General features: G+C 35.6%; 2 protein-coding genes, 1 non-coding gene and 2 pseudogenes across 5 annotated transcripts; all 5 read right to left on the bottom strand.

The window, feature by feature from the left end:
* Positions 1 to 5026: 5026 nt before the first annotated feature.
* On the bottom strand, positions 5027 to 5188 carry LOC142630103 (U1 spliceosomal RNA). Its single transcript, XR_012843218.1, has one exon. It is a non-coding gene; the product is annotated as a U1 spliceosomal RNA (small nuclear RNA).
* An 8391-nt stretch (positions 5189 to 13579) lies between these two features.
* LOC142628602 (receptor like protein 27-like) lies at positions 13580 to 15581 on the bottom strand (annotated as a pseudogene).
* A 789-nt stretch (positions 15582 to 16370) lies between these two features.
* On the bottom strand, positions 16371 to 17464 carry LOC142628601 (uncharacterized; annotated as a pseudogene).
* A 17312-nt stretch (positions 17465 to 34776) lies between these two features.
* LOC142627545 (putative serine/threonine-protein kinase PBL12) lies at positions 34777 to 37852 on the bottom strand. The gene is made up of 6 exons (XM_075801423.1): positions 37620 to 37852; positions 37231 to 37448; positions 36988 to 37132; positions 35878 to 36005; positions 35647 to 35767; positions 34777 to 35351 (listed from the first exon to the last, which is right to left on the bottom strand). The coding sequence occupies exons 1-6, from the start codon at positions 37747 to 37749 to the stop codon at positions 35005 to 35007; spliced, it is 1089 nt and encodes a 362-aa protein (XP_075657538.1). The 5' UTR covers positions 37750 to 37852; the 3' UTR covers positions 34777 to 35004.
* Positions 37853 to 53662: 15810 nt separating this feature from the next.
* Positions 53663 to 57358, bottom strand: LOC142627583 (putative serine/threonine-protein kinase PBL9). Of its 3 annotated transcripts, none has more exons than XM_075801458.1 (3): positions 54828 to 57358; positions 54111 to 54532; positions 53663 to 53912 (listed from the first exon to the last, which is right to left on the bottom strand). In XM_075801458.1, the coding sequence occupies exons 1-2, from the start codon at positions 54913 to 54915 to the stop codon at positions 54150 to 54152; spliced, it is 471 nt and encodes a 156-aa protein (XP_075657573.1). In that variant the 5' UTR covers positions 54916 to 57358; the 3' UTR covers positions 53663 to 53912; positions 54111 to 54149. The 3 variants fall into 3 exon arrangements, with proteins under 3 accessions (XP_075657573.1, XP_075657574.1, XP_075657572.1); XM_075801459.1 differs by lacking the exon at positions 53663 to 53912 and having other exon boundaries at positions 53938 to 54532; positions 54828 to 54948; positions 55036 to 57357; XM_075801457.1 differs by lacking the exon at positions 53663 to 53912 and having other exon boundaries at positions 53939 to 54532; positions 54828 to 57356.
* Between the last annotated feature and the right edge of the window lie 14731 nt (positions 57359 to 72089).

The following is a 72089-nucleotide window of genomic DNA, read 5'->3' as shown; positions in this document are numbered from 1 at the left end:
AATGCTGGAACTGTGGGAAAACAGGTCACTTTAGTGGGCAATGCAAAAGTCCTAAGAAGAAGAATGAAGATGATTCTGCTAATGTTGTAACAGAATAGGTACATGATGCATTACTTCTTGCAGTAGATGGTCCACTTGATGATTGGATTTTGGACTCAAGAGCTTCATTTCATACCACTCCACATTGAGAAATCATACAAAATTATGTTGCAGGTGATTTTGGTAAGATGTATTTGGCTGATGGTATAGCCTTGGATGTTGTGGGTATGGGAGAAGTTCAGAAATTGTTGCCCAATGGGTCTGTTTGGTTACTAGAGAAGGTTCGACATATTCCTGACTTGAGGAGGAATTTGATTTCTGTTGGACAACTTGATGATTAAGGACATGCAAAACTATTTGTTGGTGAGACTGGGAAAACTACCAGAATTGAAGTCCATTGATTTTGACATGTGTAAAAATTGTATCTTAGGAAAGTAGAAAAAGGTGAGCTTCTTGAAAACTGGCAGGACACCCAAGGCTAAGAAATTGGAGTTAGTACACACTGATTTGTAGGGCCCTTATCCAGTTACATCCCTTGGAGGTTCAAGGTACTACATCGCTTTCATTGATGACTCATGCAGAAAGGTATGGGTTTATTTTCTGAAAAATAAATCTGATATATTTGAAACTTTTAAGAAGTGGAAGGCCATGGTTGGGATATAAACAGATTTGAAAGAAAAATGTTTAAGGCTAGATAATGGAGGAGAGTGCATAGATGGAAGGTTCAGTGAATATTGTGCTGCACAAGGAATTAGGATGGAGAAGACCATTCTTGGGACACCACAGCAGAATGGTGTGGCTAAGTGCATGAACAGAACTCTCAATGAGTGTGCTAGGAGTATGAGGTTGCATGCTGGACTACCAAAAACTTTCTGGGCTGATGCTGTTAGCACTGCAACTTACCTGATAAACTGAGGGCCATCAGTTCTTATGGAGTTTAGACTTCCTGAGGAGGTTTAGAGCGGTAAAGAGGTAAAATTTTCCCATTTAAAAGCTTTTGGTTGTGTTTCTTATGTTCATATTAATTCTGATACTTGTAGTAAACTTGATGCAAAGTTTAAAATATGTTTTTTCATTGGCTATGATGATGAGAAATTTGGCTATAGGTTTTTGGGACAAACAAAACAGGAAAATCATTAGAAGCAGAAATGTGATATTTAATGAACTGGTTATGTATAAGGACATGTCAACTGTAGTTTCAGAAGTTACAGAGATAGATCAAAATAAAATTGAGTTTGTCAACTTAGATGAATTGATTGAAAGTACTGTCTAGAAAATGGGTGAAGAAAATAAGGAGAATGTAGATTTACAGGTAGATCAGAGTACACCTGTAGCTGAAGTCCGCAGATCTTCCAGGATCATTAGACCTCCACAGCTTTATTCATTAGCTCTAAATTATCTCCTGTTGACTGATGGTGGTGAGCCAGAGTGTTATGATGAAGCCTTGCAAGATGAGAATTCAAGCAAGTGGGAGTTAGCCATGAATGATGAGATGGATTCCTTATTGGGGAATCAAACATGGGAATTGACTGAATTGCCAGTTGGAAAGAAGGCTTTGCACAACAAGTGGGTATACTGAATAAAGAATAAGCATGATGGTAGCAAACGTTACAAGGCCAGATTAATTGTTAAAGGGTTCCAACAGAAGAAGGGCGTTGACTACTCAAAGATATTTTCACCAGTTGTGAAGATGTCAATAATTAGACTGGTATTGGGAATAGTGGCTGCAGAAAACTTACATCTTGAGCAGTTAGATGTGAAGACGACATTCCTTCATGGTGACTTGGAGGAAGACATTTACATGATTCAGCCAGAAGGGTTTATTGTTCAGGGACAAGAGAATCTAGTCTGCAAATTGAAAAAGAGTTTGTATGGCCTAAAACAAGCTCCTAGATAGTAATACAAGAAATTTGACAGTTTTATGCATAGAATTTGGGTTCAAGAGATGTGAAGCTGATCATTGTTGCTATGTTAAGTTTTTTGACAATTCTTACATCATTTTACTGTTATATGTGGATGATATGCTCATTGCAGGGTCTAGCATTAAGGAGATTAATAATCTGAAGAAGCAATTGTCAAAATAGTTTGCAATGAAGGATTTGGGAGTTGCAAAGCAAATCCTTGGTATGAGAATCATTAGAGATAAGACTAATGGTACGTTGAAGCTTTCACAGTTAGAGTATGTGAAGAAAGTTCTCAGCAGATTCAACATGAACGAAGCTAAACCAGTGAGCACACCCTTGGGTAGTCATTTCAAACTAAGCGAAGAATAGTCATCGAAGACAGAAGAAGAAATGGACTATATGAGAAAGGTGCCATATGCCTCAACTATTGGCAGCTTGATGTATGTTATGGTGTGTACAAGGCCAGACATTGCACATGCAGTGGGAGTTGTGAGCAGATTCATGAGTAGGCCAGGAAAGCAGCATTGGGAAGCAGTCAAATGGATTTTGAGATATCTGAGGGGTTCATCAGATACATGTCTTTGCTTCATAGGTGCAAGTTTGAAATTGCAGGGTTATGTAGATGTTGATTTTGGTGGTGATATTGATAGTAAAAAGAGTACTACTTGGTTTGTATTTACTCTAGGTGGTACAGCTATATCTTGGACTTCAAATTTACAAAAGATTGTTACTCTGTCTACTACAGAAGCTGAGTATGTTGCAGCAACTGAAGTTAGAAATGAGATGATTTGGCTACATGGCTTCTTAAATGAATTGGGTAAGAAGCAAGAGATAGGCATTTGACATAGTGACAGTCACAGTGCAATTTTTCTTGCTAAAAATTCAGCTTTTCATTCAAAGTCAAAGCATATACAGACAAAATACCACTTTATCCGGTACCTTGTTGAAAATAAGCTGGCAATACTTGAGAAGATTTGTGGATCTAAGAACTCGGCAGACATGTTGTCTAAGGGTGTCACTATTGAGAAGCTGAAGCTGTGTGCAACTTCAATTGGCCTTCTAGCTTGAGGACAGGAGGATGAGTTGCAGGGATGAGGGATTGTTTTTGGAAGATAGCGGCTGATGTTGGTGATTGAACTAGTCTCCAAGTGGGAGATTTGTTGGGCTTTGTGGAGCCTAGTTGTGTTTGATCCAGTTAACGACCCGACCCAACTTGAATAATGTTGTGTGGTTTTTTAATGAGAGATTTTATGAGCCTTAGTCCATGGAGCGGAGGCTTAGGTCTACAGGCCCAAGTCGTAGCGATCATTGTGAATCCTGTGCGCAAGAAAAAAAAATGTTATTTTGGTGATTAGAGTTTATTTTTTTTCGTTGTTTTGAGAGAAAGTGAAAAACTGTAACCGCACTTTGTATTTCTTTTCCCTGATAATAGTGAAATCCATGCAACTCTGTGGACGTAGGAAAATGTCGAACCACGTAAATAATGTCTTATGCGTGTGATTATTTTTTTTTTCGGCGTGTGTTTTCTCTACTTTCTGTTTCTCACAAATTGAGAATTTCGTGGTAATTTCCCTACGTCAATCAGCCATTGTTCCCAACACGCATAACTAAACTCTAACTCCCCCAAACTAAAACACACCCATTATTCACATTTGCAACTAAAACATCAAATTCCTATATTAAAATCCATATTAAACACTCCCCAAATTGATTTAGTCAATAAAAAAGACTGGGCACAAGGAAAGAATAGATTTTTTCACCGGGTATTCTTCAAGTCTATATATATTTTTTGGCCCTACACCCAAAATCAATTCAAAAACTCATAGTACATACATAATTTTTATAGTTTAAAACTCATCAATTTCATTTCTTCACACAAGGGTGATAATCAAATTCCCTATTCCCTTTCGCCCATATAGTTTTCAGATTAAGGATTTTAGATTATTATTATTATTTTCTTGAATCCTAAACATGATTTTGCTACACATAGCAAACTTCAATTGAACTCAAAATGGAGAAAGAGTTGCTTACTCCTCAGTCTTTGGTTGGCCGAAAGTGAGAAGCTTTCCCTTCTCGTTAAGCGTGGAAGAGTGAGGGAGGGAGGAACTAGAGGGGTTTGTGGCGTTACATGTGTCAGCTGAAAGCAACAAAATATTTTTGGCTAAATTATATTTAAGCTTTCAAAAATTTTGGTCTGTTTTTTATTTACTTATTTTGGGTAATAAATTTTTTTACCCATCGTTGGGAGGGAAGATTTTGAATCCTTGATCTGTTTCCATTGAAACCATTATAAAAGGTACCAAGTACCAACAAACAATATAAAAAAATATTAAATATTAATCATATATATGAAAATTTTAAAATATTAATTTAATAAAATATTATTAGCGTAACATTGTTTAGAGTTACACTAGATGTAACTTAAACTTAACCCTTAAAAGTAAGGATATAAAAAAAGAAGGTAAATTGCAAATTACACTCCTAACGTTTAGGGTGTTTAGATTTTTTACCCTGAAATTTTAGATTTTGAATTTTATTCCTGAAGTTTGTACGTGTTTGGATTTTATACCTTGACATTTTAAAATTTAGATTTTACTCTCTTAAATTTTAAAGCGTTTTGGATTTTACTTCCTAAAGTTTGAGAGTATTTGAATTTTACATCTTGAAGTTTCTAAATTTAGAGGTGTAAAATCCAAACACCCTCAAATTTTAGGGGCTAAAATCTAAATTTTAAATTGTGTAAAATCCAAATACCTCCAAAGAGATAAAATCCAAATTTTGAAACTTTAAATCACAAGCAGAATGAGTTAAAATGTCAAAATACTAACTTTTTTTATACTACTTTTTTTCCTAAACACCGCGTAATGGGTAAATTGCTATTTCTCCAGAAACAATCCTTTGACCACCCACTTAAGAATAACAATCCTTTTGCCACCCACTCAAGAATAACAATCCTTTTGCCACAACCCCAAACTCTGAAACTCGTTTGGAACGTTGAAATAATACCAACCTTAATCCAGACTTCTAGGCCTAGACACTGACTCATTGAACAAAACACATTGAAAATATTTCAACTGAACTAGGCAGGGACTGCGCGAACGCAAGCCCCCAAGGCAACAAATAATGACGTAGGCTCTCCCACTTGGGGAGACCTTAGGCTAACACCCTTCCTATAGTGCAATGGAGGTCACCAACCTAGGCCATGGACCTTCTTGATTGCTCATTCACCCCGTCCAGGTAAGTATGGTGTAAGGTTGGTTAGTGCTTTATATCTATATCTCCTTGCGTCTCTCTCTTCCTTCCTACATTTTCAATGTGGGACTTCAACGCAAATCACAAGGGTACAAATACAATAGGCTGATAAACCATGCATTTAGCCGGCCCTTCCTTTAGGCAAGTTAGGCAATTGCCTAACGCCCCCAAGTGGAAGGGAGGCTCCAAAATTTTAGAAAATAAGGACTAGGTGAAAAAAAAAAAAATAGTTTCAGGTGAAGCACAAAAATCTAGCATAGTAGGGTGAAAAAAATTTAGTTTTAGGTGATCCTTTTAACCAAAAAACAAAATTTTTGGTAAATCAAACACTATTATCCTCTAGACAAACTAAAAATTAACCGGATAAACTACATATCTGGTCTAAGATATTACCCACAAAACAATCACAAATCACAACAAATAAAATAACTCAAAACCCTAAAATTTTCACATTTCTCGTAGTCTCTACTCTCCGCCTCTCTTTGTCTCTCATTCTCTCTCTCCCATGTTCTCACTTCTCATCTGCTCAAGTAAATAGTGCAAACAAGGCGAAGGCAGCAAGCTCAACCGTTCAGCTCTAAGTTCCAACCTCTCTAAGCTCTCTTATTCTTTCTCAGCTTAGCCGTTTAGCACTTCAGCAGAATTGGCTCCGCCTCTCTCACTCAGACTTAGTTTCAGCCGTTGGTTCAGCAGGTATAAATTTGGGCATTTGACTTTTGAGCTTGAGGAGGTATAAGTTATAAGACCTGGCATTTTACTTTAGATTTGTTAAGAGGCTAGGCTGTGTTGTGGCAGTGTTTCACGTTTGGGCCTTCTTCTTTTTTCTTTTTCTTTTTGTTAAGCTTGCATGTTTTTTTTTTTGTTGGTTACAGGTGGTGTAATACAGATACGGTAATAGGATTTGTTTTATGTTGATTGTGGGTGGGTCTTGGCAGGTTTTTTTTTTGTTAAGCCTGCGGTTTTTGTTTTTTTTTGTTTTTGTTAGAGGTGTAATAAGATTTGTTTTATGTTTTTTGTGGGTGGGTCTTGGCAGGCATCTTCTTGGCTGGGCTGAGCTTGTTTTAGTTATGGTTGTGCTTATTATTATTATTATTTTTTTAATTTTAATCTTGTGTTTATATATATATATATATATATTAGTTATTGGTAATATAATGAATAAATCTTTATTTATGCAGGTTAAAATTGCTAAAAACTTGTTATTATTTGGTGAAACTATAACAATATTTTTTATATAAATTATGTTCTATTTCTCATTTACTCTACACTTGAAAGTTATTTTTTATTTTAGTCTTTATAAATATATTATTTGATTAGAAATGTCTTAAACTTGAATCTTTTCTCAAACATGATGTTTATTATGATATTGATGGTTTAGATTTATTTTCAGAATTAAAGGATTTAAAAGAAATTTTACAAATAAAAGATTAAACTCCAATTGACATACGAAATTACATAACAAGATTAGATTCATTTCCAAATACATGCATTGCTTATACGATTTTACTAACAATACTTGTCACAGTAGCTTCTGCAGAACAAAGTTTTTTAAAATTAAAATTAATAAAATCATATCTAGAATTGACAATGCCCCAAGAAAGATTAAGTGGATTAGCTATATTATCGATTGAAAATGAGATGTTAGAAGAACTTAAATACAAAAATTTAATTAGTCAATTTGCATCTCAAAAAGCAAGAAAAATAGATTTTAAATGAAATATATTATAATATAAAAATATTAAATAAATATTAATTTAATTAATACATAAGTATAAAAAAAGGCCCCATTTTAACTCTCGCCTTAGGCCCCAAAATGTCTAAGGCTGGCCCTGTATGCTGCCTCTATTCCATGCCCATATGCTATTCTTTCAAGCTCTTGGGTTCCAAATCATTTTCACAACTTGGAAAACCATGGTGTTCTTACAGGCATTTGCAAAGAGATCCCACTTATCAAGTGTACCAAGTACTAACATCTTCAAGGGTCATTGCGCTGAACCACTACTTATCATGAAAGTTCAAATAGCGTATAAAACACCAATGAACGTGTAGACCCCCAATTTCAAAATTGCCAATACAAGCTTATATCCAAACAATATATGTGCGAAATAATAGGTACAAGAAAAAACCCAAACAGATAAACAACTCTACACCACAAATAATCACAACATAGCAACAATTAAATGGTAAGAGTGAGGGTTAGAGAGATGAAAACACAATGATAACATAACGATGTGTTATCAAAGAGGAAACTGAAGAACTCGGTGAAAAACCTCTCCGCCGCCCTCCAAGTGGTCAAATGATCCACTAAAGAATATAGATAGATACATGAATAGCAATAGACCCTCCAAGCCTAATCTACCCAATGCAACTAAGCCCTTTAAGCTTTTTGCTCCAACAGGATTATGTCGAACCTTGTCTTTTTTAACTTTTCGGATCCTGCAATAAGCCCATTGCATCAACCAAACAAGCTGGTCCTCTCTAAACTACTTCCCAAGCATCAAAATACCTCCTCACTGATATGAGTATGGTGTGATAAGGATTTGGCTAGTGTACCTCACAAGGATATGTCAATGGAGAGGGTGAGAGTAGAGGAATTTGGAGAATCAAAAGGTAAAGATTGTGGATGAGTCAATCTTGATTTTCTCTAAGGTTTTTCTCTCAAAATTCTCTCTGGAAGCTCTCTACATTTTGTGGGTATAAGGGTATTTATAGTAGGGTACGTGAGGAATGTGAAAAGTCAGTTTTCATCCAAACAGGGCATTCTGGCGACTTGACCTCGCGACTGGAATGAGTCGTGAGTTTGAGTTGCGAGATAACTTCCAAGCCAGACTGTACTTTTTGTCTTGTAGTGCTCCAGCTGTCGTGACCCTTCAGCTTCTTGCATGCTTCACACGTGTGCTACTTTGGCGACTCGCCAGTTGCGAGATCCAGTCGCGAGACTCCTTTGAGTGCACACATCTTGAGTAATACAAGGTATTTAATATCTAAATTACAAGCAAATTGAGCACAGAATAAAGCAACACATGATTGAATAAATTTAACTTTACATATCACATTGACATCCAAATTTGCCACTTATTCAAGGAAATTATATAGATAATAAGTGAGATAAAATCAAACCAATTCCCTTGAAGGTCTTTCATTCCTCAGTGTCCTTACTAATTATATTGAATTAATCCAATTTCACCCACAAAACAATGGTAATTCAGCTGAAAATATCCATCAATAGAAAGAGAATGAGAAAACTAGACTTTCTTATTGATCACCAAAGTTTCTTCTTCACCGTTTTCATCAAGAAGCTAACATATAAAATAAAATAAATTTGTATATATACCTTCTAAGAAAGCCATTTCCATCACTTTGTGTGTTATTACTTGAAAGAAATTTTTTTCTTGAATTTCTTGGCAGCAGCATAATATCAGAAATATTATGACACAACCATATAACTTATATATGAAAGAAATTTTAGTAGACAAAAAGGGTTCAAAGAATAAAACTTTCCAAAGACAACAAATTTAGAATATGTGAACAAATAATGGCTCAAGCTCAAACATTTTATCACGCAGTCTATAATCTCAAAAAAAAAAAAAAAATATAATGAATATTTCATTGGCAATTATTTCATTATTTGTTGAATCTTGAGCTGTTTGGCTTGAACCAAATAGACAGTCGACATGTGGTGGATCATTTTTACAAAGGTCCTTGATGTGGATCAATGCCGGATAGGATGTTTTGGAAATACTTCTCATAGATTAAAATCTTGTTCACCTGTTCATTTGCAATAGCTGTTACATTCACGCGTGGATTCAGGTTCCAATTTGGGTAATTTACACATTAGTTTGCTTGCTGCTCGCAAAAGGTAAAAATATCTGAAGCCCAGGTGTTGACCCAAGCAGTGTAGTTACTTTGCTTGTTAGTGGTGCTAAAGCATTGTTGTTCAAAACGATGTAAAAACTGTAGTTTAAAAAATGTTGTGAAAATACGTGTTTAAATTACTTATAATACAAAAAATTTATTTGGTACCATGTATCAAATAACAAGTTTTAAAATATGAAAAAAGAAACATAATTATGTATTTGGTATGTGTATGTGTTTTTTTTTTTTTTTAAAGTAATGAAAAGAATGTTATTTTATTTAAGGAGAGAGAAAAAGAAAGAAAAAAAGAGAGAGAGAGAGAAGTATAAAAAAGAAATAAAGTGGTGCTTGTAGGTAAAAAAGAAAAAAAAAAATAAAGAGTTTAGTCTTGTCAATGGGTCTTACGATTTTCAACTTATTTACAAAAAAAACCATTCAACAATGTTACTTGAAAACTAAAAACTAGTATGGTGAGTTTTTAAAATACATGTTTTAAACACCTTAAATTGAGAACTGTAACTCAAACACTCTTGATAAAAAACTTTTACCAAACATAGTTTTCTTTTTGAGGCCTAGAGTTTTCAATGTTTAAACACTAAAAATTGTCGTTTGAGCTTGCATGCCAAACGTGCCCTTGGTGCCTAAAAGTGTCGCACTAAAAGTGTTGTTGGTGGCATTGAAAAGCAACTCAATAGTGCCAACGGTGTGGCTTGTGTAAACGACGGCAGAAGCATAATTTTTGTTTTTTTTGTTTTGTTTTTTTTTAAGTAGGTTAGAAATTTACTATATAAATATTCCACCCTTTCCCCTCTATCCATGCTTTTAGGTATGGGAGGTACCATCTAGCTCAATTCATCTTGTAGTTTTGTTGTTCTCCTTACACGTTGTTGTTAGAAATATTTCAAATTTAGAAGAGAGAGACAGAGAGGGAGAGCACTACAAAAAACTAGGCCTATAGTGGCTTTTTTTTAGTGGCGTTTTTTATAAACGCTGCTATAGGCATACCTATAATGGCGTTTAGGGAGTCTTACAGTGGCATTTTAAAACAATGGGTCTATAGTGGCATTTCCAAGGGCCTATAGCAGTGTTTTTAAAACACCACTATAGGTCCTGGTCTTACAAGGACCTATAGTAGCATTTGACAACCGCCACTATAGGCTCTTTTTTTTTAAAATTTTTTTTTGGTTGACTTTTTTAATGAGGGATAGAGGGAAAAAGACCTATAGTGGCATTTGACAAACGCCACTATAGGCCCTTGTAAGAGAAGGACCTATAGTGGCGTTTGACAACTGCCACTATAGGCACTTTTTTTTTCAATTTTTTATTTATTTTATTTTTTTGGTTAGGTTTTTTGGCAGGGCCAGAGGAAAAAAGACCTATAGTGGCATTTGATAAACGCCACTATAGGCCCTCCTGTAGTGGCGTTTGACAACCGCCACTATATGCATTTTTTATTATTATTTTTTTTTTCAGTTTTTTATCTTTTTGCTTGGGTTTTCTAGTAGGGGCATAGTGGCATTTATCAAACGCCACTATAGGCCCTTGTAAGAGAAGGACCTATAGTGGCATTTGACAACTGCCACTATTTGCACTTTTTTTTTTCCAGTTTTTTTTTTTATTTTATTTTTTTTTTTTCGGTTGGGTTTTTTGGCAAGGGTCAGAGGGAAAAAGACCTATAGTGGCGTTTGATAAATGCCATAAACGCCACTATAGGTTCTCAAAGATATTAGTAATATATATACATCCGCAGAACAAATTTTTGGAATATGCCATAGGAATATTCTATGGCATATTCCATACTATTCCTAAAAAAAAAAAACCAAATCCGAATTCAACGTTCAGCAAATAGAATGGCATATTTTAGGAATATGCCTAGAATATTTGAATAATATATATATATATATATATTTAAATGTATATATTATTATATATTTATATTTAAATGAAAGATGCTACGTTCACAATATTTTTACAATAAATCATAAGTGTTTAATTGTTATTATTGGTTGAAATTTGAACTTAACATTAAAATTAATTTTTTGCCCCAACAATAACAACTAGTAACAACTTGCCACTTAAGATTTGTTGTAAAAATGTTGTGAACATTTTTACAACAAATCATAAGTGGTGAGAGATGCTACGTCCACAACATTTTTGCAACATTTTTTTCCTAACAATAACAACAAATAACAACTTACAACTTAAGATTTGTTGTAAAAATATTATGAAAATGTTGTGAACATATCATTTATATATATATATATATATATATATATATATATATATATATATATATATATATATATATCAATCAGAACTAAAAAAAAAAAAATTCAAAACCCACTAACCCCACCTACCCCACTCACCTTATCAAATCCCTCTCCAAGTAGTAGCTTCTTCAGACTTCCTTTCCCTTTTATTTTATTTTTCTTTCCTTCTTTCTTTTTCTCCCTTATCTCCATTCCTCCATCTTCTTCTTTTCTGTTTTTTTTTTTTTTAATTCTTTCACTCTTCTTTCACTACACGCATGGATTTATTCTTTTCACTTTCTCTCCTATTTGATTTTATTTCCCCTATTTTATTTGTGGTGGTGTTAATATTAGTGGGTTTTGGATTTGAAGATGGTGTTGTAACTAGTTAATTTTGTTCAAATTTGCAAATGGTGCTACTGTTATGGGATTTGTGATTGAAGAAAGAGTGCTACTGTGTTTGATGCCATTGGTTGTATAGTTGCAAGTAAGTATTTTTAAAAAAAAAAATATTTAATGATTGTTTTGGTCTATTCCTTTTTTGATAATAGTTTTGGTCTTTTCCTTGTCTCCTGTCAACTTTGCTTCGTGGGTCTATGAGATTTTTGATTAATTTTTGTGAATTCTTTGGCTTTTTATTATTGATAGGTTTAGAAATCTCAAGTGTGATAATATCTATGTTAATAGAACCAAGAAAGTAGTGAAAAATTCAAAATCTATTTGATGATTTCTTTTTGTAGGTTGGTCTATGGTGGCTGAATGTGTTGGGGTGGAGTTGCTATTTTTTTTAGATATGAGCATGTTGTACATATTTGATTTTGATTTTTTTTTTTAGGTGGGTTTATGTTTCATTTTGAATTTGCTGGGCTAGCTATAGTGTAGTTTGTGGTGTAGTTTGTATTTTGATTCATTTTATGTTTTTTTTATCCTTTTTTTATCTTTTGATTTAATTACAATTTTATTTCAATAAAAAAACTTTTGATTACCAAAAATTAATTTTCGGTAATCAAACTTTTTTTTGTTGGTTTTTGGGCTATAGTGGCGTTTGTAGAACGCTACTATAGGGTGAGTCTATAGTGGCATTTAACAAACGCCACTATAGCCTTCTTTAAAAATAAAAAAATTTGGTTTATAGTGGCATTCCCAAAATGCCACTATAGGGCAGACCTATAGTGGTGTTTATGGAGAAACGCCATTATAAATTTATAGTTGTGGTAATAGTGGTGTTTACAAATGCCACTATAGCAAACGCCGCTATAGCCCAAATGGGCGTATAGTGGCTTTTTGGACCTATAGTGGCGTTTTTGAAACGCCACTATAGGTCCAGGTTTTTGTAGTGCAAACCAAGCAATAATGTGACCCTACTCAATTTTCTTGGTAAGTTCTTCCCCTATAAATTTTCGTCCTCCTACTTTGTCTAGTGTGAACTGCCTATGAAGTGCAATTTTGAGTCTCACCATGTGTCATGGCAACAAAACCAGTGCAATTGTGACAGCTACCATGGATTGATTGACCCACCAGCCCATTTGTAACAACAACGTGACAACTATGATGAATTGTAGCTTATATAGTTACACTTCATACATATATAGTGGCGCATGATATGAGCTCTGCTTGGGTTTATATGAAGAATTGCAAAGGGTTGCCCACATGTCACCATTACTTTGAAGCCTAGAGACACTAAATGAAATTATTGGTTTTCTGACAAGGTTAGCTATAGAGTGAAGTTAAGAATCATTTGAGGGAAATTTTGAGAATATTCGACTCACTCCAAGTTAAGAATCTACACACTCCAGAGACACTAGTTTCCTCATATTCATTTTAACCAATGTAGACTCATTAAAAAGTTCTCACAAAAGAGATAGTCCTTTTTTTTTAATTGCTATGATATACATGTACCAAAGGTATTTTGAAGATACAACTTTGTTGTTTACTTCTAACGGGAAAAGAAAATTTCCTGAGTACTTCTTATGAAGAAGAAAATTTTCTTTGAATCCGAACTAAATTGGCCTTTTTGGAGCAAAATATTTTGTGTTATAAACTACAACAAGATATAGAAAAAGAAGCTTACCTTAATTATTTTATTATTTTGATACATTGAACCAAGTTTAAGTGTGTGCGATTTGAAATCAAGTTCTTATTATTGGAATAAACATACAATACCACTAAACTACAAGGTTTTAGGCTAAACCAAGTTTATTTTATTGAGCACTTGTATACAATTATTACAATTACTATAATAAAAAAAAATGTGCTTTCACTAGTCTACTACAATCATCTTCACATGTGTAGGTTCACTCCAAGAGTTCTTGTAAACCAATTATTTGACCTCCTTGAGATGATGACATGTCCAATAACCAATCCAATCACTAGTCCACTAGCATATCCCATCACTACCACTTTCCAACTAAATCCTTCTCCATATGATGATTCTTGATTAAGCTCAAAAGTTGGTGTCTCGATATTTTCACATTTCTTGGACAATGGAAAGCCACACAATCCCAGGTTCCCCTCAAATGAGGAATTTTGAAATGTCCCAAATTGTCTATCTTGAGGAATTGGACCTGTAAGTTGGTTCTGAGATAAGTTTAAATATGCAAGAAATGTGAGTCTTGTTAGTTGTTGAGGGATCTCCCTTGGAACTTATTTTGGGAGAGATCAAATGATTGGAGCTCAATTAGGTTCCCAAAGGATGATGGGATAGGGCCTGTGAAACTATTACTTGATAAGTTGAGTACAATCAATTCCTTGAGATTCCCCATGTTATTTGGAATTTCTCCATAAAATTTGTTGTTAGAGAAATCAATAGCTGTGAAGATGGTCAAGATCTTTACTAGCTCCATTTCCACTCCCTTATTCAATAGACTTATTGAGTCTTCATAATAACCAGAGTGATCTCCCATGTACTATAGTTTTGAATTAATTCCAGGGGCCATTAGCATTGCATACCAAGTGTTGAAATACTCTGATGGTAACCTACCAAAGAAATTGTTGTAAGAGAGATTGATAACATGCAACTTGGAAAAGCCAAAATTGGTATGAGGATCACATATAGGACCATGGAATCCATTTGCTCACAAGATAAGAATCTTTAACTCTAGCAAAGACTCCAACCAAAAGGGGAAGATGTCATTCAAGTTGTTATTTCCAAGATTTAAAACCTCCGGCATTCCACATTTTACCAATGATCGTGGAATCTTCCCATTGATTATGTTGAGACTCAAGTCTAGTGTCCTCAAATTACTTCCCTTTGTAAAAGTTTCTGGCAACTTTCCTTGAAAGCTGTTCTTTCTCATATTCAATATTGAAAGAGAATTGGTGAAGTTACCTAAACAATGTGGAACTTGACCAATCAACTGGTTGTTGGACAAATCAAGGACTCCGAGAGCATTTAGCATGCAAATCATCTAAGGGATTCTTCCAGTCAGATTATTATTTGAGGCGAAAAAATAATTTGTAGACAATGGATTGGAAGCAATCCTTGCAACATGTTGGAACGCAAGTCTAAATATCTCATATTTTTCCAAGGAAGAATGTTTAGAGGTTGTTCAAAACCACTAAAATGGTTTAAAAAAAAAGATTCAAAGATTGCAATGTCTCCTTTCCAACATTCCAGAACCATTTAGGTACTATGCCTTCAAATTTGTCATTAGAAAGGTCTAAATATTGTAATAAATTTTGAGATTTTAGGAAAATTGAAAATTTAAGATTCAAGAACACAACCTCAAATCTCTGAATTTTGGGAGGGTGGAATTGATCTTTCCTTTAGAAATGAACAAATTGTAACCTGAAAGAAAGAGAGATTCAATACTTTTGAGCTAAAAAAAAGGCTTAACTCCAACATATCCTTAGGGTTGATTGAACAAAGATATAAATATTGTAGATATGTGAAATTAGTGATTGACCTTGGAATAGATCCATATAATTTGTTTATCGTCAAATCCAAGTAGTTCAATTGGGATGAAGAGATATTTTTCAATTTGAGAGAGCCGGTCAATTGATTTTGTGAAAGATCTAGTGTAAACAATCAAGCCATTGTAAACAAATGTGACGAGCTGGTCCCAGTCAGTGAGTTAGAACCCAAGGAGATGTCAGCTAATTGGAAAAGTCTACCTATTTCACATGGGATTGGACCTATCAACTGATTTTGAAAGATATTCATTGTATAGAGTTGAGTGAGATTTGTTAGTGAAACTGGTAACCTGCCATCGAAACTGTTATTAAAGAGGGATAAAAATTCTACACTATAAGAAAAAATGTTTATTGCAACGAAAAAAACCATTGCAATAACATTAGAGTCATTGCAATAGTTGATACAAGATGTTGTAATAAAATTTGAAGTAATAGGTTTATGCAACAAAAATTTTTGTTGCAATAAACTCCAAATATTTTAAAAATAACTTTGATGCAATGATATATATACTATTGCAATAAACAATTTACTATTTCGAATATCTTTTAAGTATAAGCTATTACTTCACGAAACTTATTGTAATAGATTGCAAATAATTGAACAAAATAAGTTGGATTAAATTACTGCAATGATATCTTCATTGTAAAAGATAATTAATTCATTTTGTCAATGCGATTGACTACGAAATAATTGATACCAAATTATTGCAACGATATATTCGTTGCAGTTATGTGTTTGTCATTGCAATAAATTGTAAAAGAATTAATATCAAATTTTGCAATAATAACTTTGTTGCAATAAGCTATTAATTCGAAATTTTCGTTGGAATAAATTGCAAAAACAATCGGTATCAATTTATTGCAACGATTCTTTCATTTTAAGTTACGTGTTTGTCATTGCAATAAATTGTAAAAGAATTAATATCAAATTTTGCAATAATAACTTTGTTGCAATAAGCTATTAATTCGAAATTTTCGTTGGAATAAATTGCAAAAAAAATCGGTATCAATTTATTGCAACGATTCTTTCATTTTAAGTTATTGCAACAATTTTTTTTAATATATTAAAGCTTCTATTGTAGTTGAAAATTATAAGTTATTGCAGCTTATCACTGTTGATGCAATAGCTTAACACTTTTAAGTTACTATTGCAACCATTTTAACTTGTAGATGCGATATTTTGTCTAAAACTACTATATACATATTTTGTTGTATTAACACTTGATGTAATAGACATTTTTTGATGTAGTGCTAGTTGTGTAAGGTTTCCTAGGGAAGACGGTATTTCCCCATGAAAAAGGTTATTGCTAAGATCTAAAAAAGATAGATTTGCAAGGTTTCCTAATGTAGATGGAAGTTGACTGTGGACATTGTTGGATGAGAGAGAAGAAAAAAAAAAAGCTGAGTTAGATTCCAAATGGAATAGGGGATTGCCCCTGAGAAGTTACTTGAACTAAGATCCAAGAAATTCAACGACTGGAGGTTGCCTATTGAATTAGGAATTTCCTAGGATAACTTTGTCTGAGATAGATCCAATTTAATCAAGGACTCAAGGTTGTCAATTGAATTGGGCAATATCCCAGAAAAATTTGTGGAGGAAAGATCCAATAGCTCTAAGGAACTGCCAGAATGAAATTCTGGTAGAAAACCTGTGAGAAAGTGGTTATATGATAGATCAATTTTTGAAAGCTTGGGCATCAGGAGAATATTTGTGGGAAATTGTCCATGCAAATTGCAATTAGCAAGAGAAAGAGTTGTCAAAGAAGATAAATTTACCAGGGATTGAGGTATTGACGATGAAATGTTCACAGAGGCTAATTGAAGTTCTCTCAGATTTGTTATGTTCTGGACAAGTGTTTCAAGATCCAATCTTTTGAGATTCAAAGTTTTAGAATACTGAAAAACATTATTAAATAAGCAGTTAACACAAGTGACAGAGAGATCAACTGAAACCAAATTGGACAGCCATGAAATTTCAGATGGGATTTGGCCAGATAAGTAGGAAAAAGAGAGGTTTAGATGAGTCAACCTTACAAGCCGGCCAAACTCAGATGGGATTGTGGACTAAGTGAAGTTGTTGTAGGCAAGGTTGAGTTTCTGAAGGTGAATTAGGCTGAAGAGGCTGCTGTTAGACTTGAGAGGCCCATTAAGCCAGCTGTTGCTCAGGTCCAAGTCAATCACCTGACCACTTTTTGCATCGCATGTGATGCTATCCCAGGAACAACAATCTGTATCTGCCTTCCAAGACTTCATCTTTGGATAAGAAACACCATAGTAGTAATCAGAAATATCCTCTATTCAACAAATTCTTGCCTTAGTTGCAGCAAAGCAGAGCTCTAGACAGGGAGGCAATGATGTTGAGAGGAAGTATTAGAAGTACTTTGAGAATGAGAGATGAAGAACAAAAGAGAGGCAAGGAAGAATGGCAAAAATTGAGTGATTTTCCCCATGCTGAACATCTTAACAGTTGAGGAAGTTGATGGAAAATTGAGTGGCTGATTATTTATACCTGTAGAAAAGTATACCTATATAGCTAACTGATTATTTTTTTGAAGGCTGGAAATGTTTAGGCCCTTTAGGGTAAATACTAAATACTAGTACACACTTTTTATTATTTTACACAACCGTATTTCTTGAAAAATGTGTGTACAGGTCTATGCAATAACAAGTGTGAACTAAACACTACCCAAATGTTTAGGAATGTATCTCAATCATGTACACTGTTGGACACCATCAATGTTTATTAAACCATGCTCTGGTTCTGCAGGTCTCCTCCTACTCTCTGAATTTAATATGGCCGGCCAGGTAAAAAATATAAAATTGTCCATATAAATACTCCATTTGTTCTTTTTCCCCTGAAGTGTGGGTATTTTATGAAATATATTGGGAGTAATGTATTATATAACTAGTCGAGGACCCGTGCTTTGCGCGTGATTATTTTTTAAGGTGGTTTCATTATTATTATTATTTTGTAATTTGAACTAATCTAATGAAAAGTAATGCATTTTGTAATCATATTTACCACAAAATAATTTTTTATTATTGTAGAATTTTTTTTATTTAAATTTTGAAACCTTAATTCTACCATAGTTGGTTGACTAATTTTTACATCTCTAAGTCAATTAAACCTGTTTTGCATGCCACATGTAAACCTTTTTTTCCATAAGGGTTGAAATAAAGTGGGTAATATTTTTTTCTATGGAAGTTAAAAAAATTAAAATTTGGTACCTTGTCTTGATGTTTTCTAAAAATTAAATCTGGCGATTCTCTTTCAATAATTGTGAAAATTCCAAGCAGTAATTAAAAAGGTAATTCATGTTACATGTTCATGATTGGATTGTGTAATTGTATGATTGATTTGGGTTGTAATTTATAAGTTGAATATAGTGGTGTATATCTAAAATGACCTAATTCTATTGTTTAGGATATTGAATATAGTGTTGTGTGTGATTTATAGAGTAGCGACGGTTGTAGTTATTAAAAATTGGTTTTTCATTGTCTTTTAAGTTAATAAAAACCTTACATATATTTTTTTTTTCAAAAAAACCTTTACATATTTATTTAACGTGAATCTTTACATATACCTTAATAAGTAAACTCTATACATTTCATTTCCTTAGATGCATAAAAAATGACATATATTCCATAATAATAGTGGCTAATTAGTTTTGTCATGATCTCATTTATAACGTTTCTTACTATTATCATATTTTACTTGCCGATGATTTTCATAATAGAGGCATTAAATGAGAGTTAAAATCTTAGAACCTTGTTTTATATTTTTAAAAGTCATGGTGTGTGAAGAATATAAGCATCTGGATTTTTTATTATTATTTATAAATAATGTTAAATGAAATGTCAAAAAAGGATTTTGACATTATTCATCTTTATTTCTTATATATTTCTATTATTATTGAAGAACGTATTCCTTTTAGTTTTGATAATAAATATGGTTTTCTAGATTAGAGTTTTATTAATTTTAAGTTTTAATTTTGTATGATTGTATTTAATTGTTGATTTTATGATTTAATTAAGTGAATTTAACGATTTATTTAATTGCATTGTAAAGTTCGTAATGACATTCGTAAGGTCATCTTTAATTAATTTTTTACTTCTTTAGCTGTCAGCCTCTTTGTTTTCCAATTAATAGTTACTAATTAATTTATTTAATTGACGTTTGACTTATTTTACTAATTTCTCTCTCTCTCTCTTCGTTAACATCCTATTGTTTTCCCAAAGTTGATGATAATTCTAATGTACTAAATATGCATTGTAAATCTAACCTTTCTGTTTGACACTGTTTTGACCCTGAAAAAAGAAGAAGAAAAAAAGCATTGTAACATTTATTTTTATTTGATTTTGCTGCCATGAAGTTAGTATATCCATAACTATTAGTTTATTTTATGATATGTTTGGTTTGATATTATTATTATTATTATTATTATTATTATTAATTTAGTGTTTCTAAAATAGCATGTGTTTTGTATTCTCTTTTTCTATTGATGCATTGTAACGTTTCATGGGAATACTTTATAAGAAAATTTTTTATTCTTTTTTTTTTTAATTGAGTGTTTCTAAATTGGTATTTGTTTTGTATTTCATTTTTCCATTGATGCATTGTAACATTTCATGGGAATACTTTATAAGAACAATTTTTATTTATTGAATTTAAATAAAATATTATATGTTTAATTTAATAAAAAAGTGAGACAAAATATAAATAATTCAATGATATGGAGGATGTTGCTAAATTTAAATGTTAAATAAAATAAGATGAGAAGAAAAATAGTAAAAATGAAATGTATAGCAATAAACACCAAATTATCTTAGTTATGCTATGTAATAAAATAACATTACATTTTTATATGCTATCTTTATAATGCAATAATATAACATTTAACAACCAATGAGAATAAAAAAGATAACAACATAAAACATAAAACTATATCATATCAACCCAAAGGATGTATGAATTATGATGTGTTTCAATTCATTGTTATCATGGTTCATAGAAATGTGATCCATTTTCAGCCAAGCTATTACAATTGGTTCTACATCCCGCTTAGTTCCTATACTTTGCAACTCCACTATTTCAGCAAATTTGTCCCAATCTAGCCAAGCAATGAATAACTTCTGCTCTAATGTATGGGATACTTGCCAAAATGTGTCTTTCATGAAGTCTCCCTTTGCCCCTTCACTAAAAGGTCAAGCTAGATTACCAGTCAATTCCAATTTTAGCAAATTGACTGACTTTTAGTAGTCTAAAATTGATTTTTGCGATGTATTTGGTGGAGCTTTCAGTTTTTCATTAGTATGTTTTGATGGTCAATTTGTTACACTAAAAATATATATATATACCGAAAATTAAACAAAAAAATAGAGAGAGAGAGAGAGAGAGGCTTTTGTGTGTGGAAAAATAGAAAATTATGCATGAAATAAGAGAGGGAATGACAATTTTATAGTATGCGGATAAGAATAAGAAAAGTCAAAAATAAAGGAAGACAAAAAGATAGAATAATAGTAATATTGAGAGTAGTGGAGATATGAAAAGTTAAAATGGAATGAGAAAGGTTGAAGAAAGTTAAGTTAGAGAGTAGTGGGGATATGAAAAGTTAAAATGGAATTAAAAATTTAATATTAAATAAGAATAGTTAGAAATAAGATAAATATGATTTTTGATTGTAATATAATAGAGTTTTTAATTCAATTTAAATGTTAAAAATTGTATAAAAAATTTGATAATGACATGGCTACTAACGTGGCTCAACGTGAGCGTAACAATATTAAATGTTATGCTTCAGTTTTTAGTAATATATAGATATAGATATAGATAAGAAACAAGTCTTTTGCAATTCACATCTTGATAGAGGTTGAAATTACATAGCCAAAGTCAATCTTGCCTTTGGGAATTGTCCAGAGCGTATGTCGTCTTCGTTTGGTATTCCAAATCAAAGAGCTATAATGGTTTTGGACTTTGTCTTCTGGGCACTTCTTGAACAGATAATACCTTCTCGCAAGTTGCATTAGTATTTATCTTGTTAAACTATAACCTTTCTTTTTAAAAAAAAAATTTTGTTGAACATTTGAAGGTCTCAAACTATTAGATTAATCAAACTTTTGCAGAGACTTGGACTGCTAACTGATTCTTTTTTTAGAAGGCTTGAAATTTTCTTCTTCATTTGGGATTGATGTTCATTTCAACTTTTTGAAGCTGTGTTCTACTTCAAAAAAGCGTATATGTTTTCTTATGAGACCATATGCCCTTTGACAATAGTGTGTAGGAGGGGGAAAATTTTACGTTATATTCTTGTCACTAAATTTTAAAAATTGTTTTTAATTTCTTCCTTTACGTTATATTCTTGTCACTAAATTTTAAAATTTTCTTGTGTTTATCCGTCATATAGAAAAGTAATAAAATTTTGATCTTTAAATTGAGAACTAATAATAATAAAATAAAAAATTTTGAGGAAGTCTTACATCAATACGTCATAAGATTATATTATGATTCACGGGCTAATTATAAAAGAGAGTAATATAAGAAAATATATATTGAAATTGCTCATAAATACACAAATAATACTAGTTCCACGATAAAAAGATTTTATAAAAAAGAGAGTAGAAGTTACCAGAAATCACATAATGAAAGCTACGTTGTGTTGACTAGCTCAAGTCAGATATGTCTTGGGTCCTGTACTCTAGATCCAAGACTTCTCAAATATTAATGTCTCCTCGAAATCAATTATAATAACTAGCTTGTAAGTATGTGTTAATGCGTGTGCTCAAAGGTTGTTTTATTTTGTTTTTAAAGGTTAATAATTTACATTTATAAGAGTTGTTATATTTATAATTAGAGAAATACTTAGGTGTGATGAGAATCATACATTTGTGAGTGAAATAAAAAAATATTTTGATAAATAGAACCCAAAAAAGCGAGTGCGTGCATGCTTAGAGGTAACATAGGTCAGACAACGCCAATGACTTGGACACCACAAATTGGACGATCAGGGTAGGACAAGCTTACTAAGATTGTTGTAGCATTTTAATATTACACAATTAAAATGAATAAATATGACATTTTTTTTTGAGAAAATATAAATATGATAACTTAAATGTAAAAATATGAGTTAATGTGGAAAATAAAGAGTTAGTCAAATGTTTAATCTTACATTAAAAAGGAAATAAACAATTTTATTGTTTTTAACTGTGAAGATTAATGGGGGAGATGCCAAAAATTGGAATTGAAGGTATGCCCGAATCTTCTTAAAGAGAGCTGACCAAATAGTGTGTATCCTTAGGAATAGGTGTGTGCAGTTAACCCGCCAAAACTGACCCGATTCACAAGGTTAGGTTGGGTTGTGATTTTTTTTTTAATTTTTTTTTCAATGGACTAGGTTGGATTCGGGTCATCAAATTCACAAATCCGTCTAACCTGACCCAACTCACCTATATTTAATATATATTTAAAATTTAAAAAATATATTATACACTTTTGTTACTTACTTTTTTGCCCCTCTTCTTAAATAAAACATAAACCCAAGTTCTCCTCATTTCAACCTACTTCTTATCTCATGTTACTCTCTCTCTCTCTCTGATGTCACTCCCACTCCTAGTCTGAGCTTTAAATAAAATCCAAGCCCTAAGTTTTCCTCATATAGTTTGTATTGGTTTGGTATTATGTGAAAAATTATTTGTTGATAAATTTGCTCCTATTTTTTGTAGTGTTGTTTTAATACTCAATTTAGTAATAATAATAGTAATTAAAAAAAAATTGTCCAATCCATGAGTCAACCCAATCCATGTGGGTTGGATTTTTTTTTTTTTTTTTAACCCATCATGGTGGGTTGGGTTGGAAAAACCCCTCAATCCAACCTAACCTAACCCATGCACACCAGAAAAACCTTTAAAAGAATTCCACGTGATATTTTAGCATTTTAAAACTATACAAACACTTCTCTAAACAGTTTATTGAGTTCTCTTCAGTAGGTAATATAAGTTTTACATATTTTATATTCCAGAGTTTTATGGATTTATTAGGGTTTAAAAAAAAATTATATGTACCTATTGTTCGGTTTGGTTGGGTCCCGGACCAAAACCCAGATTTTGAAAAAATGTAGGATTGGAACCCATTCTCATCTACTATTAAATGAAACAGTAGGAAAAGTGTCTTTCATTTCCTCTCTGGAGCGTAGGGCCAGGTCTGGTCTTGCTTCTTGCAAGTAGTTTTGTAGTTTCCTTGTGGAACTCTTTAGTCCTTTATCCCTCTCTCCTTAACTCCTTACCCACCCCATCATAACTCTTGTATTCCCCTAGAAGCCAAAGCAGCTTGAGATGGCAGAAGAACTTGATGACCTCTGGAAGAAACTAACCCTTACTGAGGAAGAAGACGATGACATAGTGCTGGGCGGTGATAGCACGAAGGCAGCAAAAGAGCTAGGCAAAAACTGCCTTGTCATGCAAATCCTCAAAAAAAGAAGCATTAACATTGAAGCTCGACAGAAAACAATGAGGATGGCCTGGAAACCAACAAAAGTGTCCACATCTCAGATATTGAGGAAGACCTCTTCCTCGTCGAATTTGGAGACAAGAAAGATAAATAGAAAGTACTGGACATGTGTCCATGGAGTTGCGAAAAGAACTTAGTCCTACTCCAGGACTTCGACAGTGACGTTGCACCAAAAGAACTCAAACTTCGTTGGTGTCCCTTTTGGATCCAGATTTACAACCTCCCCCCTTAAAAGTAGGACAAAAGAGACTGGGTGGAAGATTGGTAGCAAAATAGGGGAGGTCATGGATGTCAATGTCCCGGACAACGACGTTCAATGGGGAAGATGCTTACGGGTTAGAGTGAACATCGATATTACCAAGAAGCTTGTAAAGGGAAAGAAAATAACCGCCAAAGATGATGAACAACGCTGGGTCTATTTCAGATATGAACAACTCCCAAATTTTTACTATGCTTGCGAAAAACTCAGTCATGGAGAAAAAGAATGCAAAGATGGTGACTTACCCACCATCGGAAAGGAGAAGCCAATGACTTAGTATGGTGCTTAGCTTAGAGGCGAGCCATTCAAGCGCACCCCCAACAGAGACATCCCAGACCCCTCCTACCAATCACCGGAATATGGCTAACACCATAGAACGACGGAAGGAGCGCAACCCTCCCACGAGACAAGGGTAGCTGGTAAGCCCCATGCCAACCCACTCTGAAGGATCACATGCGCCGAATGCCACAAAACCTACAATAAAGCTTGCATCAGCACTTGCAGAAGGACCTATCACCGCTACCGAGAAAAACAAGATTGTCTGCAACCTGAAGATGGTTATTCCTCGGACCAAAGAAAGTCAAACGCCTTGGGGGTAGGTGAAGAGCATCGGATGCCAGCTACAACAGATGAGCTGATGGTGATGGATGATATTGATGTTGACCTATCCTTAAAGACTCTAGTAAGTACACAAAGCCTTGCTAGCAATTTGGGCCACACTAATGGGCCAACAACTATGATATACGATAATGTCTTAGGTTGGATTGATGAACCAAATGGCCCAACGCCCAAATATTGGAAACGTATTGAGAGGAAAAAAGAGAAGGAAAATGATAGCCCAATCCAAGCCACTACCATTGCAAAAAGAAAAAGAGATGGGCTGACCCTTTTGCAAGAGATTGATTAAAACTCTACCCCACTCAAATGGAGCAAAGGCAAGAAGATATTAGGGCAACACCTAGGCAAAGAACACAACATGGATGGTGGTATGGTCCGCAGCTTCGCCTAGCTCAATGAGTATCATATCTTGGAACTATCGAGGGTTCGGGGACTCTCACGCAGTTCGTACACTCACCAAAATGGTGCGAGATGAAGCGCCCCTACTGGTCTTCCTTGTGGAGACAAAAGCTGGTACTTCTTTCATGTTAAGAGTTCAGGCAAAGTTAGAATATACACGGGGATTATTGTTCCAAGTGATGGCAAAAGTGGTGGTCATGCACTACTGTGGAAGGAAGGAAGCAATGTAGACGTCCATAAGTACTCACACTCCCACATTGATGTGATCATCTCAGACTCAATGAAAAACTTGAAATGGAGAGCAACGGGTTTCTACAGACACCCTGATACTTAGAAAGACATATCTTGGAATCTTCTAGAACGTTTGAATAAGCAGCTTAACTTACCATGGATAGTTTTCGGAGACTTTAACGAGATTACACATTTGGAGGAAAAATGTGGTGGGGTAGAGAGAAATGCTGACCAGATGCAAGCTTTTTGCAATGCTCTCGATGCATGCGCCCTTCATGACCTTGGGTTTAGTGGTCCGAGCTTCACTTGGTGCAATGGAAGGCTTGGTGACTAGAGAACTTTGGTTCGGCTAGACAGGATGGTGGCAAACTCTGAATGGAAAGGCTTATTCCTAGGACCAAGGGTGCAGCATCGGTCCATGGCCGCCTCTGATCATTGCTCCCTAGTCCGACACTCAAATCCCATTGCTAGAAATAAAAGAAAGAAGCCCTATTTCCATTTCAAACAATGTGGCTCTGTGATGCAGAGTGTAAGGAAATCATAGAACTTGCATGGTCCATGCCAAATAGTTCCATTGAGGTCCCAACGATTCAAGAACAAATTAAAAGCTGCCAACATCAACTTTAGTGGTGGAACAAGAATGTTTTTGGGCACATCAACAGCTAGTTGAAAGAAAAGCAAGACAAGCTTCAACACTTGGAATCCCTAGATACACTTCATCAGCATGCCGAGGACATCCATCTCCTCTGCAAGGAGATAAACAACCTCCTGGACAAAGAGAACAATATGTGGTGGCAAAGGTCACGCTCCTTATGGATGCAACAGGACGACAGAAATACGAAGTTCTTCCACTCCACAGCAAGCCAACACCACAGGAAGAATACCATTTAGGGACTTATGGATGACCATGGGGTATGGAAGGACAATGCCAAAGATATAGAAAGGATCACCCTAGATTACTATACATCCATCTTTATTTCTGATTTGCCCACACAATTTGATGTAGTGGAGCAAGCCTTTGAGCCAAAAGTAACAACAGAAATGAATGCAATCCTAACCAAGGAATTTCAACCTGAGGAGGTTTGGCACGCCATACAGTAGATGCACCCAATGAAGTCTCCAGGCCCTGACGGTATGCCCCCTATCTTCTACCAAAAGTTTTGGAATATTGTTGGACAAAACACTACTGAATGTGTTCTCAATATATTAAAATCTGGGATTATCCCCACTGATATAAATACCACCCATATATGCCTTATCCCAAAGAAAAATACTCCCCAAAAAATTACAGATTATCGTCCCATCAGCCTTAGCAATGTTTTATCCTGTATTGTTTCAAAGGTCTTGGCTAACCACCTTAAAAGGGTGCTACCCAAAGTTATCAATGCCTCCTAAAGTGCTTTCCTCCGTGACAGGTTGATCACAGATGATGTGCTTGTGGCATTCGAGACAATGCACTACATCAACCAACGGAGAAAAGGCAAAGAAGGTCTCATGGCCATCAAACTCGATATGATCAAAGCATTTGATTGAGTGAAGTGGCCATGCCTAGAAATGATCATGCACAAGCTGGGTTTTCAAGAGCGATGGATCTCTCTCATAATGATGTGCATCACAACTACCACATACTCCATCCTCATAAATGGAGAACCAAAAGGATCGATCCGGCCATCACGAGGAATTTGTTAAGGTGATCCCATATCACCCTACCACTTCCTCATATGCGCTGAGGCACTCTCGACAACGTTAAAGAAGGAGCAACTTCAGGGCAATATTAAAGGCGTGGCTGTATGTAAGAAAGCACCACCAATCTCCCACCTACTCTTTGCCGAGGACAGCCTCATCTTCTGTAAGGCCACCATGAACGAATGCAACCGGGTTTGGGAGGTATTACAAAACTATGAAATAGCCTCAAGCTAGCAAATGAATAGAGAAAAAACCTCATTGTTCTTCAGCAAAAACACCAGCCCCGAAACTCAAGAATCCATCAAAACCTCTTTAGTGCCCAAATCATTAAACAACATGAAGAATACTTGGGCCTTCCCTCATTAATCAGCAAGAACAAGAAAAGAGCTTTTAATAGAATCAAAGACCAAGTTGGGAAGAAGATTGCTGGTCGGAAAGGAAAGGAAAATTGTTGTCGAGTGCAGGGAGAGAAACACTCATCAAAGTCGTTGCCCAAGCCACTCCCACCTACACGATGAGTTGTTTTAAGCTCCCGGACTCTCTATGCAAGGACTTGGGGGCTATGATCAATCAGTTTTGGTGGGGCCAAAAGAAGGAGGAAAGGAAAATACCATGGATAGCCTGGGATAAACTTTGTACATCCAAAGCTAATGGGGGAATGGGCTTTAGGGACTTGCGAGCCTTCAATTTAGTACTTCTAGCAAAACAAGGATGGCGGCTCTTGAAAAACCACCACACTTTGTTCTACCAAGTCTTCAAGACCAAATACTTTGATAACTCCACCTTTATTGATGCCCAACTTTGCAAACGTCCTTCGTTTGCTTGGCGGAGCATCATGGCAGCCAAGTCCATTATTACTGAGGGAGTTAGATGGAGCATAGGAAATGGAATGCGAACTCAAATCTAGGAGGATAAGTGGATTCCCGTTCCAACAACATTTAGCGTTACCAGTCCGAGAAGGGCACTTCACCTAGCTAATGGTGAGCTGGTCTCATGCCTCATTGACCATGATTTGCATATATGGAAAACAGAGCTTGTCCACAGCATTTTTCTTCCCCATGAAGCCAAAACAATACTCGGCATTCCACTTAGTAACCTACCTACGGAAGACCATCAGATTTGGTCAGCCACTGCAAATGGTGAATTCTCCGTGCGAAGCGCATACCGTATAGCTCAAAGACTCCTAACTAGCCAAGACAATGGCCAATGCTTCGACAGCTCACCTATGACCACAACTTGGAAGGCTATTTGGAGCTTGAAGTGTCCAAATAAAATTAGAAGCTTCATTTGGCGTGCATGCAAAAACATCCTCCCATAAAAAACGAGACTTAAAGACCGCCATGTTCCGATAGAGGTCGACTGTGCCCTGTGTGACTCAATTGAAATACCAGAGCACATGTTGTGGGGTTGTGACCCCGCTAGAGAGGTATGGACTATTCTAGAAGTACAACCCCCCAGACCTCTATGGAAACCAAGGGACTTCATGGACTTTTTTGGCTGCTGAAGGAGAAACAGGATCACGCTGAACTGGAAATCCTGGCAACAGCTGCGTGGGGCATTTGGAAGAATAGGAATGATGTTACCCATGGTGGCACATCCAAAACTGCAACCGCTATTGTAAACAATGCCCTCAGGTACATTGAGGAGTATAAACAAGCAACAAATTTCCTTGGCCCTCGACCTGCTCAAGCGCCGATCCCTTGGAAGCCACCACCGTCCGACTGATATAAGATCAATGTTGATGGTGCAGTTTTCAAGGAGACCGGATGTTGTGGGATTGGAGCAGTTGCTCGAAATGAGAGAGGACAGATCATGGGAGCACTTTCAAAGAAGTTACACTTTCCTCTGGTCGCCTTAGAAGCTGAAGCAAAGGTAATGGAATGTGGGATCATCTTTGCATGGGAGTTGGGACTTAAGCAGATCATAATTGAGGGAGACTCGTAGACTGTCTATCATGGGCTGACACATGAGACACCTGCCCCAGCCTCCATTCAACAGGTCATAGTGGGGTCAAGAACGTGGCTGGCAACTTTCACTTCGTGGATGGCAAGATTTACTAAACGAGATGGAAATGTAGTAGCTCACCTAATGGCTAAGCATGCCAAGGATATTGTAGATTGTACGATCTGGGTGGACACTCCCCCTATTATTGTATCGCAGATTCAATCTGATGTAATTTCTATGGGTACCACCCACGTTTAATGAAATTGCGAACTTCCTATCAAATAAATAAATGAAACGGTAGCATGTTGAGAGTCATTTTCATGTCACGTGCATTACTTGTTTAGAAGTCTTGTAATGAAAGAAACAATGACGTTTTGGCTTTGGGCTGTTGTTTCAATTAGCAAAACGACACACCGTTTAAGAGATCTAAAGTTCATCATTTCTCTTTCTTTTAAAACATCAAAGCTTCACCTTCAAGCTTTATTTAGATTACAAAAAGATAACAAGCTAGCTAGGAAACTCTTCTCACATTAACCCGCTAGACTAGACTAGACTACAGAAATCTAGCTTAAATTCATAAGTTAATTAAAATGCATTACTCCCTCACTCTCAACCCAGTTTCACTTTTCTTTATCAATTTTCTTTGACGATGAAAATGAAACTTCTGGCTTCTTCTTTGGAGAATTCTTTCACCCTTCTATTTGTTGTCTGAAGTGTTGAACCCAAATCCAATCAAATGCACCCCAACACTATAAGCTCATGAGAACAAAAATGTGATAACTTTTTCTTGACCAATGCTTCCCATGTAATATGCATCACATTTGCAGACTCGGCGCTAGACTAGAACTAGAGCATTTACATATCCAGGAATCAACTTCGTAATTGTGCTTGATACAGAACAAACAAACCAAGAAAAATGTAACGAAATCAAACAAAGAAAGATGGGAATCCTTCGAAATTCAGCTTTCAAAAGAAACATTTTCCTTTCATGGTGTTTAAATAATCTCAGCCCAGTTTATCAATACTAAATGTGGCTGCCCAACATACTGAAATTTCAATCGTGACTTTAGATCTCACTCCTGATATATCAAAGCAAGCTACACTTCATGATTAGGTCTATTATTCTTTTAGGATTAAGAATTCATGTAAATAGAAGTCGTGAGATTTATTATTCATTTAACAATCGTTAGGAGAGTAATAAATCTCACAGCGGTCCAGTTCAATATGTCTTAACTCTTAAAACACATCAACATACCAACTAGAAGTCTCCACTTCCATGATCAAGACAAATCATTTTAGTTGATCTATTATAGTCTTCGCAGATGAAATACCCAACTTCATCACCGACTATGAACTAAAATTTTAAGTTTACAAAGAACTTGTGATTTATATCTTCTGTGACTAAATCACATACTATGCATCTCATGGAGTATATAATAATGTCCAAATATTCATGTTACCATTATTTTAGATAATAATAAAACATCTTTATTAATCACAACATTAAGTCATACATAATGTCATACATAGTATCATACAATACGATTTAAGGACACACATCCTAACACTCTCTCGCTAAGCGGCTCTCCCTTGAGAACCGAACGTTGTCCCTTGCCAGCTATGCAGTCTCCTTCACCATTTTCACGATCACCCTTATCATTGTCGCCTTCTAGTAGCTCACCCTCAAAATCACCATCACCTTTATGCCCATTAAACCATGAGTAAGTGTTTGAATTTGTAGTTAATCATGTTTAATTATGATTGGATTTATAAAATTTGTGAATATTTGTGAATTAGTGTAATTATGAATTTGTGCCCATTAATCAATGAGTATGTGTAATAATGAATTTGTGAATATTTGTTTTTGATTGATAGAATTTCTAACTCCCAAAATTCTGAACCAATTAGGAGTTCGAAATTCCCAATGGTGGACTTAGTGGAAGAGGACTTAAAGGTAGAGGAACAAAAAGGGACAGAGGAAGAGGGAGAGCAAGAAGGTAAAAATGAGGATGTGGATACAAGTAGAAAAAGAAAGACTACCTCAGATGTTTGGGAGCATTTTACAAGAAAGAAAATTGATGGGAAATTTAAAGCCCAATGCCTTCATTGTGGCAAGCTTTACTTGGGTGATTCTAGCCAAGGTATATCCCATTTGCATAATCATTTAACAAGTGTTAATTAGACAACAAAATAAGGTGGATGGATCGATGGGTTTAAATGCTTACCAATTTAATCAAGTCAAAGTGAGGAATAATCTTGCTTGTATGGTTATCCTACATGAATACCCACTTTCAACAGTTGACCACATTGGTTTAGAGAATTTGTGAGTTCTCTTTTACCTTTGCTCAAGCTTATCTCAAGAAATTTATGACAATGAGAGGGAGAAAGCTTTGAAAATCACGGACAAGAATGGAAGAAGGATGGCAATTACAACTAATATGTGGACTTTGAGTCACGAAAAGAGATGGTTCATGGTCATTACCGCTCACTTTATCGATCAAACTTGGACATTGCAAAGCCGGGTTTTAAGGTAATTTTTAATCTATTAATGTTAAATCTATTAAACCATATGAATTGAGTTTATGATATTGGGTTAAATTGAATGTTAAAACTTTATGTTTAGAATGTTTAATGAGTTATGTTAAATTGAATGTTTAGAATTTATGTTAAATTGAATGTTTATTGAGTCATGTTATAATTATTCATATTATTTTTCTAGGTTTGTTTATGTTCCTTTTCCACACATGAAAGATGTCCTTACTGAATTCCAACTAATGTTGATGTTATGGTTGTTGCTGCTACCTTGGATCCAAGATATAAGATGAAGTTATTGGAGTTTTATTATCCTAATATTTATGGTGATAATTCTGATTTGGAGAGTGAAAAAAATTAAGAATCTTTGTTATGATTTGCTTGATGAGTATAGAGATGTAGATGAGTCCCCTGTAGATAATAAAGGAAGTTCTCATATGCCTACAAGTACTTCATATTATGTGGCACAAATGAAATGTAGGTTGAGTAGGGCAATTTCATCTTTTGATTTTTTTTTTTTTTTTTTTTTTTTGTGAACAATAGCTTAAGTAGTTCAAAGAAACATGGGAGTACTAAAATAAAATTTGATCATTTCATTGATGAGGGAGTGTTGAAGAGGTGTGAAGACTTTGATATTTTGGCATGGTGAAAAAGTAATGGTCTCAAGTATCCTACTTTACAAATGATTGCAAGAGATATTTTAGCCATTCTTGTCACGACTATTGCTTCAAAATCTGCCTTTAGCACTAGTGGGAGACTGTTAAGTCCACACTGTAGTAGGTTTCATCCCAAGACTATAGAGGCAATGATGTGTGCTCAGAATTGGTTATGAAGTGAAATCAACGGTTAGTAATTGACTAATTTGTTTTTATAAAATGAAATCAAAATTGTATTTTTATATTTGCTAGTTCTAACTTGATGAAGTTTATTCCATTTTTTAATTTATTGTTGTTGCAGGTTCTTCAACTATGTCTGGACATTGCACACTTCAATCAATTCTTGATGATGGGGAGCCTAATGAAGAGGATGTGAGTTGTGTCACGGCTATGGAGGATTAGACTTTTTGTATTAATTTAGTAGTCTTTTTAATTTCTTAGACTTGTTGTATTAATTTGTTGGCTTGTAATTATTCTAAACTTGTGGTATTTTTTTTTGTAGCTTTTTAATTTCTTGGAATTGTTGGACTTGTGATACTTATTTCTTGGACTTGTTGAATTTATTTTATTTTTATGTTTAGCAGGTGATTTTAGCTATGATTTATTGATTTATGATTAAATGGTTATCTTTGCTAGGTGATTTATTGATTTATAATCTTAGCTAGGTGATTTATTGATTTATAACTATGATTTATTGATGTATAGATTTATAATTAACAGGTGATTTATTAATTTATGATATTAGTTATGATTTATTGATTTACACATTTATAATTAACAAGTGATTAATTGATTTATGATTAATAGCCTATGATTTGGCATTTGGGCCATGTTATACGGGCTTGAATCTGCATGTCATAGGGCTTGAATCTAGGCAAAAATGAATTTGGGCTTCAATTCATTTTTTTTGTTGGGCCTCAATTTGGGCTGCAGATTGGGCCCAAATTTGGTTGGGCTAAACGGCCCCTGCAGGGCGGGTTTGGGTATTTAAAAAACCCTGCCTAAACCCGGCCCGTTTCCATTCCTAGTAACATACTAGTTTGAATAATTTGTGGATTATGATACTCTTCGAGTACAGTGTAGATGCTCTGAATATCAAATGAAAATTTTATATCAAGAAAATAAAAAAATAAGAATGAAAAGAAAGAGGAAAGATTTTGTTTGAAGTATCAAGCTCAAGCTTGACATTAGCATGTCGGTCATAGTTACAAATCCGAGTTTTTGGTTTGGGATGTGACAGTAATAGTTTTCAATTTTCAAGGACCAACTTAGGTGCTCTAAAAAAGTAGCGACCAAAATAGAAATTGATCCAAAATATGAAAACCAAAAATGTATTTTCTTGTATGTTTTTTTCCTCCTGATGATGATTATATGCCTCACATAAACAGTACAGCACGCCGTTCATCCGATGGTGCCAACTTTGGACCACGATTATCTGCCAACAATATCAGAAGCAACAACTATGCCTCACGTTCATCTGGTTTTATTGAATCTGGGGTTGCTCCCATGGCTGACCATGTGCAGCCCTATTATGGAGAGGATAATGTGTTTCGAATACTTTGCCCCATTGACAAGGTGGACAGTGTTGTTGGAGAGGCTGATGGAATCTTAGAATTGCTTTAAAATGAAATTGGGGTCGATGTTAAGGTGACTGATCCTGTTGTTGGTTCAGATGAGCAGATAATTATCATTTCTTCAGAGGGTCCTGATGATGAGATGTTTCCAGCCCAGGAAGCTTTGTTGCATACCCAAACCCGCATTGTTGATCTTGTTCCAGAGAAAGACAACATTATAACCACTAGGTTACTTGTCCCGTCTAGTGATATTGGATGTTTGGAAGGAAGAGATGGATCATTGTTGGAGATGAAGAGGTTGACTGGTGCAAATATACAAATACTGCCAAGAGAAGAACTTCCTCTCTGTGTATCAGGAGCTGAGGAACTTGTACAGGTTTGTCATTATATTTATAACTACTTATTTGCTTAGCCGTCTGGATTGGTTAGATGCCTGGGGTTTCACATAATAATGTGAGTTGAACAATAGACTTTATAACGATAATAAGTTCTAGGTTAAAGCACACTAATGGTGCAGATGGTGGCTCCCTCAGAACTGGGTTTGGATATCTTTTTCGGTTATTATTGACTGTTAGATATGAACAATCCAGGGCACAGAGCAAAATTAATTTCATTTAGTTATGCTATTAATGGTAGATGTCTTGTTTTCTGATTTTGCTTTTTTCCCTTGTGTATGTGATGTGTATTTGCATCTTTACGTTTATGGATTAGGGCATCTAGATTTTGTCTGTACTATATCATTTAAAATGTTTTTACCACCAAAAAAAAAAAAAATACCCATTACTTTTGGATGAATATAAGTTCGATTAATTATTTTATATTTAACTATATTACCGACTAGTATGTGTGTGAACATATATACATACATACATATATATCCAACCTCATGTTTACAACGTTATTTGCAGACACATTTTTATGTTTGAGTTTAACTTGTTTTAAATAATTGTTTGGCTTACACTTACTTTTTTTCCGATGGGAAGCTTAAACTTACTTTATTTGCTAAATAAACACAGACACGCCTTTTCCTAAGTAAAGCTCAAATTATTCAAAAAGAGCTCAGTTTACAACCCTATCTAAAACATCTGTTAGAACTTGCTTCTTCAGTTCTTTTTCTCGCTTCTTTTTCGTTGTCTGAAGCGCTAACCCCAAATCCAATCATATGCACAATTAAACAAAAATGTGATAACTTGTTCTTCCAGCAGTGCTTCCCATGCAATATGCATCATACATTTTGCCAGGCTAAAACCATATGCACGGATCAACTTCATAACTGCAATTAATACAGAACAAGCAATCCTATAAAAAGGTAGTGAAATCAAATAAGAAAATATGTGAATCCTTCTAAAGTCCCAAATTCCCAAATTGATCAGGACAGGTATCATCTGTTTTTACATTCCAACTACATTGCCATGAAGTTGAACAGCTTGTAAACCCTCAAGACGCTTGACAACATCCTTCATGGAAGGACGCTTATCAAGTTCCCTTTGAATGCAGCGCATGGCAAGCTCAGTTATCATTATTCCATCAGAAGCAAAAAAGCCAGGGTCTTCAACAAGGCTTTCATGCACAAGATATCGATTAGGCCTATACTGCCTCCAGGCCCAACGGTAAACCAAAGTAGTTGTCTGAATATTTTCCGTGTCCATAATTCTTTTTGTTATTAGCCCCAGGAGAACAACGCCATAAGAGAAGACATCGTGGTAAGTTACCTCAAATCCACCTTCCTCTGGTCCACCTGACAAGCACAACAATCAATTTGCAGTAAGAAATACTCAAAAAACACAGTTATTCTAAGTAAATCCATTAGTGTAAGCCATTAGAGGCTCTTATCATAATGCTGTTATAGCTCGTCAAAACATGATGACTGCTTTACATTGTGTACAGCCTGGTCCACGATGAAGTTGTCCAACTTCTACGGCGTAAAAATTAAGAGAGAAGAAAAGAAAGAAAATAGAATGCTAATACTAGATGAACAAATCTAAAAGCATGCGTTGAATTGAAAACATATAAGTAACTTCAAGCCTCAATACCTAAGGGGAAGAATTCTGGATCATCATAGCCAACAGTCAACAATTTCTCTTTGGGGCGAGTCAGCTTACCAAGAATACCTCCACTCATGAGTGAAAAGTCAAATATCTTTGGGTTGCAATCCTAAACATCACATTGAAAAGTCAAGGATAAAGCAAAAAAAAAAAAAAAAAAGAGTAAAAAAAAGGAAAAAGATGGATTTGCTGATAGTTATCAAGAGTCAATTACTGAACTTGATCAAGAATTATATGAGCTGCGTTAATGTTGCGCACTAAATAGGGCTTTTTTGGATCATGAAGAAATTCAAGTGCGCGAGCAAATCCAAGAGCCACTTTAATCCTTTGAAGCCAAGTAAGACTACCTAAACACAAACATAAGGAATTTAATGACACAGTATTAACAATTTATATACAAAAGTAATGATTTATAATTATAACTTCACTACCAAATTTTAACATATCTAGATAAATGACAACCAATTCACTACATTCCAACAAAAGTCTACTGTATTTACCATATTACAACTGAATCAACTGTGACCTCAAAAGAAGAATAGATTTATTCTTGAAAAACCAACCCCCCACCCCCCAAAAAAATAAATCTTACACCACCAGTTGGACCATCCCATGTTTTCCAAGATGCTTCATCCATAATATAAATCCACATTCAAGCTTGAAAAATATGACAATTAATAGATTTTAAAGTAAAGCGGGAACAAGGAGAGAAGTTAAAATATAATATTAGAGTGGATTTGTGGTAAATATCAAATGCCAATTTTTCTTAATTGGTAAGTTACTCACACACCCAATGGGTCATGAACCCACGACTTCAGCCTCCACATAGCAGTTGTCAAGGGAAGAGGTGGTTAAGATATGCTATTTTCAATAATTTGGGAGTCTTCTTCTATTATTTCAAAATTCGAGATATGGTAAGAATCTAGCGCACCACCAAAATTATATTTAGTTTTATACCAATTGATTTTAATTGAAATGGCACTTCTCCCATAACAATAGATTGGGTACAAATGACACATTAAGCGTGTGTTTGGATTGGGAGGCTGCGTCCAGCGTCCAGCGTCCAGCCTTCAGTTTTTTTTTTTTTTTCCTAGCCGCAGTTGTTGACCAAGTCTTCCGTGAAGAGTACATTCGTGCACTGTTCACGGACCACAAATTTTACTTTTCAGCCACTTTTTCATTAAAAATAGGTTCCGCGGTACTATTCACACATTTTAAAATTATTTTGCTACAGTGTTTTCAGTTTTCAGTTTTCAGCAATAAGTTCTATCCAAACGGAACCTTAGATGGAGCCAATCTTATAGCAAAATAGAACAACAATAGTAATACCTGTGGTAGCCAAGTTACGAACAGTATCCAAAGGATTGAGGTCATAAACAACAGCTTCAAGGTAGCGTCTATTACAATAGCCTAACAAATTTACCACGTTTGGATGTTGTTTTGCACTTGGTTGTGTTAAAAACATTACTTCTTCCTGTCACAAATCATGTAAAAAATGATCACTTCCAAATTCGAAAACAGGGAAAACAAAAAATAATTGCAAGAACTTAATTAAGTAAAAACCATATATACATTAAAGCTTTCAGTTCCGTCGAGGTGAGACGATGTTTCTAGAAAATAATCCCAAATCTTCACAGTGACAACCCAATCTTCAAAAGGAAGCCAGCCATGTCGGATTGTCCCACGGTACAGTTTGGTAAATAAGGTTTCTCCAATCAAATTTTTTTCATTAAAATTGTCAGTCATATCTGCCAATTCTTCCATTGAAAATAAGAGCGGCTTGTGAGATCCTACCCAACACAACACAAGAGATTCAGAATTTCTTCAATTATTTAAATAAAACAGAGAGAGAGAGAGAGAGAGAGAGAGAGAATGAATGAATGAATGTAGATTAATGAGAAGAATGTAAACAAACCCCAATAAAATAAAAACGCAATTGATTGATAGAAAGTAGATGATACCAATGGAAGGAAGAGATTTATGGACAGGCAAAACGCGGGGTGGAGCGAGACGGTCGCGTTGTATAACTCGCTCTCTATGTTCAAGAAAAGCATCATTGTAGATAAACGGTTTCCTGGTTTCCACTTCCATTCTACTTCTCCGCAACAAACAACACCAAAACCCTAATTCTTTAAACTTCTCTTCTCTCGCTCCTCTGTCCTTCCGATGAGCACTCACTACTCAGTATTTCCCATCCTTTACTCCGACTCGGACACCTTATATATACCGCATGTAAACCGTTTTTTTAATTTTAAATAAAATAAAAAAGTAAAAGTATTATTTTGTAAAAGTTTGTTTTTATCCCAGTTTAATTTTTATCTTTAAAAATTCATATTTCACCTCTAAAATATTAAAAATATTTTATTTCCTTTTTCATCTTAATTTTTGTCCTTATACTATTAAAAAAACTCTTTACAAAATTTAGGGATGAAAAAAAACTTTTTAAAGTTTAAAGACGAAAAACAATTTTTTATAAAAGCTTAGGGATCAAAATAGTATTTTTACGATAAAATAAAATTTGAAAAAATCTATATCTATACTACTATATAAGAGGCTTTTCATATTTGAAATCCTTAATTTTGATGTCTAAATACCTTCAAAATTACCCTTTTTAAAGGTTAAATAGTAGGGTTAGATATGTAAAATTACTAATTTAAAAACTTCAAAATATTAGATAAATTAAAATAAGTAAATAAAAAAAAAACATTGCCTACAAAAATGGGAACACTCCCACTAAGTACTAACCCACTTATTCTAAACAATCAGTACATTTTTTTTTCTTTAAAAGAAAATTAGAAAAAACTAAGTTAAATAACAAAAATTTCTAATATTTTATTTAAAAATAAAAAATAAAAACACCCTCACACTCAGTAACAAAAGACTCAACTAAATAGATTATACACTTTTGATTTCGCTCTCCCACATTTAACTCCCATAAAAACTCCTACAATTTAAAATGCTCTTTTTTTTATCAAATTTAAAATGTTCTTAATCTCTATATATTAAGAGGAGTCAAAAAGTTAGTTATAGTTTCAAAAAAAGTCAAAAATACTCCTAATTTAATTAGATAATCCTTATTCTTAAAAAATAAAAACTGGGGTTAAAATTGTAATTCAACAAAAATTAAAAAAAAAAACTACCAGATAAACTTTTTTCTTAAAAATTAGAACATTCTCTATTTGAATTTATATATATCTTATGTACGTTTGATTCACTTTTTCCTAAAAACTAGCACACACTAAACCCAACACACTCTTTCAATTTCGAAATTTAAGTTTCTTAAAAATTCATTTGTGTAGCCTCACTAACAATAGATAACCTCAAATTGAAAAATTACATTAAACTCAAAATAATAAAAAATAGCCTCATCGCACGTGCAGAGCATGTGTGATAAGGTTAGTGTGTGTATATTCTTTAATAGCTATGCTATATATCTATATCTATCTTCTATAGAATCTATATCTAAACTACTATTTAAAAGTCTCTTATTTTTGTGGTTTGAACTTATCTATTCAAACTAGGTTTAAATAGAGACAAAAGGGGTATGCCTGGATTGGAATATGAATGGTTGCAATTCTCCCATATTCCTTTAATCACTAGAATACTTTGCCTAGGTTTTTAATTTCATTTTTGATTTACGTGTTTCTTTGCTTTCTTTTATTTTTCTTTAATGAGTTAGAATATAATAAATGAGAAATCCCATTCCCATATGTCAATTCATCAGGTTAGAAAAAAAAAGTTAAAATGCAAAATTTACCTTCTAAGTTTCACTAGAATTCATTTTAGTCTTTTTACTTTATTTTTATTCAAATAAGTAGTTTCAACTGTATTTAATTAGGGCATCTTCATCAACTTCTACTAAAAAATTTTAAAATAAAAATTATGGAAAATATTTTTCAATCATTAATTAGATTTTTTTAAATATAAAAATTGTGGGTGGACCAGGCCTAGAGAATTAGGCCGACTGTATGAGTAAGGGCCTGTACGAGGCCCAGGGCCTATGCCTATTGAGTGTGATGGGCCCGAGGAGCAACAAAAGGACTATCTTAGGGATCTTCGCATTGGGCCCGACCATTAGCTAAGCACTGGAAGAGCCCGGCTATTCGGTCCAAGTGGGGACGGTAACCGAGAGCTAAAGATTGAGAATGATCCACTATCGAGCCTAAACCGGCGTTTGGAAAAAGTTCCAAGGGAATCCTCTAATTTCGTGAGGATCTTTGGGGATTTTGAGAGACGTGGGAATACGCGAGTGAATGGGAATAAAAACGATGGCAACCCCACTCACTCATGGATATAAAAGGGGAGCTAGGCCATTGTAAATGGGGTTGGAAAATTAAGAGTAAGGAAGGTGATAAAAGAGAAACTGGGAACAGAGGGAAGAGTTAAGGGATTTTCTGTGAGACTAGTACTTAAGAGGGAAAAGCCAAGCTTAAGTTGAAACCCCATAAGTAAGATTGAGAGTAAGCCCACCAACAAATAAGTTGAGGGTCCAAGTATTTGCTCTATCAAGCAGAACTTGCCGCGCACAATTGGCGCCATCTGTAGGGATCTTACTCGTATTGAGGGCTTCGAGTTAGGCTGGTCTTGCTGAATTATGGAAGGCCCACAAGCTGGAGAAGGTTTGGTTGCAGGAAATCGTTCCAGGGCCTCATCACGGGGCCAACAGACGTTGGAGAGGGAAAGGAAAAAAGAGCAGCAACACATGCAAGATGGGCATGAGACGAGGGTTAATTCTGATGAAGGGTCTTCGTAAGAGGAGAAATTGGTATCATACATTCCCGAGCGCTCTCACCGGGTTGATCACGAAAGGGAGCTAGAGAACCTACGGAAGTAGGTGAACGACTTAGAAATCGAACTGAGGGGTCAGCACCGAAGAGGGGAATGGGACGAATCATCATTTGACCCTAATTACATTCTGGGGGCGTCATCCCGAGGTAGCGGCTCATACTGGTCAAAAGAAAGGTCCCGCGAGACAGCGGAGCGACGTAGTGAGTCTCCCCATCATGGTCGGCATCGTTATCATAACGCGGCCCTCAATGCAATGAGCTTGGCATTGAGAAGGGCAACCCGCTCACCTTTCTCTAAGGAAATAGAACGCACAGAGATGCTGAGGTGATTCACTCGACCTTCATTCACCATTTATGATGGAAAGATTGATCCTGTTGAGCACGTAAGTCACTATATACACATGATGTCATTTTATTCTCATATTGATGGGTTGATGTGCAAGGCTTTCCCTTTGAGTCTCGGTCCACCGCTATGCGATGGTTCAATGGGTTGAGGAAGGGTTCCATCAGTAGTTTCGAGGAGTTAATCCAAAAGTTCGGCGCTAGATTTATCACATGCTATAAAGTGCAACAACCCATTGGTGCTTTGTTGTCCATGAAGATGAGGAGTGGAGAGACCTTCTGATCTTACACGAACAGATACTGGGAGCTCTACAATGAAATTGGCGGTGGTAATGAGTAGGTCACTGCTAGTACTTTCCGATTAGGCCTTTTCGAGGATTCAGAATTGAGGGATTCTCTAACCATGCAGCCGCCCAAGGGAATGCATCAACTGATGAGAAGGATTGAAGAGTTTAAGAGGTTGGAGAATGATCGCTTGTAGGGCAAGGGAAAGGCCCCAACCACCTCACAGTATCGTAAAAGTATCGCCCGACAAGTTCCAGCAGAGGGTTGCAAGGGATTCCAAGACTCCCGCTGGGGACCTGAGTCAGCGTGCTGGAGTTAATTTGACTTTTAAAGAACCTATTTACAAAATACTTGAACGCATTAAGAATGAGCCATACTTTCGGTGGCCGGGTAAGATGGGTGGTGACCCGACGAGGAGGAACTAGAGTTTATATTGCACGTATCACTAAGAGAAGGGCCATACAACCGAGCAGTGCCGTGTATTCAAGGACCGTTTAGAATAGCTAGTGAAGGTAGGACATCTTAAGGAGTTTTTGGTCAGGCAAAAGGGGGAGGAGGTAAGCCAAGGGTCTGGAAGGCAAGGCGGCCGGGCACGCCCCCTCCATTAGGAATTATTTAGGTGATCCACGCAGTATTGAAAGGCGTGGGCTTTAGCGAGCGGAAAGGAGTTTTGAGTGTGACATCCACTTCAAAAGTGGATTCAGGGAACCGACCTGAGAAGAAGTTGAGGAGAACGTTGGACCCGATCACTTTCAATGAAATGGATTTGGAGGGGACATCCCAGCCCCATGATGATGCACTGGTGATAACTTGCATGATAGGTGGATTTTTAGTAAAAAGGGTTATTATGGACCAAGGGAGTGGGGCTGAGATTATGTACCCTGATCTCCATAAAGGGCTAGGATTCAAGTCGGAGGATTGGAGCGGGTACGACACCCCTTTGGTGGGTTTTAATGGAAAGGTGGTAACACCCGAAGGGCAAATTAAGCTCAGAGTAGTGACCGAGGGTAGGGAAGTAGAGGTGAACATCATAGTGGTTAATGCGTATTCACCTTACACGGTGATTCTCGGGCATCCCTAAATCCATAACATGGGGGTGGTGCCCTCAACGTTGCACTAGAAGATAAAGTTCTCGACCAAGGATGGGGTCGCAGTGATCAGTGTTGACCAGAAGGCTGCTAGGCAGTGTTTGGTGGCTGCAATAAATCATGAGATTAAGTAGAAGGAATAGGTCGATCGAGAGCTGTTATAGCAATTGCAGATGTCCAAGAGTTCGGCAGGCACGGACATTGTGGAGGACTTAATTTACATCAAAATTCTACCACACGCTAACAGGTTCTTCAGGGTTGGGAAGAACCTGCCGACAAAAGATCGAGTAGAAGTTTTGTTAACGTTGGTGTGAAATCTAGATGTATTTTCCTGGAGTCCGTATGATGTGCCTGGGTTAGACCTAGCCTTTATTGTGCACCGGCTAAATTTGGACCCCCTAGTACCACCAAAGAAGCAGAGGCCAAGGAAAGCGGCGAAACCACACGTTGAGGCTATCAAGGAAGAAGTAGAGAATTTAAAACAGGCAAGGGCTATAAAAGAAGTTTACTTTCCACAGTGGTTAGCCAATACGGTGGTCGTGAAGAAGAAAAGTCGTAAGTGGAGGGTTTGTATAGATTTTACCGACCTTAACCGAGCATGTTCGAAGGACCCTTTCTCGATGCCTAAGATAGATCAATTGGTGGACGTGACAGTTGGACACTAGAGAATGAGTTTTTTAGATGCCTTCCAAGGATACCATCAAATAGTTCTGGCTCTCGAGGACCAAGAGAGGCAAACCCCGACCAGATCACAACAATTCAGCAATTTCAGCCTCTTAGTAACCCCAAAGAAGTTCAGAAGCCCTAAACTGATTTGTATCCAGATCTGCAGAATGGTGCCGACCGTTCTACTAATTATTAAAAAAATGGAAAGGTTTCCGGTGGACGGAGGAGTGTGAAGTGGCTTTTGAGGATTCGAAATCATACCTAACTAACCCCTCTGTACTATCCTGACCAGAGCTTGGGGAGGACCTTTATATGTATCTAGCAGTCTCTGACCATGCGGTGAGCTCGATATTAATTAGACAACATGAAAGGGTCCAAAGGCCCATACATTATCTTAGCAAGCCCTTGGTGGATGCGAAAATGCGGTACCTGCCTCTGGAGAAGATGGTTCTTGTCGTAGTTCATGCTACGAGGAAACTTCCACACTATTTCCAAGCCCATACCATGTAGGTACTGACCAAGCACCCTTTACAGTCATTGTTGAGAAGGTCGGATTTCACCTAGAGGATAGCCAAGTAGGGGAGCAAGGCTGGGAACGTTTGATGTATACTACCGGCCGAGGAATTCAGTTAAGGGGCAGGTGCTGGCAGATTTTGTTTTCGAATTCACTCCCTTGCCCGAGGCTCCATTGTCAATGTGCCAAGTTACAGTTAGGTCATGGAAGGTGTATGTAGACAGGGCATCCAATGCGTGAGGCTTGGGGGTTGGGATTGTCTTGGAGTCGCCCAAAGGTGTAAGGATGGAAAAGTCTCTCAGATTGGGGTTTAAGGCTTCGAATAACGAGACCGAGTATGAGGCCCTAATTACCAGTTTGTAAGCGGCATGCAAGCTCGAAGTGGAAGAGGTAAAAGTACTCTCAAACTCCAGATTAGTGGTTACTCAGGTGGACGGCAGCTTTGAGGCTAGGGATCAGCGCATGTGTCAGTACTTGAAATTGATTAGGAAAATATGCGACAATTTTAGAGCGGTTGTTGCGAACCGTATACCGAGGTACCAGAATAGTCATGCCGACTCCTTAGCCACACTGGCATCATCTTTAAGTGTTCCTCGATTGGTATTGGTTGAAGCCTTGGAGCACCCATGTATCGAACTGCAGTCGGTGGTAACAGCTATTTTGGAACAAGGGTCGAGCTGGATGGACCCGTACATAGCATTTCTATCAGATGGGTCTCTACAGGAAGATGGGAAGGTAACCGAGAAAAATCAAAGGACGGCAGCCCATTTTTGGCTTGCCAATGACAAGAAATTGTATCGACGTTCATTCGGGGGACCTTACTTGCTGTGTTTGTCTTCTAGTGAAGCCGCCGAGTTATTGTTTGAATTACATGAAGGGGTCTGTGGCATTCATTCGGGAGGAAGATCCCTCACTCACTGAGCCATGGCTCAGGGGTTTTGGTGGCCTAACATACAAAGGGAAGCGGTAGAATATGTGAAAAAATGTGATCGGTGTCAGGTACACACACCCATACTACATCAACCCGGGGGAAATCTAATCCTAGTTTTTAGCCCGTGGCCATTTGCTCAGTGGGGGTTGGACATAATTGGGCCTTTCCCAAGAGCTTTTGGGAACCGACGATATGTGATAGTGGCCATAGACTATTTTACGAAGTGAGTGGAAGTTGAGGCCTTAGCTAATATTAGAGATGTGAACGTGAAAAGGTTCACGTGGAAAAACATCGTCACCAGATTTGGGGTGACAATGGATTGCAGTTTGATAGTGAGGTTTTTCAAGATTATTACAGTGGCCTTGGGATAAGCAATAAGTACTTAACCCACACATACCCCTAGAGTAATGGACAAGCCAAAGCGATGAACAAGACAATCGTCAACATATTAAAAAATAGGTTAAAAGGAGCGAAAGGAGGATAGGTTGATGAGTTGCCGAATGTCCTATGGGCTTACCAAACAACCCCAAGGAGGTCCACCAGTGAAACACCTTTCTTCATGACTTATGGTACCAAGGCAGTAATTCCTATAAAGATTAGTCTATTGAGCCTAAGAGTGGCCTATTTCGAGCAAGGAAGCAATAACGAAGGGTTGGTTGGCAGTCTGGACATGTTGGAAGAACGAAGGGAGATGGTATCCGTACGGCTGGTCGACTATTAGCAAAGGTTAGCTTAGAGGTACAATAAGAATGTCAGGCCTCAGGAGTTTGTATCAGGACACCTTGTTTTACGTAAAGTTGTCGAAAATATGAGAGACTAGAACGCAGGTAAGCTAGCACCAAATTGGGAAGGTCCCTACTGAGTGACTGCTACAGCAGGAGTGGGTGCGTATTACCTGGAAGACCTGGAGGAGAGGCCCTTGCCCCGACCGTGGATTGTTCAAAACCTGAGAAAGTACTATCAATGAATGTAATGTGTCTCAAAAATTGATCACTCATAGTTGTAAGATGGCATGGGTAATGAAATGGAATGAATGTTCAATGCATTATCCTTGTATAAAAATTATAAGAATGCATAATCTTTTCTTCTTTAAGGACAGAAGTCTGGCCTTAGCCTGACCCTGGTTACCGACCAGATGGAAACCTAGATTTTTTTTTTCCCTAAGAACAGAAGTCTGGCCTCGGCCTAACCCCAGTCACCAACCAGATGGAAACCTAGATTTTTCTCTAAGGACAAAAGTTTGACCCCAGCCTGACCCTGGTCACCGATCAGATGGAAACCTAGGCCTTCTCTTTAAGTACAAAAATCAGGCTCAGCCCGTCGCCGGCCACCAACCAAATGCCAACCTTATGTTTCTTTTTCGTCTTAAAAAGGAATGGAACCCTCAGCCTTTTTATGAGGGTATGCTCTGAGTCTAAGTATTACATTACATTGGTGGTGTAATTATTACATTGATTCAGTTATGGATGTCTTAAACCTCATTTAACTAATAAGTGTCTGGTTAGAGTCTTAAAATGTGATGCCGAGTAACAACACTTAAGCAAAATCCTTATTACATTTTTGAATTTGGCTTATCAATCAAATATTAGGCGTCGAGCACTTACACTTAAAAAAATGGGAAAACATTCATATTTGAACAATGGGAGTATACAGAAAATAGATAGAAAGCCTCATCTAATATAACATAAACTTAATTCATCATGAAACAAAAATCAAGTGTTTTGATCTTATACAAAAGTTTAAAAAAAAAAAAAGACAACAAGAACGAAACAAAGCCAAATGAACAAAATATCTTAATTATCATCGGGACTAAGCTCCCAGGTTAGCCGTGGGCGTAGGATTCGTGATAGAGGCGTCCGAGGCAGCTGGGGGGTTGCTAGGCCGAAGGTCAATTGCTTGAACAGTTTGACCAAAAACTAGAGCCTCAATCCTCAGCTACTCCTTATTAAGCACCACCACATAGGAATCAATTTGCTTTGACAACACTCGGGACTCGGGGCTCTTTCTACCTTCATCATCATTAGAGTTGTCCTCCTCTTGCCCTTTAGCTTAAGTGCCAAGTGAGGGGTCCTCGGGCAAGGGCACCTGGTCGATTTGCCTGAATGGGGATCCCTTAGGAAGCTCAATAGCATTAACCACTGCCATCCACCCCTCCTAGAAGCCGAACCTCTGAGCTTGGAAGATGACGGGGCTTGCCGAGTCCTCGGCGTTCTTAAAGCCCTTGTTGTAGTAGTGTTGCTTTTGGGCCTTCTCTTCCCTCTTGTAGTTGGCAAACTCTTTGTCTCTAACCGTGAGGACGCTGGCAGTCTCAACAAGTTTGAGCTCGGCCTCCCCAAGCCTATTAAGAGTATCAGTGGCCTTCTGTTTGGCCTGCTCCAATGCTGTCTCGACGGTTATGGCATGTCGTTCCATCACGTTCAGCCCCAAGACTTTCTCCTTGAGGCTCACCTCAGCCACTTGCTTCAGGGCTTTTTCCTTGTTGGCATGTTCCTAGGCGTCCTTCAGCCGACCCTCAACTACATGGGTTAGTTGGGCAGCCCAGGCAATAAGAAAAAAGGCCAAGTTAGAATGGGCCCCAACCGACAAGTAACACTTGTTAATTGTCAATTAAATAGACTCGAGAGAACCAGAACCTACCGCGATAGTGTGCCACTTAAGTTTGAGCACCAAATCATCATCCCAGTAGTCGACGTAATGCTCCATATCGGCTAAGAGCAAGAGGGCATGCCCCAAGCTATCAGACACTTGGCCTCCTTCACCGCTTCGCTAGGTTCCAACATAGGTGCTAGAGGGCAGTGCCTTATCCCCCAACTGGAATGTGCATTCCCACGAGGTAGCTAAACCCGAGGAGGACGCCATGACTTGTGCACTGATTATAACCGGCCAGTAAGTAGGTTGCTTCTCCTGAGGAGTCTTGCTGGCTAGGGGCACAAGAGACTGGCCAAATGAAGGGGTCGATAACTGGTTGGTAGAGGGAGTGGTCTCTTGGATGACAGCTCCACCCGCACCTTTTTGTCATTTTCTTTGTTGTTTGGGGGCGGGAGGAGTAGTGTGCTGAGCGGTGGCATGGAAGGAAGCCTAACCCTTTAAGGTCGGTGCATCTAGAAACCAACGATCCAAGGTCATCGACTGTTTCTTCACCATCTCTGCTGTAGGGATATCCTCTTCAGTGGTTGGACCCTCTTCTTCAGGATTCTCTCAAGGAGGGGCGTCTACGGGAATATGTTCCAACCGACCTTGGAAAATGGTGTTCCCTGAACCGTCTTGAATGGGTTAAAGGGAGTCGTGCCTGGCCAGTCAAGGACCTAACTCTTTGGCCTCCCTAGAAGAAAGCCCTGGTGGTAGGAAACCTGGTAGCCGAATGTCTAGGTATGATAGTAAGGGGCTGCCGAATGAAAGGGCGCCCGATGAATCCTTGTAACTGGTGTATGAGAGGATGCAGCCCAGAATCTTGTGGGAAGCCCTTAGCCATCCATCATAGTGCACAAAAATCACGAAGCGGAGTATAAAATTGAGCTCCTTGACTTGCACGACATTGATATCCAACCAAAAGTTCTTGGAAACTGCAACCGAGAGGCATCAAAGGTTAATAAAAATGAGCAGTAATAATAATAAGTGGTGAACAAGTTAGTAAACAGTAATAATAATGAATTAACTATGTATCTGTATTGGTCGGTGCTATTTAAGTGTATAAGCAACTTTAGAGGTGGTAACAAGTCAGTGGTGTCGGAAGATGGGGAAAGAGAAACCAACCTATTTTGCGAGGTGAGGTTGGGCAAGCAAGCTCTCAGTTCAATCAATTGTCGCTCACCTTTACAAACTCCCCTACGGAGTTCCTATTGGAATCGGGAAGGTTGGATATCAATCAGACCATGGTGCTCCGAGTTTGAGGGTTGTACCCGAGGCACAAACTCCCCCGAACAAAGTATATGAAGTTGATATCGTGGTGGGTTAGGCTAAGGCCGTATATTTGGTTTAGGCAAGACACATATCTTACTACCCTATAAAAGTTAGGCAGACACTAGTCGATGCTTAAACCGTAAAATCTAAGAGTCCTAAGCAAAAAGGGGTCTACAAGAAACCTAGCCCCGCCCTCTAGAATGGACATTAAGGGGAAGACCACTTCATGTGGACGCCTCTTGTCCTCTATATCACCCTCATCACAATATAAGGTTTCTACATTGTCAGGGATGTTATATGTGGCCCTAAATATTGCTAAGTTTTCCTTTGTTTTTAAGAGATGACAAAAAGGCATATTGATGAAAGTTGAAGTGGGACAAGAGAGAAAGACTTATAGGATTCTTACTTGAGGGAAGGGAGTGAAGTCACTTAAGGAAGATGAGAGCTCGAGGACACGGAAAGAGCTATGGCGCTAGAGTAAGTAAAAGATGAAGAGAAAGACAAAAGAAAGGAATGAAGTGGGAATGAGGGGGTATTTATAGGGAGAAGAGGGGGGCACTAATGGTAATTGTCACATTGCAATAAATGTGGGCCATTATTACACAACAAGCGCGTTTCAGTAAACAAAGTGCCAGGTCATCTAGACTATTGGATGCATCAAGCCTTGCCACACTCTTTTCCAGGCGCGGCAGGCTGTCCAATCCGTGGCATTAAAAGATGGTTTGTTGAGCTTCACGAGATGTGCACGCTCCTTCCTAAAAGATTGAGCGAGAATCAATACCCCGATCAGTATTAAACAGATCACGATCCTATTCCTACTTCATAAAAACAGGATCGTGGGGGGTTATTGTGGGTGGACCAGGCCCAAAGAATTGGTCTGACTGTATGAGTAAGGGCCGGTATGAGGCCTAGGGCCCATTGAGTGTGATAGGCCTGGGGTGCAACAGAAGGACTGTCTTAGGGATCTTTGCATTGGGCCCAACCATTAGCCGAGCACAGGAAGGGCCTGGTTATTCGGTCCTAGTGGGGTCGATAACCGAGAGCTAAAGATTGAGAATGAATCCACTATTGAGCCTAAACCAGCGTCTGGAACAAGTTCCAAGGGAATCCTTTGATTTCATAAGGATCCCTAGGGATTCTAAGAGACATGGGAATACGTGAGTGAGTGGGAATAAAAATGATGGCAACCCCACTCACTCATGGATATAAAATGGGAGCTAGGCCATTGTAAATAGGGTTGGAAAATTAAGAGTAAGGAAGCTGATAAAAGAGAAACTAGGAACAGAGGGAAGAGTTAAGGGATTTTCTGTGAGACTAGTACTAAAGAGGGAAAAGCCAAGCTTGAGTTGAAGCCCCATAAGTAATATTGAGAGTTAAGCCCACCAACAAATAAGTTGAGGGTCCAAGTATTTGCTCTATCAAGCAGAACTTGCCACCCACAAAAATTTTGAAGAAACTTATTAAAAATTCACACAATTAACCACAACATTTTATCAAAGGTTAAGCATCTCAACTTACCCCACCTCCCTTACTCTTAAAAAAGAAAAAGAAAAAAAGAGTAGAAGTTAAGGATACAAGCTCAACTAACACTGCACATGGTGACCTTAAGCAAACAAGTTCAAATGAGCATAGAAGCAACCAAAACATCCATGAAAGCCTTTAAGCATTTACAAGGCTTAGAACTCTAGAATAGCTTTTGAAAGCACAATTTGAACCAATCTGTGACAACTATGAAGATGACATGAGAAAAAAATGTGGTTTTGATTTCTTTTTTAAGCATGAAAAGTTACTAATGAACAAGGAATATATTAACCCTACATCAGTGTTAGGAAATTTAGATCCTAGTTGATAGAATTAATAAGTTTTAAACCCAAGTTGTTAATTAGATTTATTATGAATAAAACTTGTTAAAACAAACAAACATCAATATCATGTTAAAATCATGCAGCAAAAAAAAAAAAAAAGACAAGATATGATGACCTAGGAAAACTAATGAAACAAACTAGTTTTACAGTAAAAAATCTAGGGGAAAACCTTCTCGAAAAGCAATTAATTATAGTAAATAGAAGTTTCAAATCTAGTATAAAACATTTGTCCCTAGATTTTACCATCCCTGTAGATAAACTTATAGTAGAAACCTTCTATTACTTCAGAACCTCTAAACTCTTCAATATATGAACGCTACCATTTTATGCACGAATTCCAGTACATGGCTAACTTTTTTTTTTGCACGAATCCCAGTATGTGACTCACTCACCAACTTGAGGAAGAAGAATATTGGCTGTAAAGTTCTTCACTTCATCAATAATGAAGATCAAGAAGCACTTGGTTACAAAACTCAAAGGCGCAAAGACGTAGTAGTTTCTTTCAAAGAGAATAAGGCATCGGTCACTTTTTTCATATGTTCTTATTATATTATATTGTATGACGGCCTTTGAAATAAGCCTTATATATGTTTAGGGTTGTGAGAAAATAAATTTTACACAAATACATAAGCATGGGCTGAAAATCAAATCTGGAAATCTGAATTTCATAATTCTCGATAGATACCTCGATAGATAGTATCTGTCGAGAGTCGATAGATAGTATCTGTTGAGTCTCGATAGATAGTTATCTGTTGAGCTTTAATGAATCAACACTTTTGCACTTGTTTCTTGGACAGATTTGCATGGCTTCAATACTAGACTTGAACTCTTGTTCTTTGAAGTATTAAACACATCCTAGATTTACCCAATTACAAGTAAAGTGCGTTTTGTCAAAAGATTAGCCAATACATAAAATGTTAACATATGTTCCTAACATCAAATCACATATGTCCTAACAATCTCCTCATTTGGCAATCCGTGACAAAACCACAACAAACAAATGAACATATGAGAGAAGTCATAAATCACTCAACTCATACTCACTTGTTAAGTACAATAAAATTTATCCTAACACAAACTCTTGAAAAATTTTGCAAGAAGAGAGTTCATGGCAAGGAAGACTTTGACAACTTGTATTTCTGAAACATTTTAAACAAAACTCATCAAGGCATCTTAGTGTGAGACAAAAATAAAGGATTATATACAATAAATAAGAATCATGTGTATAAAGAGAGAAAAGAAATAACACATGTAGAGGTAGGTAAAGAAGACATACATCATATATATATATATATATATATATATATAAGCATAATGTATGTAAATATGGTCACAAAACTGGTGTACAAGAAGAAGGAAGTAAGCACTCCCCCTAACAAGATGAAACACATCTTCCCCTTGCAAGGACATATATTTCTCCCCCTAACTTGTAAAATCTTAAAAAATAAACCACAAATTCCCCACAATTTCTTCCTCTTTTTGTCATGATTGACAAAGGGTACAAGAAGCTAGAAAGTTTCACCCGAGAAACATAAAGATGATCAAAGGAGCAAAAGAAATCTATATAAATGTATGAATGTAATGAAACAAGATGTTATAGATGACAAGATAAAGAAAGATGCAAAACATGTGAAAAATAATGCATGCAATAGGATCTCGATGGATCGAGAACTATCGAGCTGCTATCAAGTCAACCTCGATAGATCGAGAAGCTGTCGAGGATTTATCGAGCAGACAAAAGGTTTCTCGATAAATACCTCGATAGATAGTATCTGTTGAGCCTCGATAGATAGCTATCTGTTGAGCTTTAATGAATCAGCACTTTTGCACTTGTTTTTTGAACAGATTTGCATGGCTTCAATACTAGACTTGAACTCTTATTTTTTGAACAAACATATCTTAGATCTACCCAATTACAATTGAAGTGCGTTTTGTCAAAGGATTAGCCAATGCATAAAATGTTGACATATGTTCCTAACATCAAATCACATATGTCCTAACAATCAGTAGTAGAAACTATGCTACAAGAATTATGGTAATGGTACATAATACAACTTCCTGGCAATCACTTAGAGAGAAATTTAAGCAATAAACATCTAAACCTCTCCTTGATAACTAAAAGCAAAACTAGCTTCTAGCTATTTTTGCAATGTATCCAACCAAGAACATTTAAGTACTTAGATCCAAACACTTCCCTTTCCTAGGCATAGGCATAGCAGAGCATTATGATGGTTGTTGATAAGCTGAAAACCACCACATTAGATCTCTTAAAGTTCTCTGATTGTGGTAGATATCAATCTTCAGCAAGACATGAGAAGAAGCTCTCAATAGCTAGTGCAAAGCAGTAGAGTGATATCTCCATTTGCCTGCTTTTCTTCTCAATGGCCAATGCCAGGCCAGTTGGGAACTTTAAAAGAACATAAAGGGTTATTTTAAGAACAAACTTTAGCTACAAAATTGGTTGCAACAACCTACTCAATAAAATAAATATTACTACATATTTTGAAAATTTAACCGTTGAATTATATATTTTTTACGCCCTTAATACACATGTCAAATTTTGTGTCAATCAAATATTATCTACTATATGATCTATAGCTTATATTTTATGCATAATTTTAAATAACAAAATCTTGCAATTTAAAAAATTTATTGATGACATAGAAGATATAAGAAAAAAATATAATCCAATGGTGGATTTGCCAAAATTCACTTTCAATAAAAAGATATTGAGTAAGATTATAGTCTTAAGCTACAACCGAAATTGTAGCTGAACTTTGTCCTATTTTTAATGCAAAAGCATGCATTTACCATTGGAATGTTACATCTCTTGAAAATCCTGAAGAGCAAGCATGTCCACATCCTGATCATAACAATAATAATGGGATTTCTCAATATCACAAATTATTTTCTCAATGATTAAACTTTTTTCTTTGCTATTAAAATTAAAAAATAATAATAAGAATACAATTACATAATTATCAATCATGAAATATAGCGAAGTAAAATATTATATAACTTAAAACTACTTTCATTCAATTAGGGTGGGGATCCCCATAATATAGCCAAATAAGGTTTATAACACCTTGGCACCAAATAACTTCTCGAGCAAGCAAGAAACAACATAAAAATAAAATTCAAATCAAGTTACAAATGACAATTTACATAATTCAGATCAATTGTTCTTGACCAAGCATTATCTATGTAATTCAAATTTTTTTTTTTTTTTAGAATGTCAATACAAACCGAAATGTTGTAATTTCTTTAGATAGTAACTAAGTGTGCATTTGAATGCAAATTAAAAAGCCAGCTTATTTTACTATTCAGCTTATTTTTACTACTATTTATGGCTCGCTGCACTTTTTAGTACTATTTATGAGTCTCACTGTACTATTTCAGCTAACTTTTACCTTTATCTACAGTTATTTCAGCAAAAAAATTTCAATTTTAGCAACATAAGCGGTTCTCAAACAGACCATAAAAGGGAAAATATCATCTGTCACACCACTGTTTTTTTGAGAAATGTTGGTATCTTGAGGTTGCAGTTTCTCACATATATCAAACTTGACGTTTAAGAAAAAGATAAAAAGGAGTTTGTAGAAAACAAAAATTTTGTTATGCCAGCATAGTCACTACTCCCTTTCAGCCAACATCTTTTGGATTTAAAAATTTCCATTAGTAACTTTCACCCTTCTATTAGTTGTCTGAAGTGTTGAACCCAAATCCAATCAAACGCACCCCAACACTAAGCTTATGAGAACAAAAATGTGACAACTTTTTCTTGACAAATGCTTCCCATATAATATGCATCACATTGGCAGACTTGACGCTAGACTAGAACTAGGACCTTTACATATTCAGGAATCAACCTCGTAACTGTGCTAGATACAGAACAAGCAAACCAAGAAAAAGTAACGAAATCAAACAAAGGAAGATGGGAATCCTTCAAAATTCAGTTTTCAAAAGAAACATTTTCCTTTCATGGTGTATAAATAATCTCAGCCCAGTTTATATCTGTTAAAGCACAGTAAAATCCCAAATTCACACTTCGATTACAGGACAAGTATCTTTTACCTTGGTAGAGGACAAGTATACTCTACTTCAACCCAAAGCCTAGCCTTGACTTACGAGCAAGTTGATCTCCCCCATATTTCGCATTCCAACTACATTGTTATAAAGTTGAACAACTTGTGAACCCACCAGATGCTTGACAACATCCTTCATGGAAGGACGCTTATCAAGTTCCATTTGAACGCAACGCATGGCAAGCTCAGTTATCATTATTCCATCAGAAGCATAATAGCCAGGGTCTTCAACAAGGCTATCATGCACTAGAGAACGATTAGGCCTATACTGCTTCCAAGCCCAACGGTAAACAAAAGTCTTCCAAGTATCTTTCTCGTCCACAATTCTTTTTGCTATTAGCCTCATCAGAACAACACCAAAAGAGAAGACATCATGGTAGGTTACCTCAAATCCACCTTCCTCCGGTCCACCTGACAAGCACAATAATCAATTTGCAGTAAGAAATACTCAAAAAACACAGTTTTTCAGGGTAAATCGATTAGTGTAAGCCGTTGAAGGCTCTTATCATAATGCTGTTATAGCTCGTCAAAACATGATGAAAGCTTAACATTATGTAAAGCCTAGTCCATAATGAAGTTGTCCAACTTCTACGGCATACAAATTAAGAGAGAAGAAAAGAAAGAGAATAGAATACTAATAATAGACGCACAAATCAAAAGGCATGCATTGAATTGAAAACGCATAAGTAACTTCAAGCCTCAATACCTAAGGGATAGTCTTCTGGATCATCATAGCCTAAATTCAACAAGTGGCTTTTGAGGCAAGTCAGCGTGCCAAGAATCCCTCCACACATGGTTGAAAAGTCAGATATCTTTGGGTTGCAATTCTAAACATCACATTAAAAAGTCAAGGGAAAAGCAACCAAAAAAAAAGAAAAATTTAAAAGTAAAAAGAAGGAAAAAGATGGAATTACTGATAGCTATCAAGAGTCAATTGCTGAACTTTATCAAGAATTATATGAGCTGTGTTAATGTTGCAAATTAAATAAGGCTTTTTTGGGTCATGAAGAAATTCAATCACACGAGCAAATCCAAGAGCTACTTTAATCCTTTGGAGCCAAGCAAGACTACCTAAACACAAATGCAAGCAATTCAATGACACAGTAATAACAATTTATCTACAAAAGTACTGATTCATAATTATAACTTCACTACCAAATTTTAACATATCTAGATAAATGACAACCAGTTCAATACGTTCCCACAAAAGTCTAGTGTGTTTACCAATTACAACTGAATCACCTGTGACCTCATAATAAGAATAGCTTTTTTCTTGAAAAAACCAACCCCCCACCCAATACATGTCAACGCTAGCTTTGTTCTTAATTTATGTTGTTAAAAGATGGATTTCTTGCAAATTAATCAACTACATGCTAAGCTCAAGTTCGATGCAACAGCATAGTTGATCATTCGATGATAATTTTTTTTACTAATTAACAAGATACAACAATAAAATATCAAGGGGCATACGGCATACCCGTCTAATACAATAAAGCCTCTACTTGAATAGAGGACAACTTATTACAAGGCATTGTTCTTATAAAAATCAAAACAAAACAAAACACAAGTTTTGGAAAATTGATCTATCCGATTATCTTATCACAATAATGGCCTCTGGAAGGTGAATCTGCCGTAGAGAGATGCATAACAAAATTTGAGAAAAGACGAGTTTTGAGAAAATCAATGTGTGATTCAAGTTGGTGGCCCCAAACGAAGTTGACCAACCACTCTTTATGGCATAGGCAAAGGTCTACAACTTCAAACAATCAGACATTGATGATCATGAAGTGAGGTACATTTTAATACCTTGACAACACTCACGGAACCAAGCAATCAAGCATTTAACAACACTCATAGAACCAAGCAATCAAGCTTTACAGACCTATGGATGTGTTCTTTTTCTTTTCTTTTTTTGAATGAATGATCATTTTTCTTTTTTGATAAATCAGAAATCTTATTGATAAAGAAACAAAGAATACAAAGTGAACAAAGACCAACAGGTCTAACAACAGATTCAAGACTACTAATCCAAAAGCCCCCAGTAAACCAACGCTACCAACTACCACCAACTACCTAACAGAATCTATACAATGGTAACATTAGCTAAACAGGTCCCCGGGATCATAATAGGATAGAACACAATCAAACCAACCAGTCTGCCAAATTATCCAGCAAAACAAGCTGGGATTGCATCAGAACAAAGTTAGCCAGAACTGCTAGCACATGGTAACAATCATAGAAGCATTTAGCAAGCTATATTCTGCAGCATTTACAGTGAATGAAAAACGCACTAGCTGAACTTAGAACAAAAAATAGAATTGGCCCCATTTAAGCAGCCCAAAGACAACAAGCAAAGAAAGCATTACCAATGATGCAATACAACAATCAGTCACTGACAATGCAGCATTATACTGCAGCATCCCAAAGATTGAAATGTCAGATTCAAGAAACACCTAAATTAAATAGCTGAAAATAACCAGCTCTAATACAACCTACACCAAATCAATAAGACCAGGAAAAACAGTGAAAACAAAACAGGGGGTTGACCCGATGAATTGTCCTTCCACAAAATTATTCCAAAGGGCTACAATATGAGATTCCAGAATAAGAAACACCCAAAAAGCAAAAACAGCAAATGGCTCTAACAAAAAACCATCATCACCGACACAATCATCATAACTATCAACCAAACTAACCAAAACCCGAATATGAAATATCATTTCAATCCATTAACAATAAACAAACTAATTCATAAAAAATAACCTATCAAACACCAATTTTTTTAATAAAAAATTGAAACAAAAATTTCTCTCCTGGCAATTTCCAGCTGAATTTGTTTTCTTTATGTATGGTCAAAAATCTTCCAGCACAATTCAAAAGAAAGAAACTAGTTGCATAGGATAATCAAAACCAAATGGGAGATTTCGATTCGAAACCCTAACGAAATCAAAACCAAATGGGATTAGATTTGAAAGGAACTCATTTAAAACAGAATAAGCCACAAGGAAAAATAGTCCAGTGTGCTTCAAGAGTGGAGGCCTTTATTGGATTTGGAAGACTCAATAGGCATGGAGGGATGGGTAATTGTAGTGAGACCATGAGAGAAGGGAGATTGACGATCTGTGCAATGGGTTTTTCAGAATTACCAGGGACGAAGAGATTCTAGTGGTGAGAGAGAGAGGGAGATGGACAGTCTGTGAATGGATTTTCAGATTTGATTTGATTTGATTTGATTTTTTTTTTAAGACGTTTTAGCTAGATTGCATGCCACATTAGCAATTTGTAAAATGTTTGCGGCTCTAACGTTACTCAATTTTTAATAAAAGGCAACCATTTGGTATAAGAACTGGTTTGGGTCGCACACGTGAGGCACGTGCTTCTCATTATATTGAGTAGATCTAAGATCAAATATAATACTTACTATTTGTAAAACAAAAGAAAGATTTAAGTGATTTGAGTAGTGAAGCATCTATAAATTTTAACACTAAATAAAAAGAGATCAATTTTACTATTTATGAAGGAAATTTATAGATCAAACCATATAGGACATCAGAAGCTAAGATTGTAACATATTCAAATAGATGTGCACTTAAAAAGCATAAAATCAAAAACATGAGCAGATATGATGTCTAGAAAGGACTGAAGAAAGTGGATCCAAATATTAGGCATATAATGGATTAACAAAAGAGGACATATGTTTTTCTCTTCATCTCCCAATATAATATGACATAGTGATACAAAATACATATGTATGTGTGTCTCTTTCATTGTACTAAACTTGAACTACATATTCATTTATTTTGTTTCAATGGATCATGGAACAAAGACAATATTGAACCTGTGTCATGGTTCTCCATGAATTTCAAATCCCGATGCTCTTATATGGACAAGAACTTTTGATCAAAAGAAAGCTTAGCAATGCTTTCCATACCCATAACAACATCCTACAACCATAAGAGTAACAATGTAAGTTATATAGGTTTTAAAGGATATAAATACAGTTGCAATTTCATACAAATAAAGCATAGAACTTAACACAAACCACCCAACCAAACCAAATCCAAGTAGCATTATTAATTTATATCCTCCCTATTGCTTTTTTGGAATATGAGTAAAAAGGTACAGAAAGTCAGAAACATGTTTCTCCTCAAAACAGAAACCTCAATTCCCCACCCACTCTTCCCTAAATATCAAGGGAAGAAAGGAAGTTGAGAATATGCAGATGAATGCACATTGAAATCTATTCTCTGTGGGAATGTGATTCCATATAATGTCTCAAAAAAAAAGATTATTACTTTTGCACAGTCTTGGCCATCATATTAAAGATGTAATTAATCTCAACAAACATGACAGACGTTTCAAACATGAAGCAACCACATTTGAGATATCGATAGCAATCTAAAGTAATGTTAAATTAGCTGCAAGTCGTAGCCATGCTCCCAAATATCTATACCAAGCAATTTCCTCATAGTTGTCAGTGGGTCTGGGTCCTGCATTTTAAATTTTTTTGAGAATTTAAAAGAGTTTTATCCACATATTAGGACTATTATAGACATTTTGACCAAGAGTAGATAAACCTTGTACAAAAGCAAGTTCAGGAGTTCTTCAGCCCTATATTTAACATCAATATGTTTTATGATTACTGTGACCAGCTTTAACAATATCAAAGTTAACCACTACAAGTCAAGTCAGGATTACAAAAATTGATGATAAGTACGGTCAATTGAAGAGAACAATTGCAAAATTCATGACTGGTCAATGGTCATACTCGAATCTAATCGAATGTTTCGAGACCGAAACTTCTTAGGGCTACGACTATTCCACCGGTGCGCCAGCCAGAGAGTGTTTTGCTTTGGATCTTCTTAATTATCTCATACAACATGAAGCGAGCTAGGGCCTAGGGGCTCCAATTTGAAGTCACAGCACAGGCGGTGCGAAGAGAGAATAGGGTTTCAAGTGGTCGGCTACGACTCGGCGGCCGAGGTGAGCGTTTATGATCACCACTCCACTGAGTGGAAGTGGATGTTTCATTTGGAGCTTGGAGGTTTGGTTTTGAGGTTTAAGCAGGGTTTACGGAAAGGATCTTTCATTCGGTCGGGTCGGGTTTCATTAAAAAAATAAATAAAAGTGATTCATGAATCATGAGCCTGCATGTTTATTATTGAATCATAGATTTTATTTTTGGCTTTATTTATTTATTTTTTCCTCTTGCGGTCTAGAACACCTGCGTTTCTAATTTGAATATACTATTGAAATTATTTTGTTTGTCCATTAATAATAATCGGTAACAATTTATTACTTAGAATTCGTTATAAAAATATTGTATATATAATGCTTCTTTTAATTTGTACTATATTGTAACTCGTGCTTACACATGAATACATTAAACGATAATGATGATGATATTAGTCTTGCCTATGAAAATGAAGTGATCATTTGGACATCACGGTAAGTATTATTAAAACTTTTTTTTTTTTTTTTGAGAAGAGCCGGTAAGTATTATAACTTGGTACCATACAAAAAAATAATATATAATAAAAAAATAGTTGCAAGTTTTGTCTAATGGTATTATACATTGACATGCCCAAAAACAACCGCCTCTTCAACTTCAAAGTTTCAATAGAATTTTTATGACTTATAATGGGAATAAATAAATAACTGCAATATCAAATTAGGTTGTAGCCAACAACATTTACATTATATTTGGTTCTAATAATGTTTGGCACAAATTATTTCTTGGCAACTTCAATTCTTGAGAATGAACCACCAAGGGACTGATTACAAAATTTTCCTTTACATTGCTAAGATCTTTTATAATAACCAAATATAGACAACAATATATGCATAACATGGAACTCCTTTTAAGTTTTAACTTATCAAAAACCATGAAGCATTTATAGGAAAAGAATTGTTTCTGGCAAATTTGGGATGAATTAAACAATACCACTCAAATTTTCACAGAAGATTCATCTTCTTTACTCTTATTTTCCCAAATCTTCTCACTTCCTAGCGATATTACTCCTATACGTTCTCTGCTCGCTTAGATAAACTAAAAGCACCTGGTTTTCATAAACCCAAAAAAAAGAAAAAAAATTACTAGTCACTAAAATAACAAAAAATAGTCACATTAGGAAGTAGGAACAATATCGACCTCCATTTGCATAGGAACATGGACCATAACTCTACCACCACCTACTATGCCCTCCTTATTTCTCTTCCTCTAGAATTAGGAACTAAAAAAAAAAAAAAGATTCATCATAAATATTATAAAATAATTTATACATAATTGAGCTTTTCTGTTACATATTTCAATTAAAATAACATAAAAATTTTAAGAAAATGTTGATACTATAAATTAAATGGGAGAGACATCAACGGAGGTTGATACTACTATCAATTTGTAAAAAGTAATTAGTATGAGCTTCGGGTTATTCTATTCTATCATCTGGTAAACTGAAATAAGTAAATAAAATGGATACATGGCTGAGAAATGCTATGCGTGCTTTTTACGAACCTAATAAATAAAGACCACTATATGCAATGAGTCCAAATCTTCTATCTCACTTTGTCTGTTTCACTCTATACTGTACTATTAAAAGTTTGTCATGTGTTCCCTTAATTAATTAAATTCTAATTTTATGTCTTTATTATTTATTACCTAAAATAAATAAAGGTAAATAAATTAAATTGAACAAACCACCAAGGCCAAACACATCCCCACAACTGGTCCACCGCCACCACCTTCATTGGCACTAGCAACATCAGTGTTGGCCAACCACCGCCACAAGTCCACACCCCTACCAACTACCACCATAGATCCCGACATTATTAGTGTTGGCCAACCACCACCACCACCAGTCCACACCCCTACCACCACAACCTACAGTTTATCAAAATAAACAGAGAGAGACCTTGGATGAGTGGGACAAAAAGTTGTAGAGAAATCACCCACTACAAAAAAATGGGGCTATCCCAGCGTTTTCAAAACCGCTGGGATAGCCCCAAAAAGCGCTGGGATAGGGTCAAAATTCCTATCCCGGCGTTTTTTTTCCCAGCGCTTCAAACCGCCGCGCAGTGATAGTCGGTATAGGGTCACTAGACCTATACCAGCGTTTTTCAAAAGCGCCAGGAAAGGCATACGCCCTATCCCAGCGCTTTTGAAAACGCTGGTATAGGCCTTTTAAATTATATGCATTCAAGACCTATACCAGCGCTTTTAGGAGCGCTGGAATAGGTACTACCTATGCCGGCGCTTTCAAAAGCGGCGGTATAGGTCATGAATGAATATAATTTAAAAGACCTATACCGACGCTTTTGAAAAAGACATTTGGGATGGGGCGTGCCTATTCCGGCGTTCCCAAAAGCGGCGGGATAGGTCTTGAATGACCAAAATTTAAAAGGACCTATGCCGGCGCTTTCAAAAGCGTGGTATAGGTCATTTTTAAAAAAAAAAAAAAATTTAGCTTTTGTAGTGTACTTAAAATACATATTTTCCAATACCTATTTTATAGCAAGCTTGTAATGAGCCACAATTCATATTTTTCAATAGAAAATACCATACCACATTAAACCAAGAAACTAAATATATTTAATTACACCATATCAATAATTACATCCCAAATGTCTAGAATATTATACATAAAATAATACATCCCAAATGTCTAGAATGTTATGAGGCGCACCTACACTACGATTTCACCATTGCACATTGAGTTTCAAAAATGTAAGTCACAAAACAAACAACACTCCTAATAGAAAATACTCCACCTTTTCTCTCCATGCAAGCCACCCGCTTGCTCCAAAACAACAACCCACCACGACAGTAATGCAGACACATTATTTTACAATTTAAGGGAATTTAGAAGCAGATCTTACTCACCCTTTAGCAATCCTAGTGTTTGACCACGGAAAGAATAAGGTAAACTTCAAATAAGCTACCACTCCTGCAAATGGCCATTACTCACTTTACTATGATAGGTGACCATTACATAAAAATGAAATCTTTGGTGATTAAACATCAACAATGGTAGGTGTAGTTTATTATATATCAAAGGTTCAAAAGTGATGAATCATACTTGGTGATGATCAAAACTAATAAACATTTTAGAGATAATTATACTTTGTCCACTTGTAATGTGAGACAATTACACATTACTTATCTATGGTATGAAAACTAGTGCCTTGGATACATGTGGTTCAATCCTCTATGCCATTACACATCACCCTTAAAAAAGGGTAAAAGCAATTAAAAGCTACAACTTGAGCTAAAAGCAACAAAAAGTCAAGAATCAATACAAGAAACAAAATCAAATGGTAATGAAGAAAGGTACGTGTGAGATTGAGAGAGAGACCCTTTTGTTCTGAAAGAAAACAACAAAATATAAAAACCCCATGAAGCAAAACCCTAAAAACAAAATCCAATTGAACCCCAAAATCAAAACCCTAAACCAAAAATCAAAACAAAAAAATTTTAAAAACTTACGGTAGGAGGCCTAGGCTTCATCGACGGTGTTAATTTGTTGTTAATTTGCGTACTCATTGTAAAGAAATTACTTGCCTCAAACAATATGACTGTGAAATCTTTGTCATTTATATCACTATTTGCAAGAAAAGCTTAATTAAGAGAAAAAAAAACCTTAAATAATTTGACAACCACAAAAAAGAACATAGGAAACCAAAACATAAAGAAAGAAATTATCTATTATTTAAATAAAAAACACATAAAAGAATGGCACGAATTTATGTTCTTCCACAAAAAAATCCTGATTCAAGGCCTAATATTAGCCCAAATACGTAATCAAAACTAAGCTAACCGAAACCTATGTAAAACACAATTATTATTTATTTATTTATTTAAATTACTGGTAGCGGTTTTAGAAATTTGACAGTGATGGAATGGTTTAATGATAACAGGTGGCGGTTTTGTAGGGGTGACCCTTAGATTTCTCTATGAACCTTAGGGACTTATCTCTTAATTTTGTCTCAAATTTAAACAATGTAAATAGAACTATCTCCAACAGAGTTGTGTTTAGAACCTATAAGATGATTAACAAAACAACGTTGTGAAGAGCAAATAAAAAATCATGAGCATATTTGAAACCTTAAACATGATATTTTTTTAAAGAATTAAGCATTCAAAAACTCACATACCCAAACCTAAATGTTGTGGCTTAGAAGAACTTCCATATTCCAAATCTCTACAAATGTAAAACATGGATTATGAGTTATGTTTTTATGTGTTGTTTTGTTATTTATAAGTTAAAAAAAATGACAAATCAAATCCAAAATGTTGTTCGAGACACACCTGACGGCAATTAATATATAGTCTCAAATTGGGAGTATACAAGAGATGCAGTAGGTAAAAATGGGGTGAGCCAGGTTACCATCACAGGAAGTAAATAAGTAAAACAACATAACCAACCACCTTTGTCATTAACAGATACAATATAACACCTAAGAATGCAAACCAGAAGCAAGAAATCAATGCTCAAGAGATAAAATCAAATGATTAACTAGCACAACAGAGAGAAACGAAATGCTCTTTGGATAAATGAAACCTTCTTTCAATCAAAACCTAGCTGAAAGCAAAACTACACAGGAATTCACAACGCATTAAAGGCAAAACCTAGTGAAAATCCATAACACACTAAGACCCACAATATTTTACCTAAATAAAAACACTAAATGAATTTGTAGTAGACATGCCAAGCATAAAGTGATTCACAAATAACAACTTCTGAAATTTACAGAAGCAAATATAGCTTACACATTACAAAAACCACTTGGTCTTACACAGATATTTCGCAAATTAATAGATTCAAGTACAAACACATGACGAAATCACTGTTCCAACAATATTTCTTTCACAACTATACCAATCAGGAAAATGCTAATCAATAGATCTGAACCAAATGTCACGTAAAATATCTATCAAAAATTAAATGGGGTCTAATATTGATTCTAGCAATAACAATTTCTTATTAAAAAAAAAAAATCCTATTTTCCAACAAGAGAACGCATTTTTCACTTTTCTAGATTTCATTGAGTAACAAGTTGAGGACCCAAACAAAGAAATCATAGGAAAAGCAAAACAAGCAGTGGGATTTGAGTGAATAAAAGAGTAAAATAATAAGACTTGGAAAGAAGGGTTTATATACCGAAATATCTTCGAAGCTCCAGCGGTAAGAGCTTGACATCGTTGTGAAATTGTAGGGTTCCGAACGACGGCGGTAGCGATTCGATAGGAGGAGGAGGCGCCATCACTTCGGCCATGGCTACTGTGCACAAACGTGAAGGTATTACAAACAAAGCCAAAAAAAAATTACGAGAAAAATCGGAGAAAGTTTACAGTAGAACCCATACAATCTCATATCCTCACTCCTCGGCCAACTCCTCCGGAAGGATCTTAGATGACAAACGCTCCTCTTCATGATGATGATGATGGTGGTGGTGGCCATGATCGCAATGTTGAGCATTGGATTCGTGTCCGAAGCTAAGATCCAAACAGCACAGCGCAACAACCAAAAGAGAGAGAGAGGAAAAAAAAAAAAGGGTGAGAGGGGCGGTACAACGGTGAAATCGAAGTTATAAATATGCTAGGGTTATAAATGCTAGGGTTTTAATGGTTTTAAAAATTAAAAAACTCAAATACGCTTACCGAAGGCTCGAACAATAGAGCACTTTACTGTTTGTTGCACTCACACCATACCACTAATCTACAGACTCTAACATTACTCTCATTTATTTATTTATATATATATATATATTAGTCAACTAATGAAATAGCTGAAAATTAAACTTCAAAAATTTCACGACAATCCACCTTTTAATTAAATTAGTCTTATCTCCAAAATTAAAACAGTATATAAAACAAACAAAAGCCATTGTAATCAAACGACCTCCACTAATCATTTTATAAATAAATAATATTTAACGGTAGTAATATCTAAGTTTTATAAATAAATATTTTATACATAAATCTTTTATAAATAGTAATATTTAATATTTAATACATAATTATCTTATAAATAGTAATATTTAATATTTAATACATGAATATCTTATAAATAGTAATATTTAATATTTAATACATAAATATCTTATAAATAGTAATATTTATATTTACATTTAATATAGATAGTAATATTTAATATTTTTTTTGATTTATTAAGAATCATGTGTAAATTAATGAAAATAAAAAAATTATTTTAAATAAAATAAAATTGATAATAAAAAAAAAGTAATCTTTTACCCTATTTTTTAAAACAACGTAACATTTTACTTTAGATTTATATATATATATATATATATATATATATATATATATATATATATATATATATATATATAAATGACTCACTTTAGGTTTCAATACAAAGAAAAAGAAAAAAGAAAAATAAATGACTCACTTGAGGTTTCACTACAAAAACTTGAATTTAAACAATTGATTGATAACATGGCTATTAATTTTTGATCACCTTGAAATTTTTTAAGCATGAAAAATATATGAAGATAATGTAATCTAACGGTAAATTTGTCAAAATTCACATTGAATTACGAAATATAGGGTTGGGTTCAAGTTACGCTTGATGTAACTCCAAAAAATGTTACACCAACCAATAACTTATTGTTGAATTCATATTTTGAAAATCCAACCATTGGATCACATTTTCTATATGTTCTTAACATGCATGCGAATTTTTATGCCAATCGGATGTAATTTACCATTTGATCTTTAAACTCATCCTTTATGCGTTATTTTCAATTACAAAAACTTGAATTTAAACAATTGATTGATGACATAACTATTAATCTTTGATCACCTTGAAATTTTTTAAGCATGAAAACTATATGAAGATAATGTAATCTAACGGTAGATTTGTCAAAAATCACATCGAATTAAGAAATATAGGGTTGAGTTCAAGTTACACTTGATGTAACTCTAAAAACTGTTACACCAACCAATAACTTATTGTTGAATTCATATTTTGAAAATCCAACCGTTGGATCACATTTTCTATATGTTCTTAACATGCATGCCAATTGTTATGCCAATCGGATGTAATTTACCATTTGATCTTTAAACTCATCCTTTATGCGTTATTTTCAATTACAAAAATTTTAATTCAAACAATTGATTGATGACATGGCTATTAATCTTTGATCACCTTGAAATTTTGTAAGAATAAAAAATATATGAAGATAATGTAATCTAACGGTAGATTTGTCAAAAATCACATCGAATTACGAAATATAGGGTTGGGTTCAAGTTACGCTTGATGTAACTCCAAAAAATGTTACACCAACTAATAACTTATTGTTGAATTCATATTTTGAAAATCCAACCGTTAGATCACATTTTCTATATATTCTTAACATGCATGCCAATTGTTATGCCAATCGGATGTAATTTACCATTTGATCTTTAAACTCATCCTTTATGCGTTATTTTCAATTACAAAAACTTGAATTTAAACAATTGATTGATGACATGACTATTAATCTTTGATCACCTTGAAATTTTTTAAGCATGAAAACTACATGAAAACTATATGAAGATAATGTAATCTAACGGTAGATTTGTCAAAAATCACATCGAATTAAGAAATATAGGGTTGAGTTCAAGTTACACTTGATGTAACTCTAAAAACTGTTACACCAACCAATAACTTATTGTTGAATTCATATTTTGAAAATCCAACCGTTGGATCACATTTTCTATATGTTCTTAACATGCATGCCAATTTTCATGCCAATCGGATGTAATTTACCATTTGATCTTTAAACTTATCTTTTATGTGTTATTGTAAACTACAAAAACTTGATTTTATACAAAAACCTTACCTATAGCGGCGGTGACAAGAAACGCCGCAATAGATCTCATCTACTGCGGCGGGCCAAAAATGCGCCGCAATAGGCAACATATAGCGGCAGTTTTGCACCCGCCGCGATAGGCCGTTGCAATTTCGGGGTCTATTGCGGCGGGTCATTAACCATTACTATATCTCGGCCGAAGGCCACTAAAGCAAGTCTATTATGGCGGGTCAGCGGCCCGCCGCAATGTCTGCTGCAACATGAAAATGAGGAAGAAAAGGGTGGGTTAGAGGGAAAGGTACGAAGGAAAGAAGTGGGAGACCAAAAATGAGAGGCCAAAGTGGTGCCAAGCTAAAAAATATAAGAGGGAAGTACGAAATTTTTCGGTGGTACGAAGGACCTATTGCGGCGTTTTTGACCCTATCCCGGCGCTTTTGAAGCGCTGGGATGAGCCTCTCTCCATTCCCTTATGGAGTGACCCCGATCCCGGCGCTTTTGAAGCGGCGGAATAGGGTGACCTATTCCGGCGCTTCAAAAAGCGGCCCCGGGATGGGCTATCTCCATTCCGCTTATGGAGTGACCTTATCCCGGCGCTTTTTCAAGCGGCTGGATAGGCACCTCTCTCCATTCCATTGTGGAGGGACCCTATCCCGGCGCTTTTTGAAGCGGCTTGGAATAAGTCACGCCTATTCCGGCGCTTCAAAAGCGGCCCGGGATAGGCCTTTTCCATTTCCTTATGGGGTGACCTGTCCCAGCGCTTTTTGAAGAGCTGGAATAGGGTTACCCTATTCCAGCGCTTTTCAAGCGCCGGGATAGGATAATTTCAAATATTAAATTAATTAAAAAAAAAAGATTACCCTAACCTATAGCGGCGGTTATAAAACGCTGCAATAGGGCATCCTATACCAGCGTTTTTAAAAACCGCCGCTATAGGTCTCCTATTGCGAGCGATTTATAAAAACGCGCCGTTTTTAATGCTGCCGTAATAGGGTTTCCTATACCAGCGCTTTTAAAAAGCGCTGGTACAGACTTATCTATTACGGCGTTTTTTAAAAGCGCTGGGAAAAAAACGCTGGGACAGAACGATTTTTTTGTAGTGACCATTCTTGAGTTTTAGGCACCGATCCTTGCCGATGAAAAACCACATCAAATTCAAACAATTCTTAGTAGCATTTTCACAAACATATACACAACAAATAGAGAGAGCATGAGCTATACATTTTCTTGTCTCCAAGTCATCCGGTCAATTGAATAGGAGAATCAGATGGATTAGGAAGATGGAAAAGGAAAAGGAAATATAGAGAGTGCAAGAAAATTTTGAGAATCCATGAGAGACATACAACAATTTAATAGAGAAATGACATTCCTTTGGTTTGAGGTTTTATTTCTCTCTAGCTTTTTATATCTTGCTACTGCCGCGCAGCAAGGTAGTGATGGTGGTTGGTTGGCATTGACAACATCGGCGATTTGTTGCTCCTACTACCAGTGAAAGTGGTGGTGGTGGACTGGTTGTGGGGATGTCTTTGGCGGTTTGTTTATTTTAATTTATTTACTGATATTTATTTTAGGTAACAAATAATAAAGGCATAAAATTAGAATTTAATTAATTTTGTGGGTTATGTGGCAAACTTTTATTGGTGGAGTTTAGAGTGGAGTAGAAAAAATGGGACAGAAGATTTGAACTCATTGCATATAGTGGTCTTTATTTATTGCGTTCGTAAGAAGCACGCATAGCATTTCTCAGCAATGATGATTCTTATGTTTTGCTCCAACTGAATCATGCTCTCATCTGTTTTTTAATTGTCCAGTAGCAAGAGCAATTTGTTTGGGGAGTAGTTTGGGAATCATGATTGATAATTTAACAATAACCAACCATGAAGATACAATAAAACTTGTCTTAAATCCTCCAATTCAGTTAATAGGGCATTGCCAGTGTAAAAGGAAGATTCTCAGCAGTGTATCTTACTTATGGCTTAAATTTTTAAGGCCATTTGGAACCTTATGAACTTTGTTGCTTATCCAAAGGGAAAGGTGAATATTCCAATCGTCATTTACCACAAGGCAAGAGAATATATACTAGCTATAGGTTAAGCACAATCTTAAGTCGAAGTTCCTAGACAAGAAATCTAATGGAAATCTCCCCAACAGAAGTAGGGAAACTGAATGTTGATGCGATTGTAATAGATAAATTCACAACATTGGTTGTGGTGGCTCGAGATGAGAAAGGTGAGGTCATATTTGCTTGGGCTAGGCAACATGTTTTTTGTGACCTAGTGCAAATAGAAGCTATGACCATACTTTGGGCCTTAGAGTATCTCCATCCCAAAATCCTATCCTATCATATTTTATCATCTTAAAAAACTATTTTATCAATTATACCATATCATTTTACAATACACTTAACATCCCAACTTTTATATTCATATATAACACATTAAAATAATATATCTACACAATAAAATATATATTTGCATAAATGAGAGAGAGACGAGAGAGAAAGTTTGTTGGAGTTCTTTTATAAAAAGTATGAGAGAGACAATTAAAAATTAATTTTCAAAAAAACCATTATACTACAGTAGCATCATAAATAAGATGCTACTGTAGCAGAATTGTAAGAACTTTTACAATTCCAAATGTTTACAAGTCCGAATGTTGGTGAAGTTTGGCCTTTAATGCTATATCATCTCAACATTTCCCATTTGGCAGTTGGGATGGGAATGCTCTTATAGGAAATGCTAAAACTTGTTTTCATGCTTTGAAGTCTAGCTTATCTAATGTAGAGTGGTTTATATCTACATATTGAGTAACACTTTGAGCTTAGTAGTAGATTTGTTTCTTGTACTTTTAGTTGGGCTAGAACTTAGAACTTAAAAGGGATGCAAATTATGTTGCACATCCTTTTGCCAAGTATGCTTCTGTAAATAAAGTCATATATACGTTGTAATATGTTGTTCAAGGAGGCGAGGAAGGATGGTTGTGTTTCTTGCTTTTAATGATATCATTATTTATATAACGAAAAGTTTATAAAATGATATTTTCAGTGTACGAAGTTTCGAGTGAATACTATTAGTTTCTTTGTCAATGTGTCTAAGGAATTAATGCAACTAGGGGTATGTTTGGTATATTTGTTTAAATAACAGTTTTTAATTTTTTTAGAAATACGTGTAAGTGAAAAAGTGTGTAAAAATATGTGTAATGTTATTTAAAAATTGAAAACATGTGTTTAAACTCACGAACCAAACGGGTCCAATTTTTTGAACAGTAAGACCAAAAATACCGCTCATTTTTTATATTATAAGTATCAATAGGCTCATATGAGACTTGATTCCAAAAAGTATTAAGCAAACTTTGTAACAAACTATGTATTTTCTTTTTTTACTAAAAAAAACTATATATTTTCTTTTTTTATTAAAAAAAAACTGTACTTTCTTTCCTATAAAAAAAAACTATATACTGTCAAAAAAAAAAAAAAAAACTTTCTTCCCATAAATAAAAAAACTATATATTACAGATTTTGTTATTATATACGAAACTTTTTTGGCCCAGATTTTGTTATTATTATTTTAAAACAAACCGACCCGATTGGACAGTGGAGACACGCGCTAGGCCCTTACGTAGAAAAACAGATATTAACATTTGGCGGCATTACTTCACCATCACCACCACTCCAAAATTCCCCCCGCACTCTCTATATATGAACACTCCCACACGCTTCATTTCAGTTACCTTTCTCATTTTACATATCATTGCTACTACCTCTCTCTGTGTTCGAGTTCAAAACCCTAGCATCCTAGAGTTTAGCTCCATTTCTTTGTTACTTTCTGCCTTTGAAGTTTCAGAGAGTTTACTGAGCGAACAATGGGAGTTTCTACAGACTCTGAAGACTCAATGGACTGGCATTTGTGGGAGCAAGCGTACGACAGCGATCACGGCAACATTTATCTTGAATCGGTATAAACTTCTTCTTATTCTTCTTGAATCATTGATTTGGTTTTTGCTTTCTGTTTTTGTCTTTTGTTTTCCGCTTTGAATTGGTTTAAACGAAATGTAGAATTAGTGAATCAATGTCGGATTCATATAGTGACCGCGTTAATTGGATTGGAAAACTATATGCGATTACGATTCGTAAATTTTTTTTGCTTTTGTGTTTTCTGCTTTGGAGATTCTTCTTCTTTTTTTTTTTTTGCTAATGATATGTTTGGCTGAGGGATGGAAAAGTGTGAATAGAAAAAAAAAAAAAAAAATTAAGGGCCGTTTGGTAACATCGTTCTAGCAACGTTGTTTGCATTATTTTGAAACACTTGTGAGTGAAAAGTATGTAAAAATGCGTGTAATGTTGTTTAAAAACTGAAAATATGTGACTAAACTACTATACCAAACAGGGCCTTAGTTTCCTATTTTTTACTCTCATGCCTTATTTCATAACTTTTTTATTTATAAATATTTTTGAAAGGAAAAAAAGTACTATTGGATTTATAAATAAAAAAAAAGGCAACCAAATGATCAAATCGAAAATAGGTTCGATTACCGGTTGAAACTATGGTTCAACCGACAATTTCTGTGTTTTTGAATTGGTTCCATGTCTGGTTCTCGATTGAACCAGTCAACCAGCCAATCCAGTCCGGTTTTAAAACCATGGTACCAGTCCGGTTTTAAAATCATGTTCAACCGTAAGGCATAAAAATAAAAATAAAATGTTGTCATTTAGTTTAGGTGAATGGGAAGTAATAGATGATAATTTCCATCTAACCCCTTCTCCTTCCAAATTTCTCTCCAATTTGGGGATTGAAAATTGGTGGGTTTGGGACAAAACAGCCGAGTCCTACCATTTTCTCCCCCACAAAATCATTTCAACCAAACACCCATCTCATTCAAAATCTCTCTTATTTTCTCGCCCCATTTTTTATCCTCCTTATTTTCACTTGGAGTTATTACATTTTCCAATCACAGAAATACCAAGGATAATACAAAAAAATTATTTAATCCACAAACTGATAAATCTCATCACGCCCTTAGGTAATTTTGTGTATTTTTGGAATTGGAAATTGTAGTAACTCTGAGTTATGATAATGAAAATTATTAATATTTTACCAAAAAATTAAAAGAAAAGAACAGTGTTTTGAGCATGCTTGTGAGCATGTGGAGGCTAGTATAA

Source organism: Castanea sativa, chromosome 3 (assembly GCF_040712315.1).
Source record: "Castanea sativa cultivar Marrone di Chiusa Pesio chromosome 3, ASM4071231v1".
Taxonomy (NCBI): Eukaryota; Viridiplantae; Streptophyta; class Magnoliopsida; order Fagales; family Fagaceae; genus Castanea; species Castanea sativa.
The sequence above is the reverse complement of the archived record's forward strand: the minus strand, read 5'-3'. Positions and strand labels throughout refer to the sequence as shown.

Bases quoted from the DNA above. Each gene is read 5' to 3' on its own strand.
- LOC142627545 (XM_075801423.1), bottom strand. From the start codon at position 37,749: ATGGAAGTGGAAACCAGGAAACCGTTTATCTACAATGATGCTTTTCTT. The intron at 37,449-37,619 runs GTATCATCTACT...TGTGTTGGGTAG, and splicing joins TAAATCTCTTCCTTCCATTG to GATCTCACAAGCCGCTCTTA. The intron at 35,768-35,877 runs GTTCAGTAATTG...TGTGATGTTTAG, and splicing joins CTCATATAATTCTTGATCAA to GATTGCAACCCAAAGATATT.
- LOC142627583 (XM_075801458.1), bottom strand. From the start codon at position 54,915: ATGTGTGGAGGGATTCTTGGCACGCTGACTTGCCTCAAAAGCCACTTG. The intron at 54,533-54,827 runs GTATTGAGGCTT...TGTGCTTGTCAG, and splicing joins TCCAGAAGACTATCCCTTAG to GTGGACCGGAGGAAGGTGGA.